The 72,089-nt window shown below is 35.2% G+C and overlaps 5 protein-coding genes, 2 long non-coding RNA genes and 1 other non-coding gene across 8 annotated transcripts in view; 2 read left to right on the top strand and 6 right to left on the bottom strand.

The window, feature by feature from the left end:
• Positions 1-2,235, bottom strand: part of LOC108452347 (pectate lyase-like) — a 2,298-nt gene extending 63 nt beyond the window's left edge. The window contains exons 1-4 of the mRNA XM_053029159.1: positions 1,857-2,235; positions 740-1,442; positions 414-656; positions 1-283 (exon numbers count right to left, since the gene is read on the bottom strand). The exon at positions 1-283 is cut by the window's left edge and continues 63 nt beyond it. Of these exons, the coding sequence (XP_052885119.1) occupies positions 56-283; positions 414-656; positions 740-1,442; positions 1,857-2,047 (1,365 nt within the window). The 5' untranslated portion in view covers positions 2,048-2,235 and the 3' untranslated portion in view covers positions 1-55. The remainder of the gene's footprint in view (positions 284-413; positions 657-739; positions 1,443-1,856) is intronic.
• Positions 2,236-19,133: 16,898 nt separating this feature from the next.
• Positions 19,134-19,978, bottom strand: LOC108451477 (uncharacterized). Its single transcript, XM_017749163.1, has 3 exons — positions 19,670-19,978; positions 19,416-19,579; positions 19,134-19,299 (listed from the first exon to the last, which is right to left on the bottom strand). Exons 1-3 carry the CDS (start codon positions 19,976-19,978, stop codon positions 19,134-19,136), a joined length of 639 nt encoding a protein of 212 aa, XP_017604652.1.
• Positions 19,979-35,250: 15,272 nt separating this feature from the next.
• Positions 35,251-35,837, bottom strand: LOC128292927 (uncharacterized). The gene is made up of 2 exons (XR_008282917.1): positions 35,730-35,837; positions 35,251-35,639 (listed from the first exon to the last, which is right to left on the bottom strand). It is a non-coding gene; the product is annotated as an uncharacterized LOC128292927 (long non-coding RNA).
• Positions 35,838-36,004: 167 nt separating this feature from the next.
• LOC128292926 (uncharacterized) lies at positions 36,005-37,259 on the top strand. The gene is made up of 2 exons (XR_008282916.1): positions 36,005-36,143; positions 36,226-37,259. It is a non-coding gene; the product is annotated as an uncharacterized LOC128292926 (long non-coding RNA).
• Positions 37,260-37,629: 370 nt separating this feature from the next.
• On the bottom strand, positions 37,630-42,044 carry LOC108451479 (putative disease resistance RPP13-like protein 1). The gene has a single exon (XM_017749165.2). The coding sequence runs from the start codon at positions 41,866-41,868 to the stop codon at positions 37,630-37,632; it is 4,239 nt and encodes a 1,412-aa protein (XP_017604654.2). The 5' UTR covers positions 41,869-42,044.
• An 8,652-nt stretch (positions 42,045-50,696) lies between these two features.
• Positions 50,697-50,803, bottom strand: LOC128293608 (small nucleolar RNA R71). Its single transcript, XR_008283788.1, has one exon. It is a non-coding gene; the product is annotated as a small nucleolar RNA R71 (small nucleolar RNA).
• A 6,365-nt stretch (positions 50,804-57,168) lies between these two features.
• LOC108451482 (proton pump-interactor 1-like) lies at positions 57,169-58,833 on the top strand. Its single transcript, XM_017749168.1, has 4 exons — positions 57,169-57,201; positions 57,774-57,968; positions 58,149-58,252; positions 58,386-58,833. Exons 1-4 carry the CDS (start codon positions 57,169-57,171, stop codon positions 58,831-58,833), a joined length of 780 nt encoding a protein of 259 aa, XP_017604657.1.
• Positions 58,834-66,914: 8,081 nt separating this feature from the next.
• Positions 66,915-71,811, bottom strand: LOC108451485 (putative disease resistance RPP13-like protein 1). The gene is made up of 2 exons (XM_017749170.2): positions 67,354-71,811; positions 66,915-67,263 (listed from the first exon to the last, which is right to left on the bottom strand). Exon 1 carries the CDS (start codon positions 71,637-71,639, stop codon positions 68,568-68,570), a length of 3,072 nt encoding a protein of 1,023 aa, XP_017604659.1. The 5' UTR covers positions 71,640-71,811; the 3' UTR covers positions 66,915-67,263; positions 67,354-68,567.
• Between the last annotated feature and the right edge of the window lie 278 nt (positions 71,812-72,089).

Raw genomic sequence — 72,089 nt, 5'->3', positions numbered from 1 at the left:
TATGTGTTTAAACTTGCAATAATACCGTCATATTCAGTAGAATTAAGAGTTATTTCTAACACTTAACTCCTTCTTTACATTTAAGAGTCCCAGAGAATTTGGTGAGTCTTCCAACAAATATTGCAGGCTTAGCTTTAATTATATCCTTCTTTTTTAATTTCAAATGGGGAGGTGATGGTGGCCCAGATGTTACAAAAAATGCTCCATTCATGAACCGATCTCCTTCTGATCTCCATATCCAGTTCCTCCATTCTGACTCTGGTGCATAGTTCCTATGGGTTATCTATAGAAATGTATTGAACAAAAACAATTTAGTGGTATAACCATAGGTACATTTTCAGTTGCATTGTGCTTCCTACGATATAAAATTAATATATGTTAATTACCAATTAATTTGTTATATTTTCATTTACCTCTTTAGTTAAGGGGTCATCTGGAGCAATGAACCTATTGCCTTGGCTAATAATGGTGGGATGCGTGCTACCACCAATGGCATACAATTTCCAATGAGTGTAGTCGTTGTTGACGACATGAAAGTATCCCCATCGACATCTAGGCATTCTTTGTATCAATTCCTTGCCAAAATGGTTGAATGCAAGTGTGACTTGCATATATTGATCTTTAGAATAGGTATCACTTGCCCCTAACAAGATCACCTGAAAGAAAAATCCAAGAATGTTTAGTTGAAAACTAGATTACAAAATGTGTACCATGTTGAGTATTTTAAGGTAAATCTTACATGATCATGATGGGTGAAATGGCAATTTGAGATGGTGATGGCAGTGGAACCTTGTATTGCATCAATGAGCCCGTCTTGACATTCAGACATGGAAATATGATCAAGCCAAATCTTTGATGACCCGAATATGGAAATCCCATCTCCATCGCCGACTGTGCGATAACCATAATGATCTTCAGAGTCCCTTATTAGGCCACCACTACTTCTAACAACGCGATGAATGTGAATGTTATGAATTATGACATTGTGCACAAATTGAAGTGTAATGCCACATCCATATGCTATATGAACATTTACTCCACGACCATCAATTGTCTTATGGCTTTGAACCATTAGTTCTTTTGATAATTTAATGTTCATATCATGAGCAAAAATTATCCATAATGGTCTCTTTTGAATCACAGCGTGACGTAAAGTTCCTGGTTTAGGATTTACGACATCATCATCAGAATTATCGGTAACCAAATAATATTCTCCCTTTTTCCCTCCACGAGTTTTGTGGCCAAAACCAAGGACACACTTAGCTAGTCTTTTGCGATTCTTGGCCCAGTTCTTCTTGCATCTCCAGCACCTATCAATTGGATTGATCGCCATGCATGGACCGGTATACTTCTTATGTTTACCCCTCAAGGATCTTCTCGTGCTATTAGTAATAACATCCTTAAATTCTAAGGGTTGATTGGACATAGTTTTTTCAAGAACCCTGCAACAAATTATCAACAAATTATCTAATATAATATATAATGCCTGCATTTAACATACAAATTAAGAAAGTTTCAGGAGATGGTAAATAGTTAAGGGAACTAACATTGGAACCATTGGCTTTCATCCATATAAATAATGATATTTTTATCATTAAGCTAAAGGCGTATGATTATTACAACTCGCTAAGAGTTAATGGTCCAAAATACAAATATGATAGATTGCTATTTGACAAATACACTAATGGAAACAAGAGTAACTAAGAGTTTGGCTTAGTTAGTCCATGTAGTTACATTCAAGGGTCTATATTTCAAATTTCAGTATGTGTAATTTATTTTCTTTATGTAAAATGTATGACCTTTTTTTATATTAAAAAAATGAGAAAAGAGAGATAAAATAGAAAGTTATAATTTACTTGTTAACATGATAGTTCAGGTGACTGGTAACATTTTCTGGGCTCGGTTCATAAGCTGTTAGAGCAATATTCCAGGCTTCTTCTTCACGTTGCTTCCAAAAATCATCAAATTCAGCAATATTTGCCCATAGCTTTGGAATTAAGGTGAAAAAAGAAAAGAGGAAAACAACCCTTAGCATAGTTACCTCCATTGTTGTTCCCTTTCTATATGTTTCTCCTTATTAGGATATTTTCTTGGTATAATTATCTAGGTGATATGGTAGGGCCTAGGTTTTAAAACTATATAAAAAGGGTTAAAACCTAAATATCTAGTACTCTAAGTTGCCGACTTTGGTCGGCTAAAGCCTTGATTTTGATAAGCGGTGAGTTTACCGTTATATAAACTATCCATGTAACTGTATAGTTCTTAAATTAAAGAGCATTGAATGGTAAGCATTCTCATTACAAAATTATCAACCAATACGAAACCAAAAAAATTTTAACCCACATCTCTAATCATGGAAATCTTAGGTCGCCAATTGGCAAAACCATTAATAACTTAACCATTTTGAGCACTAAAATCTAACTGTCATTTAAAATAGAAATGTTTTTCCTTTTTATTGTAAAGGTTGGCATGGATTGAACAAAAAATTCAACAATCCATTCACAACTTACACAACTGTCAACAAAAAATATTCGATTATTCCACATCATACCACTTTTTCTTCAAAATCCCAAAAGGAAACATTAAATCTATTAAGAAACAATTGGGCAGGATCAAAGTTTCTATGCATAATTGGCTATCTAAGCGGTTACTCGAACTCAGTAATGAGTGTATAATATAAAAATATATATATTTATCATGAAAATGTGCTATTCTTTTAAGACTTCCATTTCTTGTAAAGCCTTTGAAAAATCATATCATCATAATATATACGAAAATATGTATGTTTCATATATCCTTAGTCTAATCGAAAATGAGTAAATCGATTGAAAGATTAATATGTCGTCTATCAAGTTCAATTGCAGAGATGTTTTGTCTTGGGTATCGGAACGGATGACTCCCAGAAGATAGAAATATAGATGTGGCTGACTGGACTAACAGTATATCGGGCATGACCCAAGCAGAATAAATCCTAAATCCATTTATAGATTTATTCACTTGTGACATTCACCGTATGACATACCTAAATCCTGAATGGATAGCGGACTATGTCTGCGTGATTCGTGCACTTTGTTGTAAGCAAAAATCTGAGTTCAAATAGATAAGGAACCGAAAGCTAGTGCGTTAGCGTCATTCACAATAGTAGAATTCATAGCCCAAAACTTGGGTATTGATATCCCCTTGTTGGCATTATATGGTTGATAAAAAGTAAACGTGACCACGAGTCGTCCATCTTTGTGATGGATGACTTAATCACTATTTGATAGTGATTGACTTTTCTTGAAGAAAAATGTAATGGTCACCGTGAGATAAAATAAGATCATATTGGGAGAACTGATATTATCTCAAAAAGATTAAGAATATCCTATGAGGATAACACACTAATGATAAGAACATTAGACGAGCATTGAGTAGTTGTTTCCGTAATGACAAGGTCATTGGACCGAAATCATAAAAAATAAAAATTGGTTCAATAAGTTTTTTTTTTTTAGCTTAGTTCAATCGATTCGTAATGGTTCTCAAGTTCATTCCATTCCAAACAACTATGTCTCTATACTTCGTACATTTGAAATTTAATCTTTTTTATTTTATTTTCTAGAATTTAATTCCTGTAAATTTTTTATTTACAATTCTTCTTTCCATAAACTAGATTCTACCATCAAGATTTTTTTGAAAGATGTACTATAAGAAACTTCGATATTATATTTTAGGGATAATATAAATTTTTAGTCCATAAATTTAGTAATTAGATTCATTTTGGTATCTATATTTTTTTTTATCTATTTTGGTCCTTAAATTGGACAACTAGATCTGCCATTTTGATTCATGAACTTGAATTTTATCAAAGTTGGCCAATGTTATCGAAACATGACTGAATCAATCACTTGTAAAACAAATGCTAGTTGTTTGTGTATTCACTCCTTCAAATTTGTGTTTTGTTTTAATTCAATCCTTGGATGGCATAATATATTGATTATTTAATCACTACCTTATTAATTATCAAATGAGCCATTTTTCACTTTCCTTTTTTTATTATCAAAGATTTATAAAAATCGGGTTTTGATTTTTTTTTTATCTTTTTTCTTTCATTGTTCTTAATTTTTTGGAAGAATCTGAGAACAAAAAATTGAAAGCAGTAGCAACAAGATCGATATAACGAACGATTCGCCCATCGTTGGGCTTGCAATAGAGAGCCAAGAAAATGATAAAGATGACAAATCCTAGTTCTAGTGAGGCATTGGTAAAGGTCAAGTTAAGACTCTGTTGCTAAAGGTCGAGGAAAAAGCTGAGGTTTCGAGTATTCCATTAGAAAATCGCTGTGTTCTTCGTGTTCAATGGGACTTATGGCTCTTGCAAATACACCACAGGTTGAGGGTTCAATAGTGATAGTTCATTTGTATTTTTGTGGAATATGAATATGTTGGTGTTATGAACAAGGAAGAAGCTGGTTTGACACAAGCTTGAGCAACAAGGCTCGATACTTGCCAAACAATCAAGTAGAATTTGAGCTTAAAAACAGAACAGAATTGAAAAACAAAGAAAAGATAGAGTATATGGATGAAAATCTGATGAATTTCATTAATTATAACGTTTGGTATAGTGCCATTACATATATGAGACATAAGCTAGTTAATACAAGCAAATTTTACCTAAACTTTCACCTAACACCACTAGAAATACATTGAAACTTGATAAATTAACTTGTACACAAGAACAAAACTGATTTTCAGCTCAATCACTACCTAATTACATCAAACATCATACCAACTTGGTTCAAAATAAACTAAATTACAAAATGTCAGTTTGAAGTAACCAAAACATAATAGAGAAAGGTCAACAGCACAGTTTCTCACCCGGTGCATGCGTGGCTCGATTGTATATGCTGCTTCCTTGGCTGCATGAGCTGCATAGAGGCCAACTTCAACACTCATCATTGGCTTCCATGCTGCAAACTCCCATTTGCCTACTTAACACTACGAATCTTGACACACTAAAGGGCTTTGTCAAAATGTCAGCAACTTGTTCTTCAGAACTGCAATGAACCAATTTCACTTCTTGTGCTTACTCTATCTCTCTAACAACATGAAGCTTGATGTTAAAGTGTTCAGTCCTTTCATGGAACACCGAATTCTTTACAATTGCAACAGCAGATTGGTTGTTACACATGATCTATGTTGCTTCCCTTTGGTGTTGATTCAAATCAGCCAAGATCTTCCTTAGCCAAATGGCTTGGTTGATAGCTTTTGTAGCTGCCACATATTCTGCCACAGTAGTTGACTGAGCAACAACATTTTAGTTCTTTGAACTCCAGCAAAAGATAGCTGAACCAAGGGTGAAAACATACCCTGATGTGCTCTTCATGTCATCTATCAAACCAACCTAGTCACTATCAGTATAGCCAACCAGTTTCAAACTTTCAGCCTTGTTGAATAGCATTTCATGATTCAGTGTACCTTTGATGTATCTAAGCACCCTTTTGGCAGCACAAAAGTGATTCTCATTGCAACAATGCATGAATCTTGAAAGCAAACTCACAGCAAACATGATATCTGGTCTAGTGGCAGTTAAATACAGCAAACATCCAACTAGTCTCCTATAGGTTGACTCACAAACCTTCCCAGAATTACTTTGGCTTGATAGTTTCTCTCCAACAGCAACTGTTGTGCCTGTTGTTTTGCAATTCTACATTGAGAACTTTTTCAAAATCGTCATAGCAAAAGTTTTCTGACTTAAAAAGATTTCTTCCTGAGTTTGAGTCACTTCCATGCCAAGAAAGTAGGACATTTATCCCAGGTCAGACATTTCAAACATTTTTTCCATTTTAGCTTTGAAATCAGCTAGCAATGCTCGATCCCCTCTTGTTACAAGCAAATCATCCACATATACAGACACAATAAGCTATGTTTCATCATCTTCTTTCATGACATACAAAGTAGGCTCACTGATACTTCTTTCAAATCCAAGGCTAGCTAGGTAGCCATCTATTCTACTGTACCAAGCTCTAGGTGCTTGTTTCAAGCCATATAAGGCTTTCCTCAGCCTGTACACCATGTGTTCTTTACTAGCCACTTCAAAACTTTGAGGCTACTCGACATAAATTTCCTTTTCAAGGAAACCATTGAGGAAAGCTGACTTCACATTGAGTTGGTGGACTTTCCACTGTATTTGTGCTGCTAAAGCCACCAGCAGCTTGATGGTGTTAAGCCTGGCCACTGGTGCAAAGGTTTCTAGATAGTCTATGCCATACTTTTGGCTAAACCCCTTCACAACTAGCCTTGCTTTCAACTTGTTCAAACTTCCATCAATATTCTGTTTGGCTCGATAGACCCATTTCACTCCAATGATCTTCCTGTTGACTGGTTTTTCAACTAGTTCCCAAGTCTGATTCTTCTCAATCATACCGACTTCATCAGCCATTGCCTGTTTCCAGCCTTGCTGAAATTCAGCCTCTTCAAAGCAGCTTGGTTCCACTATGGCTACTTGAACTCTTTGATAAATGTCAGACAATGATCTAGTGGCCTTGATAGGCTCATCACCAAAGTCCATTTCAGGATCATTCTGATCAGATTCAGTCTGATCTGCTACAAGGTCTTCAAAAATTGCCTCTGACTCATTCTTCTCCCAATTCTAGTTTGACTTCTCATCGAATACCACATCTCTACTTACAAGCACCTTGTTTACTGAAGGATCCAGGATCCTATAGCCTTTTTTTATTGTGCTGTAGCCCACCAGAATGCCAAGTTGAGTTTTTTTTTCCAGTTTGTCTCTTTTCACAACTGGGACATATGCCTAGCATATGCAACCAAAAACCCTCAAGTGAGCCAATGATGGCTTGAATCTAAACCAATCCTCAAATGGAGTTTTGTGAGCCAAAGCCTTGGTTGGGAGCCTGTTTTGGATGTAAACAGCTGTAATGGCCTAAATTCAAGGTTATCGGAACAATGGTTTCGTAACCATAGATCCGATTTAAAGAGAAATTTATTTCAATATTTTTGCTTGAAAATTGATATGATAGGAAAATCGTATGAAAATATTGATAGAAAAATTTTACCAATTTAGTGATTAGATAGAAAAAGAAATTATTGAAGAAATTGGGTAAAAATAAGGTATCGAGACCTCTATCTCGTAAAACCGAGTCAAAAATAATTTTATAAATATTTATGAAATGTTATTAATGTGGTATTAAAATTTCGTTAGGAAATTTTAATGTTTGGGTAGTCAATTAAATGAAAAGGACTAAATTGTAATAGGTGTAAAAGTTGCTAGAGTGATTAAATAGCTTAAGAGTCTAATGAGAAAGGATTTAAAAGGCAATTAGACCCAAAAGTTATTTGGGCTGGACAGCAAGGGTATGAAATCAGCAGAAAAATTGATAAATTAAGGGTAAAATTGAAATATTGCAAAATTAACTAAATAAAGCTAGGACTAAATAGGAAATATCTAGATTTCTCTTCATTTCTCTTCAATTCCAGAAGCTAAAAATGCCATAGGAGGGTTCTCTAAGCTGATATTTCATAATTTTTGCACCAAGTGAGTTAATCCTTGCCTTTTTCTTGTAATTTTTGTGTTTCTAAGACTTTTACAACTAGGTCCTACTATTAAATTCATTAGTTTTTGATTTCATGGATGAAATTGAAAGTCACCATGGTTGAGTGTTGTAAGTTTATGATGAAATATAATTAAATTAAAGCTTTAATTTGTTTATGAGATGATTTTATTAGGTAATTTCAATAGAAATTGATTTTTAGGACCTAATTGTGAAAATGCTTGGAATTAAAGTCTATTGCTGAAATTATGATTCCTAAAGGTTGTAAACTAGTTTAAGGTGATAGAATAAAATGTTAATTGAGAAAAATCAGCTCAATTGAGAGGCTAATTGAGTAGGGACGAAATTATCATTTATTACAAGCTTAGGGGGAAAATGGTAATAAATAGCTTGCACAAAAACAGTTTGGACAGCAGCAGTAGACTAACTTTGAAAAATTACCATACATTTTAAAAATCGAATTAGAAGATTATAAAAAATGGCATTAAAGCTTATTGAGTCTAGTTTCTCATAGAAGAAATAGTGTAAGCAATGGATTTGTAAATTTTGAGATATAATGAATTTTGTGAGACAAGGTCAGAATGAATTCGGGTTCCCCTGTTCTGAATTTGAAAAATCATAAAAAATTGAAGAAAAACAATTATGGGCTTAAATTTATATTTATAGAATCCTTAATAAGTCTATTTTTAAGAGAAACAAACGAGAACATCATTTGAATTTTGTATGAAGAGATAATTAATTTTTAGTGAAGAAGGGTCAGAACTGTCGACAGCAGAACAGGGGTGACTTTAAAGAATAAACTGTACTTATTGGCTACACAAAAAATTCTAAAAATTTTACAGTAAAAATATATATGAGTCTAGTTTCAGGGAAAATTAACGGATCTTAATTTGGAGTTCCGTAGCTCAAGTTATAAATAATTTAGTGACTATATCTCAAGTAGACAGCTTTGAATGAACTATAAATAATAGTTGAATTATAGAGAATGTTGCATATGAACATGAAATGTATTAAATTGATAATTAAATTTATTTATTTAGATCTGGAAGATTCAAATACGAAGCTAGATCGAGGAAAGGAAAAAGTTCGGGATTAGTAGACTTTTATTGTTTACAAACAAGTATCAAAGTAAGTTCGTGTAACTTGAATTATATTCTTAAATGCTTGAAATGCATGTTTTTTATATGAATATGATTTGAATGTTTATTATATGGAAATTTATGAAACTTTGATATATTTGATAAAATGGGAAGAAATCCCGTTTGAATGAAAGGAAAATTCGATGGATCTCTGAAAAGGAATTGACGATAAAAGGATCTAGCCCGGACGGGTGATCCTATCTGATATAGCCCTCCAAGAATATGTGTAAAATGGATTTAGCCGGACGGTAATCAATTAGGGTCTGAATTTAGCTTTGACTGGTAATTGAGATCCAAGCTCATTAGAGTAATTGTCGTTGCGGGATTTAGCTTTGGTGGTAATCCCGACAATACTCTATGAGTTTATATTGCGATTTAGCTTTGGATTGGTAATCCCACGCAAGGTTGAGGTTCTCGAGTGTGCTCTCTGAAATGGATATGTGCACATGAATATGAATTGACGGACCCGAATTGTACAATAAATGTGTACCTCTGAAAATCCATCGAAATTCGATAAATTCAACGGGATAAATATGGAAAAATAACAAGGAAATGGAAATCATGGTATTGACGAGCTCAAAGAATCATGGTATATATATTATTGATACATGGAAATTATTGTACTAACTTGAATGTTGAGTTTGTGCATGTTAGGGTAATAATGCATTGAATGGATATATGAATGTTTATTATATTGTATTGAAAATATTAGGTAAGTATAATTCTTGTTACATGAGCTTACTAAGCACAAAGTGCTTACCCCGTTTCCTTTTTCCCTGTTTTGTATTGTTAAGAGCCCGGAGGTCGGATTTGGTCGGAGACACATCACACTGTCAACCTTAGGATTTCGGTATATAAAGAAACTTTATTTTGGAAATCAATGGCATGTATAAGCTAACAAAGTAAATGTTAACGTGAAATGAATGTAAAGTTAGCCATTAGTATGGTTAACAAACCTGGTTTTAGATATGTGATGACGTTATCTTATAAATATGCATGAATTTATCTTGAAAATATGTTGAATTGATTTGGTTGATGTGGATTGGTCTCGATTTAATATTGCAGGGAAGGTTAGATATTTATAAAGGGGCTATATTGAATATAAAAAAATTTAATTCAGAAACTCGAATGCCTCGCACTTATTCCGCAATGAATACGGGTAGGGGTATTACAACAGCAGTGTTAACTACCTCAGCCCACAAGGTTTTGGGTAAATTCTTCTCAAACATCATTCACCTGGCCATATCCATTAAGCTTCTATTCTTTCTTTCACTAACACCATTTTGTTGAGGTGTATAGGTGTTAGTGAGCTGGTGTTTGATGCCTGCTTCATCACAAAAGGCTTGAAACTGAGTTGAGGTGTACTCAGTTCCATTGTCAGACCTTAGGGTCTTAAACTTGCAACTTGTTTTAGTTTCTGCAACAGCTTTGAACTTCCAAAACACAGAAGCAACTTTTGACTTGTGCTTCAAGAAGTAAATCTAATAGTATCTTGAGTAATCATCAATGAAAAGAATAAAATACCTATTGCCATCCAATGACTAAGTTTTCATGGGGCCACACACATCAGTGTGCACAAGTTGTAGCCTTTCTGAGGCTCTCCAGGCCTTGTTTGAAGGAAATGAAAACCTGGCCTACTTTCCTAGCTGACATACTTCACAAATCTCTTCTTTTTCAACTGAGTTGATAAATTTCTCAACCAAATCTTGTTTTTTTAGCTGGTCTATTAATCTGTAGTTGGCATGACCAAGCCTTTCGTGCCAAACCTTGGATCCATCAATAGAAGCTGTATAAGCTGAGTCTGAGGCTTTGTTCCAGTCAACAACAAAGCTTTTATCTGTCATGGCTACTGTCATGAGCTTGAATCCACTTGGATCACTGATTTGGTACTCATTGCCTTTGAACACCACAGTATAGCCCTTCTCAAGCAATTGAGCTATGCTGAGTAGGTTCCTATCAATTTCAGGTACCAAAAGAACATTTAAAACTAGTTTGTTACATATGGGAGTGCTTATCAGCACATCTCTCTTGCCTTCTGCCTTGTTGAAGTGGCCATTTCCTACATTCACTTTTTTTTTGAAGCTTCTATCAACTGACTTGAAGATTGAAGCATCTAGTGTCATGTGATTTGTGCAACCACTGTCTATAACCCATCCCTTTGTGGCCTTCTCCTTAGCAGCTGAACATGAAACTGCAAATACTTGCTCCTCATGGTCACTGCCCTCTTCTGCTACTCGAGCTTCAGCCTTTGGCTATTGTGGTTGATTCTGCCTTGGTCTGCCCTTGCTTTTGCAAACCTTTTCAACATGACCCATCCTTTTGCAGTATTGGTACTGCACATCGGGTCTAAACCAGCAATTAGCCTCTAGATGACTAGGCCTTTTGCAATTCCTACAAGGTTAGTCCCTTCTTCTTACAGCATCAGTCTTAGGCTTGTCTATCCAGGTCTTTTTTCCTTTGTAGGTAAAGGTGCTCGAGGTAGGCTTATTTTTGGCTTGGAATGCACCTTCTTGATGCTTCTCCAGTCTACTGGCTCTTCTTTACTCTTGAGCATAAAGAGCATTGATCACCTCTGTCAAGGAGATGCTGGTCAGGTCCCTTGAATCTTCAAGGGAAGATATTTTTGCCTTATACCTCTCAGGTAAGGTTGAGATCACCTTCTCCACTATTCTAGCTTCACTAAACTACTCTCCAAAGAGCCTTATGCTATTTACCATAGCCATAATCCTATCTAAATACTGCTTACAGTTTCTTCCTTCTTCATCTTCAAGTTCTCGAAATCCCTTCTCAAATTTAATAGTTATTGTTGCCTTGTCCTTTTAGTCCCTTGGAACTCCTCCTTCAATCTATCCCAGGCCTGTTTTGGTGTCTCACAGGCCATGATCCTTGTGAAGATCACATCTGACACATAATTTTGGATGCAAGACATGGCCTTATGTCTTTTGGTCCTTTCATCAGCATGCTGCCTAATCTAAGCCACTGTTGGATTGGCTCTAAGTGGTGCTGGTTCAACATCTAAGTTGACCACCTCACATAGGTCGAATGTTTACAAGTAGATTTTCATTTTGACCACCCATATGTGATAGCCTTATCCATTGAAGACTGGCGGTGCAGCTGGTGAGAAGCCTGATGAAGCCATCGATTTTAAAGTTTGAATTTAACAGGTCCACTGAGATTACAGCTCTAGATACCAATTTTTGATGTTATGAACAGGGAAGAAGTTGGTTTGACACAAGCTTGAGCAACAAGACTCGATACTTGCCAAACAATCAAACAGAATTTGAGCTTGAAAATAGAACATAATTGAAAAGCAAAGAAAAGATAGAGTATATGGATGAAAGTCTGATGATTTTCATTAATTATAACCATTGGCATAGCGCCATTACATATATGAGACATAAGCTAGTCAATACAAGCAAATTTTACCTAAACTTTCATCTAACACCACTAGAAATACATTGAAACTTGATAAATTAACTTGTACGCAAGAACAAAACTGATTTTCAGCTCAATCACTACCTAATTACATCAAACATCATACCAACTTGGTTCAAAATAAACTAAATTACAAAATGTTAGTTTGAAGTAACCAGAACAGAATAGAGAAAGGTCAGCAGCATAGTTTCTCAGCTAGTGCATGCATGGCTCTATTGTATGTGCTTCTTCCTTGGTTGCATGAGCTGCATGGAGGCTAACTTTAATAGAATATAAAGAAATAAGTGGTGACCATGTTAGCATTTAATGCATGATTTCCATTGTACTTCTAATAGTGACCAAATTGTCATAATTCATAATATTAATGACCAAATAGTAACAATTAAAATATCAGTAATTAAAATGTAAATTTAAACAATTATAAGGGATTGTTTTTATAGTTTACCCATTTTAATATTATAATTGTTAGGATGCATTTCATAATTTTAAGTATTCCCGATATAACATGAGTCAATTTTTGTACTTTATTTGATAAAATCTCCCAATCTGTGCTCAAACTTTGTGTTTCACTAAGTTTCAATTTGGATTCTACATTACTTTTAAGTTTTGATTCTAACGTAGAGCAAATATGATGAAAGCGGAGGTGTCACTGTTGCATATAGTCGTGGAGGTGGATGTGGTAGTTGAAAAAGAGAATGAAAAGAGATATATTCTCAATGGTGCCAACATGAGTTGCGTTGAGGTTGGCTCCAGCACCTCGGATGTTTATGTTAATAGAAACGACTTTGTTAATGGCGTTGTAGTGGAATGGAGTAGCAATTGCATTGTCGAAAAAGACCACGAAGTGAAATCTGAATCTGATTTGGTTACTATTAGTATGAATCAGAAGGACAGAGAAAAACCTGTTAAAGAAAAAGGAGGGCGTGTTGAAGAAAAATTAGGGGATGGAAATGATTGTATAGCTAAACAAATTGATTTGGAAGCTTCTGTCATACTCAATTCCAGTGTTGAACTGTGTGATGATAAAGTTGATTATTTGGTTAATAGTGTATTTATGGATGATGATTGTTGAAGTTGGCATGCATGCAGCACATGAAGCGACCAAGAAGCAAAACAAACTACAAAGCCATACTTGTGCTAGCTAAAGTTCAAGCTGCTATTCATTTTGTTACTTCAAGCACTAGCTTAGTTTTTTAGTTCAAAATGAACTGAGTTGGTATAGCTTTTAATGTAACTAGGTGCTGATAGATTGATAAATTAGCTTACCTATGTGTGCAAGTAATGTTTTCATAAATTCCAATGTAACTTAGTGGTCTTAGGTGGATGTTTAGGTGATGTAGTTGACTATATATGTATTGTTTTTCTTATTGAAAAGTTGAGCTAAATGAGCTGAAGCCATAGCTCCCTTGCTGTACATTTGTAAGTAAGTAAAAATACTGCCTTTGTTCTATCCTGTATTTCTTCCTCTGCCTCAAAAATCCCCAACAATTAGTATCATGAGCCTTAGTCTTAAAGGCAATTGATTTTTGCTTCCGTTGTTTGTTAAAAGAAAAAAGTTGTCAAATAATGTCATCAAGGACTGCTTGAAGAGAAGACAACATTAGCTCAACCTTAAGAGACTCTCAAACAAGCTTGAATAAGCTGAAGGAGGAGCTTTCAAGGAAAGAATATGAGCTTTCCAATGTGCAAGCTGCAAGCTCAGCAAAAATGTGTAAGCTGCAAGCTTAACAAGATGTCAAAGCTGCAAGCTTAGCGAGAAGTGAGAGCCATAAGCTCATCAAAGGTGTAAGCTTAGCATAGTACGAGCAGTAAAGTTGAAGACACCTTAAGAGACAGTAAGTAAAAAAATGCGAGCCTGTCAAAGGTGCAAGCTCGGCCTAATGCGAGCAGCAAAGTGCGAGCCTATTGAAGAGCTCAACAAAGTGCAAACCTATCAGATTACAAGACAAAATGGCAGATTGAACGCAAGTAAACTATACTTGCAAGCTGTATATGCAAGAAGAAACATGATTGTAATGAAAAAAGGAACAAGGCAAGATGTGTTTAAAGATAATGTATTTTTGTTGGATGAAGTATGAGAGACTATCAAGTTCAAAAGTAGACCAGTAGTGCTGAAAATTGGCCTACCATGCTGCTGTGATATTTTTTGTTGAAGTGCATGCAGCTTCTAAACGTCTTTGCGAAGACGTATGCTTGTCTTTATATGAGAAGGTTAACTAATTTGCGAGCTAAGCTAGGAGTATGCAGCATGCAAGCCAAGGAGGAGTGTTGAAGTTGGCATGCATGCAGCACATACAGCACATGAAGAAGCCAAGATGCAGAGCAAATTGCAAAGCCATACTTATGCTGGCTAAAATTCAAGTTGCTGTTTATTTTGTTACTTCAAGCACTAGTTTAGTTTTTTAGTTCAAAATAAACTAAGTTGGTATAGCTTTTAATGTAATTAGGTGATGATAGATTGATAAATTAGCTTACCTATGTGTGCAAGTAATGTTTTCATAAATTCCAATGTAACTTAGTGGTGTTAGGTAGATGTTTAGGTGATGTAGTTGACTATATATGTATTGTTTTTCTTATTGAAAAATTAAGCTAAATGAGCTGAAACCATAGCTCCCTTGCTACACATTTATGAGCAAGTAAAAAAACTGCATTGTTCTATCCTGTATTTCTTCCTCTACTTCAAAAATCTCCAACAATGATGCTACACATATAGAAATCAAAATCGGCATTGATTCTATTTCAGAGACAGTTAACTCCATTGATTCTAGTAAGTCTTCTACTATAGTAGAAATTGATACAAATTTCGTTGTTGGAAGTTTTTTCTTGAAATCAGAAAGGAACATTATTTCAAATCCTATAATCTATGTTGGCAGTATATCGTTTGTAGTTGATGCTCAAAGTTATCAATATAATGGTAATCTGGCTGATTCGGAGATGGCTTCCAAACTGGTTGGTAAGTCTTTGGACGTGGTTTCGGGTTTGAAATCAAAAATGAATTTTAGTTCTGATTCTATATCGGTTGTAGCAAGTAATCCTGCAGAGAAACCATGTGGTGTCACAAACAGAGGAATTCAGTTTGGTAGTTTTGACGACGAGGCTGAGAGGAAAACACTGTTTATCTACATGATGACAGTCCTGAGAAACGAGGACGAAAGGTTAAAAAAGAAAATATTAGACTTGCTCAAAATAAGGTCTGATTCTATATCATGATCATGTAACTAAGTGTTTTTATTTTTCATTAAATTTTTTAATCACTTATTTATGTTGTTATGGTTTGATTAAATGCTCTACCGATAGGTTACTTGTAAGGAATATGGCAATGATTTTAGTGCTGCTGTATCTCAAGAACGAGAGGCTTGAGACTTGCATAGGTCCAAATGTCAGGAAATAGTGGATGCAATCTGTGATGGATATTGAAGATATTGATGTCAAGGTAACATGTTTTCAGTCTTTTATGGACAAGAATGATGTGATGATTTGTTCTAATTATATACTTTGTAAGTAGATACAAAACATGGAATGGACAATACAACACCCAACTCATCGCTAAAGGTTGAAAAGCAATTCATTTGAGATATCAAGCAATTAAAGCAAACTAGTGAAAAGCTATCATCTACGATGAGTAGACAGGACGAAAATCAACAAGGTTTGGATTGGAAAGAGCGTCTGAAAGTATTATATATACACCTACTCTGTTACCTGTTGGAACCAAAATATATATTTGAATACGAGTATGAGAATCTAAGTTTTTTTAAATACACACAGAAAAATACATAGATGCTTGTATCTGTTAGAACTTGGAACAAAGAAGCAAGCAAAAAATAGAAGCTTGTGCAGCAAGCTTCGTGGCTTGTTGAAGAAACAAGAGTAGAAATTTGCTTTGAGAACGAGAACAGAATTGAAAAACAAGAAAAAATAGAGCATAAAAGATAAATAAGATCTGATAAATTTTCATTAACTTGAACAATGGCATAATACCAATACATAAACCAAGCTTTTTGCTTGTCAAAATCAACATAAGTCAACTAATCTACACCAACTACCACTAATACATTGGAACTTACAAAACTAAACTTGTACACATAAGTAAAGTTGCTTAACAGCTCAATCACATTAGAAATACATCAATCTTCTACCTAATATAGTTCAAAATGAACCAAGATGAATTACATTGAGTAAAATAACAAAAAGAACTAAATGAAACAGTAACAAAGTCCTCAGCAGCTGCATGCTTGGCTCGAGCTGCCTGGTCTGCTGCTAGCTGCTCCTTGTGTCACATGCTAGCCAACTTCAACACTCCTCCTTGGATAGCATGTTACATACTCCCATTTGAGTTCTTAAATGAAGAAATCGTGTTACACCAAGAGGTTTAGTGAAAATATTAGTAAGTTGCTCCTCTGAATTGCAATGAATTAGTTTCACCTCATGTGCTTGCTCCATTTCTCTTACCGCATGAAGCTTGATGCTGAAATGCTTTGTCCTTCCATGAAAAATCGGATTCTTTGCAATTGCAACAGCAGATTGGTTGTCACAGTAGATCTCTATTGCTCCCTCCTGGTATAAGTTTAAATCAGTTAAGATTTTTCTTAGCCATATGGCTTGATTTACAACCCCAGTAGCTGCTACATATTCAGCTTCAGCAGTTGACTGTGCAACCACATTTTGCTTCTTCGAACTCCAACAGAATATAGCTGAACCAAAGGTGAAGGCATACCCTGAAGTACTCTTCATGTCATCTTTTGATCTAGCCCAGTCACTATCAATATAGGCAATAAGTCTTAGCCTTTTTGCCTTGCTATACCGCATGCTATAGTTCAGAGCGCCTTTGATGTACCTGAGCACCCTTTTTGCTGCTCGAAAATGGTCCTCATTGCAACAATGCATAAATCTTGACAGCAAACTCACTACAAACATTATATCAGGTCTAGTGGCTGTTAAATACAGCAAGCATCCAACTAGAATTCTATAGGTTGTCTCACAAACCTTCTTTGAGTTGCTTTGACTTGTCAATCTTTCTCCAACAGCAACTAGAGTACTTGTTGCTTTGCAATTCTGCATTGAGAACTTATCCAGTATCTTCATAGCAAAAGTCTTTGAAAAGAATCCTGCCTGTGATTGTGTTACTTCTATGCCTAGAAAGTAGGTCATTCTACCAAGATCAGACATCTCAAACATTTGATGCATTTTAGTTTTGAAATAAGCAAGTATTGCTTGATCTCCTCCTGTAACTAGTAAGTCATCCACATACACAGACATAATAAGTTGTATTTCACCATTTTCCTTTTTAACATACAAAGTAGGCTCACTGAGGCTTCTTTCAAATCCCAAACCAATCAAATAACTATCAATCCTACTATACCAGGCCCTAGGTGCTTGTTTTAAGCCCTACAAGGCCTTATTCAGCCTGTAGACCATGTCTTCCTTGTGTGGCACTTTGAAGCCTTCAAGTTGCTCCACATATATCTCTTCTTCTAGGAAGCTATTGAGAAAAGCTGATTTTATATCGAGCTGGTGGATTTTCCATTCCATCTAAGCTGCTAAGGCAACCAGCAGCCTGATGGTGTCTAATCTGGCCACTGGTGCAAAGGTTTCCCGATAGTCCAACCCATACTTTTGGCCAAAACCCTTCACAACTAGCCTGGCCTTCAGTTTGTTCAAGCTTCCATCTGTATTTTGTTTGGTTCAATAGACCTATTTTACCCTAATGACCTTCCTGTAGGCTGGTCTTGCTACCAATTCCCATGTCTAATTCTTCTCAACCATAGCAATCTCATCAGACATTGCCTGTTTCCAGCCTTCATGTGATTCAGCTTCTTCAAAACTACTTGGTTCAACTGTAACCATATGTGCCCTCTCATAAATTTCAGCCAATGGTCTGGTACCCCTGACTGGTTCATCATCAATGTCCATTTCTGGACCACTTTGATCTGGCTCAGTCTGATCAATCACAAGTTCTTCAGAAACTGCCTCTGGTTCATTTGTTTCCCAATTCCAGGTTGCTTTCTCATTGAATACTACATCTTTGCTCACCATCACTTTGTTTGTTGAAGGATCCAAGATCCTATAGCCCTTCTTGACTGAACTTTAGCCTACCAGAATGCCTACTTGAGCTCTTTTATCTAGCCTGCTTCTTTTTACAGCTGGTACTTGTGTATAACACAAACAACCAAAGACTCTCAAGTGAGCCAGTGATGGTTTGAATCCAAACCACCCTTCAAATGGAGTTTTTTTGGTCTAAAGCCTTAGTTGGGAGCCTGTTTTGAAGGTAGACAGCAGTGTTAACTACTTTAGCCCACAAGGTTTTGGCAGATTTTTCTCAAACAGAAGGCACCTGGCCATATTCATCAAACTTCTATTCTTTCTTTCACTAACCCCATTTTGCTGAGGTGTGTAAACATTTGTGAGCTGATGTTTGATGCCAACATCATTGCAGAGGTCTTGAAACTGAGCTGAGGTGTACTCAGCTCCATTATTTGACCTGATGGTCTTCAATTTGTAGCCTGTTTCTGTTTCAGCTGCAGCTTTTAACTTCACAAACACTTGAGCTACTTCTGACTTGTGTTTCAAAAAGAAAATCCAACAATATCTGGTATGATCATTAATAAAGAGAATGAAATACTTACTTACATTCAGAGATTCTATCTTTATGGGACCATAGACATCTACGTGCACCAGTTTCAACTTGCTTGAGGCTCTCCAGGTTGTGTTTGCAGGAAATGGGAGCCTGGCTTGCTTTCCCATTTGACAAACCTCACAAACATCTTCATTCTAAACTAACTTGGTGAATTTTCAACCATTTCCTTGCTGACCATCCGAGCCATCGATCTAAAGGTGGCATGACCAAGTCTTTGATGCCAAAGCTTAGTATCTTCTGTTGAAGCAACATAGGCTGAATGTGTGTCTCCTGACCAGTTGACTTCAAACCATTTATCGGTTATAGTGACTGTCATGAGACTTGATCCATTTGGAGTAGTGATTTGGCACTTTTGGTCCTTGAACACAACTAAGTAGCCTTATTCTAGTAGTTGAAAAATGCTGAGAAGGTTCCTGTCAATCTGAGGTACCAGCAGCACATTTGTGATGACTTTGTCTCCTGTAGAAGTGCATATTAGCACATCTCCTTTTCCTTCAGCTTTGATGAACTGACCATTTCCAATTTTTACCTTGGTTTTGCAAGATCTGTCCAAGGTTTTGAAAATGTTAGCATCTGGTGACATGTGGTTGGTGCAACCACTGTCTAGCAACCACCCTTTTGAGCCTTTGCTTTGACCAGCTAGACATGACACAGCAAAGACCTGCTCTTCATGGTCACTACTTTCTTCAGCCACTCTAGCTTCTTCACTCTTGTTTTATGCTTGATTCTGCTTAGGTCTGCCTTTTTCTTTGCAGACCCTTTCAACATGGCATTTCTTCTTGCAATGTTGACATAAGGCATCTGGTCTGAACCAGCATCTGGCCTCTAGATGACTAGGTCTTTTACAAAATCTGCAGAGTCGATCTCCTCCTCTTGCCGCATCAGGCTTAGGCCTACTTTTCCAGTTCTTCTTACCTTTATAGGTTGAGGTGCTGAGGTTGCTTTGGCCTTGACCTGGAAAGCACCCTCCTGGTGCTCCTCCATTCTTCTAGCTCTCCTTTGCTCCTGAGCATAAAGAGCATTGATAAGCTCAGTTAAGGAGATGCTTGCCAGGTCTCTCGAATCCTCCAAGGATGAGATTTTTGCCTCATATCTTTCAGGCAATGTTGAGAGCACCTTCTCCACAATTCTTGCCTTACTGAACTGTTCTCCTAGCAGCCTTATGCTATTGACCACAACCATTATCCTATCTGAGTACTGCTTCATTGTCTCTTCTTCCTTCATCTTCAAATTTTCAAAATCTCTCCTCAAGTTCAACAACTCCTACTACCTTGTTCTTTCAGTGCTTTGGAACTCCTCCTTGAGCTTGTCCCAGGCTTGTTTGGGAGTCTCACAAGCTATGATTCTGGTGAAGATAACATCAGAAACACAGTTCTGAATGCATGACATGGCCTTGTGCCTTTTGGTCCTCTCATCTACGTGTTGCTTGATTTGAGCCACTGTGGGGGTGGCTCTAAGTGGAGCAGGCTCAACATCTGTGTTGACAACTTCCCACAGATCGAAGGCCTGCAAGTAAGTCCTCATCTTGACCAACCAGATATGAAACCCTTCATCATTAAAAACTGGTGGTGCTGCAGGAGAAAAACCTGATGAAGCCATTTGATTTTAAAGTTCAACTACAACAGGTCTTCTAAGATAAAAGCTCTTGATACTAATTGTTAGAGCTTGGAACAAAGAAGCAAGCAAAAAATGAGAAGCTTGTGCAACAAGCTTCATGGCTTGGTGAAGAAATAAGAGCAAAAATTTACTTTGAGAACAAGAACATAATTGAAAAACAAGAAAAAATGGAGCATAAAAGATGAATGAGATCTGATAAATTTTCATTAACTTGAACAATGGCATAATGCCAATACATAAACCAAGCTTTTTGCTTGTCAAAATCAACATAAGGTCAACTAATCTACACCAACTACCACTAATACATTGGAACTTACAAAACTAAACTTGTACACATAAGTAAAGCTGCTTAACAACTCAATCACATTAGAAATACATCAATCTTCTACCTAATATAGTTCAAAATGAACCAAGATGAATTACATTGAGTAAAATAACAAAAAGAACTAAATGAAACAGTAACAAAGTCCTCAGCAGCTGCATGCTTGGCTCAAGCTGCCTAATCTGCTGCTAGCTGCTCCTTGTGTTACATGCTGGCCAACTTCAACAGTATCCAAATCCGAGCTATGTCAAAAAACATTTGACTAGTATATTTGGGTATGATGATGGAAATCTCGAGGGAAAAAATTCAAAATACTAATGTTTTGGTTGCTTATTCAATTCTTTTGTTTCTACAGTCTTTAAAGAAGGAAGCTGACCAATTGAAAGCCAGACTCAAAAACACCGAGGCGATCACTAAGGCAAATGCAAGAGAAAATACTACGAGGAAACCAAAAGTTAAGCAAATTGCAAGACCAGTTCAAAGTCGCAAATGACATCCAACAAGAAGCGTATGCTAGATTGCAATGTTTGAAGAAACAATCACATGAGAAGGTACTTTTAAATTCTGTAAGCTTAGAGTGAATGAGCATAATCGTGTTGGACATGTAATCTTATCCGAGACTCATAGACAAACCTGCATTTTCGTTCTAGTTCTGATTCAATACATTGCTGTTCAAAACTGATAAACTAAGATAAAGATATGCCGAAGCTACTCTTGTTTGAATGTTGCAGAACAAACACTTTTGGCAGTACAAGGATGATTTAAATAAAGCGGATGAGTTGGCTTGGAAAGGGGATAAAGTGGCATTCCAAAATTTTTGTATTAACCAGGTGAGGTCATTCATTTTTTTTATTTCTTCCAAATTAAGAATTTTGTACAATATTTGATCTAAACAGTTGATAGCTCAGGTGGAGAAATTTATGGACTTATGGAATAACAACGATGAATTCTGAAAAGAATATGTTAGATGCAATGAAAGGAGCACGCTTTGGAGACTGAGGACATTAGATGGCCGTGCATTTGGTCCTGGTGAAGTGCCTCCTGTAATTCCTCGAGCACTAAATGGAAGAGCGATCGTGGATCATACAATGTCCGGCTTAACTTTAGAAGATCGAACACAAGAGTTAGTGGCGGTGGCAAAAGCTGAAAAGGTACTTGCGGAAAAGGTTGTGGAGCAAAAGAAGTTTATGAAATCTGCTCCTCCAGAAAGTGTTTTGAAAACTGTTTCTAATGGGGATAAAATCGAAGAGGCTGAAGAGGAGAAGCCGAAGAGAACAAAGGAGCAGGAGGAATCAGACAGGAAGGCAGAAGAATTGAGAAAGGAAGAGGAAGCTGCTAAATTAAAGGAGCAACGCCAGTTCGAGGAGATAACTAAAGCTAAGGAAGCACTAGAAAGGAATTACAGGAAGCTGTAGAGCAAAAGAAATTTATGCAATCTGCTCCTACAGGAAGAGAACAGAGAAGGAGGAATTGAGCAAGGAAGAGGAAGCAGCCAAAAGCTAAGGAAGTACTAGAAAGGAACAGACGAAAGGCAGAGAATACCCAAGCTCGAGAGGCTAAACGACTAAACGACCACAAAACTCCCAGCATTGCCAACATAGGTAGAAAACCTCAATAGAGGAGACCAAGCACGCAACTGCCGAAGAAGGCTCCATCAACACCAACACCCGCCCCTAACGTTGCCGGTGGCGGGCATTGTTAACATTAATGGGAGACAACATTAATGGCAAACAATACAAAGTGGTGCAAGTTTAGCAACCTAAAGTTGACTTTGAAAAAGTGGCATGGGATAATTTTTTTTTGGTCATTGAGATAATGGGCTATTTATTGTTTGGTCCTTGAACCTCAACTATAAATAGGCCTTCTCATTTCTCATTTCAATCATCCCAACCAATCTTTCTCTCTTAGTTTTCTCTCTTCTCCCATTTGAGAATTCTTAATGAATTCTATTTGTTTGTAATATTTTGGAGATAGTAAAGTTATCATCTGGTGTTAGTGCCCGAGGACATAGGTATAATTTACCGAACCTCGTTAAAATCTTGTGTTCTTTCTTGTCCTATTTTTCTTTCAATATTTGAGGGTATAATAGTAGTATTTAATTGTGCTATTAAATTACGATAGAAGGAATATTCTGACTAAGGAAAGACTTGGTATTTAAGAGATCCTTGTGATCCACCTCTCTTCCCTGGGAATTGAACTTTGTGTGATTTTTTAGTACAATAATTTACACGCTTCCGACCCTATTGGAACAACAAGTGGTATCAAGAGCCGAAGGTTAATCATAGTATACTCTGTGGTTGCAGTTTAAACTGATCTTCCACATCAGAAAATATTTCTTTACGTATATTGAAAGATTATGGAGAAAACGATCGGTGTAGGAGCTTCAACATCGTCCATGTGGACAAGACCGACAGTTGCAAATGCAAGGCCGTGGAGATCTTTGATGGCACGGGCCATTTTGGTATGTGGCAAAGTGAGGTTCTAGATGCCCTTTTTCAGCAGGGTCTAGACATTGCCATTGATGAAGAGAAACCAGATGATGTACAGGAGAAAGATTAGAAGGCGATCAATCGATTGGCATGTGGCACAATTCGATCATGCCTTTCTCGAGAGCAGAGGTATGCTTTTTCAAAGGAGACTTCTACAAATAAGTTGTGGGTGGCACTTGAAGAAAATTTTTTAAAGAAAAACAGTCAAAATAAGTTCCACTTGAAGAAAAGACTATTTCGCTTCACCTACGTCCCAAGTACCACAATGAATGATCACATCACCAAATTTAATCAGTTAGTCACTGATTTGCTGAATATGGATGAGACATTCAAAGATGAAGATTTGGCTTTGATGCTATTGGGGTCACTTCCTGAGGAGTTTGAGTTCCTAGAAACTACTCTACTTCATGGCAAGAGTGATATATCTCTGAGCGAAGTCTGTGCGGCCTTATATAGTTATGAACAGAGAAAGAAGGACGAACAGAAAAACTTAATCAGAGATACAAAAGCTTTAGTAGTCCGAGGTCGTTCATACACTCGGAAGAAAACTCAGAAAGGGAGATCAAAGTCAAAGTCCAGACTCGGGAAAGATGAATGTGCCTTTTGTCATGAGAAAGGCCACTGGAAGAAAAATTGTCCAAAGTTGAAGAATAAGGAAAAGTCAGAGATGCTTGTGTTGCAAAGCATGATACTAAGACTCTGAACTATCACTGGTTGCATCATCATCGTCGTTCCATTCAGATGAGGGGATTTTGGATTCGGGTTGTACCTATCATATGTCCCCTAACCGGGAGTGGTTCTCTGATTTAGTAGAACTAAATGGAGAAGTTGTTTATATGGGCAATGACAATGCCTGTAAAACTATTGGGATAGGTTCAATCCAATTAAAGAATCAAGATGGATCAACCAGAGTTCTGACTGATGTTCGGTACGTGCCCAGTTTGAAGAAAAATCTCATCTCATTGGGAGCCTTGGAATCTAATCGTTCAGTTGTTACTATGAGAAATGGGGTTTTGAAAGTGACATCTGGCACACTTGTGATATTGAAAGGCATCAGGAAAAATAACTTTATTACTACCAAGGTAGTACAGTTATTGGAGCAGTCGCTGCAGCTTCCGGTAACAAAGAATTGGACTCAATGCAGTTATGGCATATGAAGTTGGGACATGCCAGCGAAAAATCCTTGCAAATTCTGGCAAAGCAAGGATTGTTGAAAGGTGCAAAGGCTTGCAAATTAAAATTTTGCGAGCATTGTGTTCTGGGAAAGCAAAAGAGAGTGAAATTTGGCACTACTATCCATAATACAAAAGGTATTTTGGAATATGTTCACTTAGATGTGTGGGGCCCTTACAAAAGACCTTCGTTGGGAGGAAAACACTACTTTGTTACTTTTGTTGATGACTTTACCAGAAGAGTTTGGGTGTATACCATGAGAACTAAGGATGAAGTGCTTGGAGTTTTTCTTAAATGGAAAACTATGATCGAAAACCAGACTGGCAAGAAAATCAAGCGGCTTAGGACGGACAATAGAGGGGAATATAAAAGTGATCCGTTCTTCGATGTGTGCCAAGAGTATGGTATTGTTCGACACTTCACAGTTAGGGATACACCACAGCAGAATAGAGTGGCAGAGCGTATGAATCGAACATTGCTGGAGAAAGTTCGATGTATGTTGTCCAATGTTAATGGGCAAGCAATTTTGGTCGAGGTTGTGACATATCTTGGCCATCTTGTTAATCGTTTGCCATCATCTGCATTAGAAAGAAAAACTCCTATGGAAGTATGGTCTAGAAAACCGGCTACAGATTATGATTCCTTACATGTGTTTGGATCCACTGCATATTACCATGTGAAGGAGTTAAAGTTAGATCCGAGGGCAAAGAAAGCTCTCTTTATGGGAATCACTTCTAGAGTGAAGGGATTTCGTCTTTAGTGCTTAAGCATAAAGAAAATGATCTATAGTAGAGATGTTACCTTTGATGAATCTACCACATTGAAAAAGGTAGTAGATGAAGATATTCAAACAAGCGATACTCCATAGCAGGTGGAGTGTACTCCAAAACAGGTGGAGTTTGAGTAGATGGGGATTTGCCCAGTTAATAAGTCTAATTCTCCAGCCACAATGAAGGAATTAGAGGTTGAAGAGGTTCTGACCCAAGAACCGTTAAGTACACCAGAACCAGTTGCAGTTGCAAGGCCACGGAGAGAAATTCGTAGACCTGCTCGATTTATTGATATGGTGGCCTACACCCTTCCCGTTGTTGATGATGATATTCCTGTCACTTATCAAGAAGCAATCCAAAGCTTAGAAAGTGACAAATGGAAAAGCGCCATGGATGAAGAAATGCAGTCTCTCCGGAAGAACAATACTTGGGAATTGGCGTAATTACCGAAAGGTAAAAGGGCAATCGGATGCAAGTGGGTATTCGCAAAGAAAGATGGATCTCCTAGCAAGAAAGATGTTCGCTACAAGGCAAGATTGGTAGCTAAAGGCTACGCTTAGAAGGAGGGAATTGACTACAATGATGTATTTTTCCCTATTGTGAAGCATTCATCCATTAGAATTTTGTTAGCCTTAGTAGCATAGTTGAATTTGGAGCTAGCTCAACTTGATGTTAAGACGGCTTTCTTGCATGGTGAGTTAGAAGAGGAGATCTATATAACTCAGCCCGAAGGATACACAGATGCTGGTGGTAGAAATTGGGTTTGTAAGTTGAACAAATTGCTATATGGATTGAAGCAATCCCCGAGGCAGTGGTACAAGCGATTTGATAGCTTTATGAGAAGGCAGAAGTACACAAGAAGCAAATATGACAATTGTGTGTATTTGCAGAAGCTGCATGACGACGGATCTTTCATTTATCTACTATTGTATGTTGATGATATGTTAATCGCTTCGAAGAGCCAAAAAGAGATAGATAAGCTAAAGGCTCAGTTGAATCAAGAGTTCGAGATGAAAGATCTAGGTGAGGCCAAGAAGATTCTCGGTATGGAGATAAGTAGAGATAGACAGAGAGGCAAGCTTTTTTTGAATCAGAAGCAATATCTGAAAAAGGTATTACAATGTTTTGGTGTAAATGAAAACACAAAACATGTAAGTACCCCACTTGCTTCTCATTTGAAACTTAGTACTCAATTATCTCCGAAAACTGAAAAAAAAAGAGAATATATGGCAAAAGTCCCATATGCTAATGTAGTTGGGAGTTTGATGTATGCGATGGTGTGTACGCGGCCTGACATTTCACAAGCTGTTGGAGTTGTGAGCAGGTATATGCATGATCCTGAAAAAGGACATTGGCAAGCTGTGAAATGGATTTTACGGTATCTTCGAAAAACCGTAGACATTGGTTTAGTTTTTTAGAAGGATAAAACACTTGGTCTGTTTGTAGTTGGATATGTTGATTCCGACTTTGCTGGTGATTTAGATAAACGCTGCTCAACTACGGGTATCTGCTTACTCTTGCTAAAGCCCTAGTGAGTTGGAAGTCTACCTTACCTCTCTGAGTCGTGTCTACTACTGAGGCGAATATATGGCGCATGTAAGTCATTAAGGAGGCTATTTGGCTTAATGGATTGTTGAAAGACTTGGGAGTTGTTCAAAGTCGCATTAGTTTATATTGTGACAGTCAGAGCGCTATTCATTTAGCAAAAAATCAAGTTTATCATTCAAGAACCAAGCATATCGACGTAAGATACCACTTTGTGCGGGAAGTCTTTGAAAAAGGAAAAATTCTACTTCAGAAGATTCCGACAGCAGATAATCCTGCAGATATGATGACCAAGGTGGTAACAACAATCAAGTTTAATCATTGTTTGAACTTGATTAGCATCCTGAGAATTTGAGCACATTCAGGTGTATGGTGCTCGAGAGCGCATTTGTAGGCACTACAAAAGATAGCTTTATCGAATTTGGGGAGTTGAAGGAAGTGTGTGAAGATGTGATTATCCTAATCAAATCTTCAAGGTGGAGATTTTTAACATTAATGGGAGACAACATTAATGGCAAACAATACAAAGTGGTGCAAGTTTAGCAACCTAAAGTTGACTTTGAAAAAGTGGCATGGGATAATTTTTTTTTGGTCATTGAGATAATGGGCTATTTATTGTTTGGTCCTTGAACCTCAACTATAAATAGGCCTTCTCATTTCTCATTTCAATCATCCCAACCAATCTTTCTCTCTTATTTTTCTCTCTTCTCCCATTTGAGAATTCTTAATGAATTCTATTTGTTTGTAATATTTTGGAGATAGTAAAGTTATCATCTGGTGTTAGTGCCCGAGGACGTAGGTATAATTTATCGAACCTCGTTAAAATCTTGTGTTCTTTCTTGTCCTATTTTTCTTTCAATATTTGAGGGTATAATAGTAGTATTTAATTGTGCTATTAAATTACGATAGAAGGAATATTCTGACTAAGGAAAGACTTGGTATTTAAGAGATCCTTGTGATCCACCTCTCTTCCCTGGGAATTGAACTTTGTGTGATTTTTTAGTACAATAATTTACACGCTTCCGACCCTATTGGAACAACAGGCATCTCATCTGGGGTTGACAAAAATATTAACGTCGCCTGAGAGATTCAAACTTTCGCAAAAAATCCCATGTACTTAGCAGGCACATGCCTTAACCACTCGGCCAAGGCGATACTGATTTATCAACTATTAAGATTAGAATAACAAATAATTTTAGATGCTGTCCAAGCTAAATAGCTGAAGCTACGTGTGGGAAGAATAGATGATCACTTAATATTCAGCCAATAATATAAAGATTTAGTTCTAATACAATAATATTATCTACCAATAATTGGGAAAAGGGCAGTCGACCTCGGGGTTGGAGGATGGGGCCAAGGTCGGGATGAGAGGTGGATGTCCAAGGTTATTACTATGTTCTTAATGGGTTTATTATGATTTTGGAATTTTAGAATTTTGTTGGATGTTATCCTTATTTCATTGGTTTTATTTGGGTCTGAATAGTTCGAAGTATTGATGTTGTTTTGGAGTATAAGTATGGTCAATTTGATGTTAGTTATTGGGTTAAGGATGCATGTTGAAAGGAAAATGTTTTAACATGAATTTTGCCCTGTTTTTCTGTATTTTTGTCCATTTGTATAGAGATATCAATATTCAGGGTATAAGTGTTGATACCTCAGTGTTGGAATGACCGTGTAGGAAAATATTAGCTCGATTTGGTATCGATACCCTTTCATGAGTATTGATACTCGAGATAAATATATCGATACCTGTACTTGAGTATCAATAAAATGTTTGGATTCAAGATTTGACAAAATGCTAATTTGGTATTGTTTTGCTTATTAGTATCGATACTCATTTTACAAAATTTCAATACCTTAGTTTGTCTATCGGTACCTACGTTGATTTCTTTGAAATTTTGCTCAATGGTCCTTAAACACATATTAAACTTTTTCTGAGGTTGTATGATGGTTTAGTCGCAAACAACTCTGTAAATGTTGTAAATTGTCATGAAACTGATCTTACTTGAAACTATGTGGGCACGTGATAAAGTTTCAATAGTGATGTAACATCTTGTAACTCGAGTTCGATGAGCAGATCAAGTGAGGGGTGTTACATTAACCAATTAGTGGATTGAATAAAATCTTAAAATTTATTCATAAAGTTATAATAATTTAAGAAATTAATTTTTATTACACCTTAATTTATCATACAAATTCAGTTGAACAATTTCTAAATTTAATTATGATAATTTATTTATTTATATGATTTATTTTTGAGGAATTGATTAAATTAAAATTTTCACAATTATATAATTTTAATGTTTCAAAATGGAGTGATAATCATAACCTCTAATCATCACATTCACATAATTTTCTATTTATTTTTGTTCTATGATTTGAGAATGGGATGACCAAAATGTTAAAGAATCAAAACACCGTAACCTTATTTAAGAATATAATTAATATTACAAACTGTGATGTAAGATATCAAACGTTCCCAAGTGTAATTAAAGCAACTAACTACAGAATAAAAATGAATTAATTGTGCGATAATTACAAACAATTACACACAAATCCAATTTTTTATGAATTTTCACACACCGATACATTATTTAAGTTTAAAATATTATTTTTTATGGTAATAATAGTATTTTAATTGTATAGCATATATATTTTTAGAAGTATTTTATGGAATATATGTTATTTTTAACATATAATTGTATATTAATTTGCTAATATTGTTTAAGTTAAAAGAATTTTAACCATCTAAGTTAAAAGAATGCAATCAATCTAACAACAACAGCATTGAGTCATATTAATTAAATTGAAAGCAAAAAAAATATTTAGCAATCATGTTCATCAATTCATAACAAATTAAAAAGTTAAAAAAGGGAAAGTAACTAGAAGACAAATCCGGTGTTTCTCCGTAGCTCAGCTTGTGTTCCTTTTCCTCCTTCCTTCTGCCTTGCTTCTTCACATAATTGCCTTTAAGAGATCAAATTTTGCTGCTCAAAGAATGTAAGAACCCAAAATTCATGGGCATCGAAAAAAGTACATTATCAGGCCTCTGACTTAGTAAACTGAATTAATAAATACTTATTAGGAGTAATTAGGAGTCTAGTAGTGTGCTTAATTAGGTTTTAATTTGGTGAATTTAGCTTAATTAAGAGTAATTAAGAAAAAGGAATAAATTGAATAAGGATAAAAGTTGACTTATAGATTAAAAGAAAATATAAAGGGCCGGAATAGAATTATGCCATAAGTAAAAGGTGAGGTGGCAAAGATTAAACAAAAATCTAAGAATTTTTTGTTGGAATATAATTAGGTAAATAAATTATTTTAATTATAAAATTATATTAATTAATTTAAGATAATTATATTATAAGATTTTATATGTTAAATAGAGTATGATTATGACAAGTGTAAGGTGATAAAATATACATATGTAATGACAATATTTATACAATTGTATTATTTTATTTAAATTGGTAGATATTTATTATTTGCTATTATTAAAATTAAGAGATATTTATTAATTAAATAATTATAAAATAATATTTTTATGTGATAATTAAATAAAATTATGACAAATGTCGGTGATGATATTGGACAAATGTAAAACATGTGTGTGTACAATTGTTATATATATAATTGCTATTAAATAGATATTTATTAATTAAATATAATATAAATTAAAAAAGTAAAAAGAAATAAAGCATAAAATAAATAGAAACAAAAGAAAAGAAAAAGGAAAGAAAGCAGAGAAGCATTCGAAAGTTACAGGAAGAAAGAAAAAAGAAAAAGTAAAGGAAAAACTAGGGTTTGAAAGCTTAAAGTTTTAATAGGTAAGTCAATTAAGCCCTTTTTTACTTAATTTTGATATTTTAAAAGCTTTGAAACAGGGTTTTGATGTAATTAAGTTGAGGTTTTGGAAGTTTATAGTTTTTAAGAATGGTTCATGTTGGACAAATTGTTGAATTAGGGATTTAATTGAATGAATTTCAAGTTAGAATTGATAAAGGGATTAAATTGTAAAAGAAGCTATAAGTTTTGTGTTGTAGGGACTAAATTGAGAAAAAATTCAAAATTAGAGATTTATGCTGAAAATTTATTCAAAATTTGAATAGAAATAAAGTGTGAATTAAGTTAGGAAAGTAAGTGAACTTAGTTAGGATCAAATTGAGAATAAGGAAGAAATTGAATAGAAATTCAATTATTATTGTAAAATTAGTGTTGTAATTAATAGTATAATTATTTTAATTTTCGTTGCTAATAAAGAACTCGAAGCATCGGCACAAAAAGGGAAGGAGAAGGTCATCGAGGAGTAACTGCAAAATCTGGGTTTGTATTACTATAATTCAATCTATTTACTTATTTATTAAATGTTAAATTAATTTATGTATGTTATAGTTGAATTGTATGAAAATTTGATTGAATAATGAATATGTATTGAAATTGAATTGCATGAGGATTGAAGTGATAAAGTGTATTGAATTGAGTTGAAATTAAATTAAGAATGAAATTGAACGTGAAAAGTGATACGAAATGCCCTATTAACTTGTCGGGATGAGTCAGATATAATTGGCATGCCATAGGATTCAGAAGAGTACGAGATTTATCGGCTTTACCGACCAGGCACTTTATGTGTCGTATATCAAGCACTTTATGTGTCGTATTTCAGGCACCTCATGTGTCAAACTAGGCACCTCATGTGTCATATCAAGCACCTCGTGTGTCATTTCATGCACTTATGTGTCGTATACTGATCAGGTACTATGTACCATTTTAGGCACAATGTGTCGTTCTGGTGTGTTTGGGTTGGAATCCGTGTATCTGTCAAAGTCCTGGTTTATTAATAGGGTGAATAATTGAAATGAGAAAATCAAATGAATTTGATCGATTGTACTACTGAATATGAGAAAATTGAAATTGGGGATTGAAATTGAGATTGAGATTGAGAATGAAAGCCATGAACTTAATGTTCATGTAATGATTGAAAGTGTTACATGAGATATGTGATTGAAATTGAAGAATAGTTAAAAATTGTATTGTTATTGTTAATTAATGAAAGTTTAAAAAATGAATGGATATTTAAGAAATTGAAAAGTTACATGCTTGATAATTGTATTCCATTATTGCTATTATAATTTGAATTATAGTAATACCACTGAGTATGGAATACTCAGCGTACGGTTGTTTTCGTGTGCAGGTTGATAGGAGTCCAGTGTCCTGATCCAGTATCCGGATGATCCTGACTCCAGCATAAAATTTTGGTGATGTTTCCTTCATTTAGTGAAAGTGGCATGTCCATAGGTATTGTAAAGGTTACTTTATAATGCTATATAATTTTGTTGTAAAGAAAGGTATTTGGTATTTTGATGTTTAAACTAGTGAAATGGTAGAAAGTTGTTTATGGTATTGGTATTGAATTAAAATGGTATGAATGATTTTTATGAGCTAATTAGAAATGATAATAGGGTTATCAATAATTAAGTTATTAAGTCAGTATGTCAATTATGATTTAGGTATATTTGAGTATGTAAATGCATTGGTTGAAATATTGGAATTGGTTTGGTTTCGGTTTGAAAATTGCAGGGAGGTTACAATATTATAAAAGGACATATTTTGAGTCCACACGGCCTGGCACATGAGCGTGTGGCCAGACTGTGTGAGACACACAGCTAGCACATGGATGTGTGAATTGGCTGTATGTCCCTTGCATACTAAAAATTGAAGTTAGAATGGCACACGGGTAGGGCACACGAGCGTCGTGTGAAGGACATGGCCTTGAACACAGGCAAAACTACACTAGTTCCGAATTGAAAAAAAATTAACCTACACGGGCTAAGCACACAGGCGTGTGGCCTGGCCATGTGAAATCAATTTGTAAAGGAATGGAAGTCAGTAAGTTACACGGGTAAGAGACATGGGCATGTCCTAAGTTACTCAGGCCGTGTTGAGCCACACGGCTAAACAACATAGGAATTTATAGGGTCACACAAGCGTGTCCCCTATCCACACGGACGTGTGAGCGCGTATATGAGAAAAAAATTTTGAAAATTTTCAATAAATTTCCAGAGCACCCGAATTGGTCTCGTTTCACTTCTAACTTGTATTTTGAGCCTCAAGGGTCCAATTAAAGGACTTTATGAATATATTTATTTATTTTTGCTAATTATTTGTATATTTATTGTAAATTGTCCAAATTGACTGGTTTATAACCCTATTTCGGTGATGATTTAGGGTTAAGGGGTATTACAAAGAACTTCTAAAATGCTTCTCTCAAACTCTTGTATTGCTCTCTCAAATGGGAAGTGAAAGAATGAAGAATGGGAAAAGAGATGGTGAGTGGGGGATAAGTGAAATGAGTGAATAGCTAGGGCGATTTATAATTGTAGAGACCAGCTATTTTTAGTAAATGAGAGCCTTGAAATGAGTGAGTGGATGACTTTTGAAATTTTTGCTTGATTCATGGGAAAGAAACATTGAAATGAAGAGGGGAGTTGGATGGTCACATATGGGAATTTTGTGGTTGATTTTCAATGTTTCATCAAAGTCTTGGATGGCTGATTTGGGCACCTCTATAGATAGTTGGGACTTCTCCTCTTTAGTGGATGGTTTGGGATCCTATCTCCTTAGCAGGCTATCCATTTTTGTTGAGCCAATTCTTGAGTTGGGTCAAAAGAATTTCCAAAGTCCACTAAGCCTTTAATGGGGTCCAAAGATAACCATATATCAACCCTCTTCTACATGGCTTATGTTGTAGAAATGCTATAGTATTGAGCACCGAAAGGGTGAACTCCAAGACTATCTTTTCTTCCAGTACATCAACTGTCTCAAAAACTGCAATCATGTGTTTTAGTGTATAAAATGATCAAATTAGCAAATTCATCTTAGTATCATTCAACAGGACAAAGTTGTCATAAAAATCTCAAAATTTGTTATCAAACATTTACAATTTGCATGAATTACTAGTTTAGAAGTACTAAAGATAACTCTATATTTTAGGGTTACCAGTTAGACAAGAGAGGCGACGGTAAAAAAGGGAAAGAAATAAGAGGATGAGCAACAGTGCATGTTGACTAGAGGCAAGGCCATCGACAATGGTGGCTTGGTTCGATGACGGAGAGCATTGGCAGTGAAATGGCGGTCAAGGGCTTTAAAAACAAAAAAAAGGTAAAGTAAAAAAGAAGTGGGAGAGAGAAAAGAAATGTGGACCGTTTGTGGCTTCTCTGATTAGTGTCAACATCGGAACAAGCAGTGACAACATCAGAACAAGCAATGACGACACAAGAGCAAGGTGATCAACGAAGGAGAACCCCAATGCTATTATTTGGAAATGAAGGAGAATGAGGAAAAGAGTTGACCAACGCCATTATTTGGACCGAAGAACAAATGCCGGAGCGCGGCTATGTTGCTTGCTGATGACAGCTAAGGTTGGGAAAGAGAGGAAGAGCATAGGAAGAAAAGAAAGAAATAAAATTGAAATAAGAAAGAATAAAAAAAAGGGAAAAAAAGAAAAAAAGAAAGTGAAATAGAAAATTAGAAAGAGAAAATTGGATAAAAATGTCGAAATAAAAAAAGTTAGGGAATTAAGTCGACATTTCCTAAATTTGGGGAAATAAGTCTATTTTGGAGAGAGAAATAGAAAACGCATCTTGGGAAAAATCTTTTGTACAAAACATATATTCTTTTGACATATTAGCTTTTTTTAGTCAAATGGTCAAATGTTAGTAGTTTTATTCTTGATTGTTTGAGTTCAATTTCTCTTTGATAAATATATTGTAGAAAACGCTTTTCCAGGACACATTTTCAATTTCTCTCTTCAAAATCATCGACATATTTTCTTAAATTTAGAATTATCAGACAACACGTCATCAATAAGGTACTAATTTTGATAGTTGTAAGGGTGCTATAACCCTTCCTACGCGTAATTGACTCTTGAATCTATTTTTTCTTTGAATTTCAAAGCATACCTAAAAATTGTCAATTTTAGAGAGACTTTAAAATTTCTTTATAAAATGTGATTTTATAGGTAATCGATCACAAATATTTAGTGACAACTCCTTTTTTTTTAATAAAATTGATATTTTTCTTAAAATAAAAATTTCAATATTTTAAAATAAGCCTCAAGCTGATTTTTCTTTTTCAATTTCAACTGGAAAAAAAGGATGATGACAATCAAAAGAAAGACAAAAATCTTCTTTGGTGCTTTACATCTTGTCTGAAGTATAGAGGATAAATACAATACTTAGAGCTATACATAATTCATCCCAACTATTGAATAAGAGGATAAATGCGCTTTAAAATGCTCAAACCCGAGCTAAAACTATATCAACTAAAATTAAATTTGAATAAAAATTTATTAAATGGATACAAAAATCTTCAGTCCAATTCAACTAATCGAATTAAACTCATCTTACTTTTAAATAAATATAATTTTATCAATAAATAAAAATATATATTCAAAATAAGGAAAATGTTATAAGATTGAAGTTTAATGTCAAATTAAACTCATTTATATTTATATTTATGTTCATCTTATTCTTCCGTATTATATCAAAGTAGTATATAAAAATTAAAGTAAAAAAATAAAGATCAAAATAATATACGTAGTAGAATAAAAAAGTGAACACGAGTTTACAAAACACAAAGCTCACATTATAGAAAACCAATGAACTAATGCTACTACCAAATTAAACCCCAAAGCGAAGAAAGAAGTTTACAAACATCATCACTTCAGCTCTGTGAAAATACTAAAACACCACCCACCCTTTTACTAGCCTTTTACAAAATACTCAACAAATTCCACCCATTGAAGTGTGGTAATTTTGCAAAGGTACACTCAATCACAATATGCCAATAACATCTCATCAACATTTCTACTTTGTCTTTGAAAATTTTAACAAGAGAAGTGACATCTTTTTACTTTTCCTTCAAAGGATCTTTCTGAAAGCCGAGTTCCACCCCAACTTAGCTTTCAATGCCTGCAAATATCAATAAATAAATTTATATTATTTCCTATTATTATCTTGTTCCTAAGGAAAGTTAAAAATGTTTGAAATGGTTTTTTGTACCTGTCCCATGACCAATCACAGATTTTGCGGCTCATCTTTCAATCTGATGCCCTCGGGATGACTTTTTTACCATCAATTTCAACAAGGGGTATGTGGGAAATCTTAGACCACTCTCGTCCTTTATCGCTTGAGCACTCTTCTTTCAGCAACGGACAACTGGCAATATGTAAATATCCAAGCGAGCGAAGCATGTCTGTCTCCGGAAGAGATGTTAGCTTGGGACAGTTACGGATCTTCAATTCTTTAAGAGAGACGAGGTCTTGAAAGCCCTCGGAGAACATGAATTCCAGGTTCTCAAATTCTGAAAGGTGGATACGGATGAGAGAAGGAGGCAGCATCATTCCAATCCCTTCTTCTGGGAACGACACCAGGTTTGAGCATCCTCCACCTCCGATGGTCAATCCTTGAAGAGAGGTGAGTCTATTTAATCCCCATTCCACAAGTGACCTATAAATTTTAGGTGCGTTTGAGATTCCAAGTGATGTGAGATTGGCAGGGAATCCCTCCGATGGAAATGATATGTCAGCCGAACAGTTGCTCACTCTTAATTGTCGAAGGGAGGTGATGCTGGCCATGCACTTAGGAAGGGCTCCAAAATTTTCACAATTAACAACTTTGAAAGCTCTGAAGCTGGTGGTGAGCAACCCACTTTCTTCAAAAGAAACCAAATTTGAACACGAATACAACAAAATCTCCTGGAGATGGATGAGCTTGTCTAGTCCTCGTGGTAGAGATTTAATTCCAGAAAGTATAATTGCAATAGATTCAAGACAAACGGTTTCCTCAAACTCTTGGGCTATGTATTCCAACTCTGGACATACCTCAATTCTCAAATGTTTAAGCCTTATGGGTAACGTGGTGTTTGAAAATAGGCAACTCAGCTTTTAGCAGTCAGTAATTTGGAGAATTTGAAGCTGATTGCAAATATTTTTGTGCCCCTTCGATGACAAAGACATTAGAGATGGACAACTACAGATGCACAAGTCCTCAAGAAGACAGAGGGTACTACTCATACTCTTATTATCTTCCTTTTCATCAACCAAATACTCCAAATTCTCACATTCTGCAACCCTCAGCTTTTTTAAATTAGGAGGTAAGTTATTCTCTGCAAAAGAAACCAAGCTTCGACAATCATCAATTGCCATCACTGTAAGGAATGTGAGCTCATGTAAGACTTGTGGCAATCTATTGAGACTTTCACAGCCATATATCTCCAGAGATTCAACGCTTGAAATCTTGTCAGGTTGCAATTCGGCTTCCTCGGCTTCCAAAGACTGCAGTTGAGGACAACGCTGAACGGTAATGAAAGCGGAGGAAGAAATCATGAGTTGCTCAAGCTTTTTCTAAGGACGAAGAAAGTCTAGCACCCGCTCTTCGACTTCTTTTTTCCTTGTTTAATCTCCAACTCTCTACCCCATGTCTTCATTAGTTTTCTTGAAAAGATCTTTTGAAATCAACACTACCTCGTCGATTTAGCTTTCATCACCTGTAAAAAATATATAAATATATATCAGAAAGATCAGACAGGAATACTGCAAAATGATGGAAATAAGTAATGTTTCACATGCTTATATCATATGGTTTAAACTATACCAAATTCATCACATCTACGAATCCAAAATATTCTCCAAAATCAAAAAAATTCTCTTCAATGGCATCAGTATGGTTATATATAAATACCGAAGAGAAGTGACATCTTTTTACTTTTCCTTCAAAGGATCTTTCTGAAAGCCCACTTCCACCCCAACTTAGCTTTCAATGCCTGCAAATATCAATCAATAAAGTTATACTAATTCCTATTATTATCTTGTTCCTAAGGAAAGTTTAGAAATGTTTGAAATGGTTTTTTGTACCTGTCCCATGACTCTGAAGAAACCAATCACATTTTGCGCCTCATCTTTCAATCTGATTTCCTCGGGATGACTATTTTACCATCAATTCTAACAAGGGGTATGCGGGAAATCTTAGACCACTCTCGTCCTTTATCGCTTGAGCACTCTTCTTTCAACAACGGACAACTGTAAATAAGTAAACATCCAAGCGAGCGAAGCATGTCTTTTTCTGGAAGAGATGTTAGCTTGGGACATTTATCGATTACCAATTCTTTAAGAGAGGCAAGATCTTGAAAGCCCTTGGAGATGAATTCCAGGTTCTCAAATTCGAAAAGCTTGATACGGGTGAGAGAAGGAGGCAACATCACTCGACTCCCTTCTTCTAGGAACGACACCACGTTTGAGCAACCTCCACCTCCGATGGTCAATTCTTGAAGAGAGGTGAGTCCATTTAATCCCCATTCCACAAGTGACCTATAAATTTTGGGTGCGTTTGAGATTGCAAGTGATGTGAGATTGGCAGGGAATCCCTCCGATGGAAATGACATCTCAGCCGAACAGTTGGACACACTTAATTGTCGAAGGGAGGTGATGCTGACCATGCACTTAGGAAGGGCTCCAAAATTTCCACAATTAACAACTACGAAAGCTCTGAAGCTGGTGGTGAGCAACCCACTTCCTTCAAAAGAAACCAAATTTGAACACGAATACAACGAAATCTTCTGGAGATGGATGAGCTTGTCTAGTCCTCGTGGTAGAGATTTAATTCCAGAAAATGTAATTGCAATAGATTCAAGACAAGCGGTTTCCTCAAACGCTTGGGCTATGTATTCCAACTCTGGACATCCCTCAATTATCAAATGTTTAAGAGTTATGGGAAACTTGGTGTTTGAAAATAGGCAACTCAGCTTTGAGCATTTGATAATTTGGAGAAGTTGAAGCTGATTGCAAATATTTTTGTGCCCCTTCGATGACAAAGACATTAGAGATCGACAATTTTGAATTTCCAAGTCCTCGAGAAGACAGAGGATACTACTCATACTCTTATTATCTTCTTTTTCATCAACCAAATACTCCAAATTCTCACAGTTTCTAATTCTCAGCTTTTTTAAATTAGGAGGTAAGTTATTCTCTGGAAAAGAAACCAAGCTTCGACAATTATAAATTTCCATCACTCTAAGGAATGTGAGCTCATGTAAGACTTGTGGCAGTCTATTGAGCCTATCACAAGAAGCTATCTTCAGAGATTCAACACGTGAAATCTTGTCAGATTGCAATTCGGCTTCCTCGGCTTCCAAAGACTGCAGTTGAGGACAACGCCGAACGGTAATGAAACGATGTCCAACTAAACTAAACCCATGCTGTGATAGAGATGCCAACTCCTCCCAACCATGAATTTCAAAATGTTCCCAGTTTCCAAACCTCAAAATTGTCCTATCTGCTGGAATATTAAACTTTGAAATGTTAGAAAGAGACAAAGTTTGCAAAGAGGAAACCTCATTTGTAGGAGAAGAGCAATCATCCACCAGTTCTGCACACCCTCGTATACTTAATTTACACAGTGACGGGAAACTTGATATTGAAACAACCAAACTCGTACAGCTATGAATTTCAAGTTTTTGCAAGGAAGGAAGATGGGTAGGCAACCTTCCCAACAATTGAGGACAGGTTTTGATTGAAAGCTCACGAAGCCTGGGGAGTTTCAAAACCTTCTCGTCTCCTTCACAAGTGTCCCACTCCTTCCAGTTTGGAAGACTCTCAAAAGACAGAATCTCTAATGATGCAAATGGATTCAATTGATTTTCTCCGAAGAGCTCAACACCAATCTTTTGTACTTGATCGAAACCAGTAATTGAAAGATCTTTTAACAATGGCAGCCTTCCAACTGATGGTAGTGATTTGCAGTTTTTACAATTGCGAAGCTTCAAAGACGACAAATTCTTGAGGGAAGAATCTGCTATCCAAGATGAGAATTTTAGACCACCGTAATTCTTAATGATGAGTTGCTCAAGCTTTTTCGGAGGACGAAGAAAGTCTAACACCCGCTCTTGAACTTCTTTTTTCCTTGTATTATTCTCCGAGTCTGCACCCCATTGTAGTACTAACCCATCAATCCCTAGCTTCTCATTTAACTTAGCTTCCCTCGCATCTTGACCATTAACATTCTCCAATCCAGAAAGACAAAAATTACCTCTAAGGCTTGACAAATTTTTCAATTCTCTAATAAGATGTCCATCACTTTTCCCTATAACAAAATTAGATAACGTTTGAAGCTTGATTAGCTGATCAAATCCGGAAGGCATCCTTTTTATTGAATACGCACCTCGAATATCAAGAAAATGCAAGTTGACAAGGTTTCCGATCTTCGAAGGTAAATTTTTGAGCTTTGAACAATTTCTTAATCTTAAAGTCTCCAAATGATAAAGAGTACATAAAGAATCAGGTAAACAATTGATTAGGGTCCTAGAAAAATTTAAGTAGCGTAGATGTTTTAAATTTTCAAAAAAGTCGGGCAAATCAAAGATTTCATACCCAGACAAAGAAAGAACCCTTAAGTAGCTAAGTCTTGGCAACAACTCTTCCAAGACAACATTAGTTAAAAACAAACGACGTCTTCGATGCCATAAGGGTAGAAAAGTACGTAAAGAAGTCATTTGATAAAATGCGTCAAACTTCTTTACAGTGTGATACCGATCATCGCTAACATAAGACGAATGACGAGAGCGATGCGAAAACTTTTGTTGCTTATCAACCTCCAGTCTGCAACATATTTCTCCTGCAATTGATTGAGCTAAATCATTCATAAGATCATGCATCACGAAACGGGATTTATCTTTTCTAGATCTTTGAACAAATGATCTTGACACTAGATCTTGAAAATATTGGCTTCCAAGACCTTTGCCTTGAATTTTAGCTTTTGATTGCAAGAAACCTTCTGCTCTCCATAACAAGATTATCTCTTCTTCTTCAAATTCATAATCTTTAGGAAATATGGAGCAGTATGCAAAGCATCGTTTCAAATGAGGAGGAAGATAATGGTAGCTTAATCGCAAAGCTGGAATTAAGCCACATGGATCTTCTGGTAGGTCCCATATCTCGCTCTCATATACTTTTTCCCATCCTCTATGATCCGTAACTGTCCGTAATAAGCTTCCAATGGCTTCTGCTGCCAAAGGTAAGCCGTTGCACCTTCTCACTATGTTCTCTCCAATTTCTTTAAATTGGGGATGCCCATCAAAATTTCTTGCTTTCAATGCATGCTGAGCAAATATGGATAAACAATCATGATGCGAGAGTTTATCCAAGAAAAACGCTTTCACCGGATCTACATTAGATGAAACCTTTTGGAGTCGAGTTGTTACAATAATCTTGGTTCCTGCTCCAAATGGACGCCGTAAGATGGTCCAATCACTGCAACTCTCGTTCCAAATGTCATCTAAAACAAGCAAGAACCTTTTTCCGGATAACTTCTCCTTCAACCTGACTTGAAGCAAGTTCAAGTCATTCACATCACGTAAGTCAGCATCGAGGGATCTTAAAATCGTCTTTGTTATGTTAACAGCATCAAAGTCATCAGAAACGCATACCCAGGACTTGTGATCGAAAGACTCCTTAATGCTGGGATCATTGTAAACAAGCTGAGCAAGAGTTGTTTTCCCCATCCCTCCCATGCCAACGATGGAAAGGACACAAACTCCATCGGATTTGTTACTTTTCAGCAACTCAAGCATTTCTTGCTTCTCATTGGCTCTACCAACATACTCCACAGCTCCATCCATCAAGGAAGTTGGTTGCAGCCTGGGTTTGTTTCCCTTGGAAGTTGCGCCTTGAGACATGATCTCTTTCAACCCCAAACTACTTCTTCGAGTGTTCAAACTATTCAGTCTATCAGTGATTGCTTTTATCTTTGGAATCATCTTAGAAATGAACATAAAAGAGATTGGAGAGAAATGACCACCAGTACAGCAGGTTGGAATGAGTTTCGGTACCTTACTAGTGCTGGCTTGTGCTTGAGTGTTTTGGAGCTTGAGACGTAACTCTTGGTAAGCGAACTCGTCCAAGATGTCATCCACATCGTAAGCTAAGTCTTGGAGATCGTCCAACCAATTCTTCACACCCTCGTCCTTGATCTGCTTCTCCTCTGCATTGTTCAACACTGCTTTGATCTCGGGTAATATGGATTGCCACAGCTTGAGTTGCTGGTGGACTTGCCCGTGATCGGCGACAAAGTTGCGTACAGAGTCAACCAACTTGGCAGACAACAGGTCCAAAAAGGCAGAAAGAGCAGCCTCTCCAAAGACAGACATGGTGGAATTGGGACAAAGAAATCAAAGAGAGAGATGAAGAAGCAAAGGGAAATTGAGGGAAAGAAATGGAGATGGATCGTGTATAATTCGGGTTAACAGGCAAGGGAGTTGAAGTCAATGAATAGTGACAAATGAAAGTGGAAAACAGGTTTCAGTTTTTGGAAATTAATTCAGTAATTATCACTATCTAGTTGTAACAATTAATTAATTTTATTCAATGGATTTTAGTTATATACATTATTTTTAGTTAAATAATAGAATTTATTACTTATTTTTATTTATAAAATTTTTAATTTTAAGTTTAAATTTATATTAATTATTTTATTTTTTATTTTGATATTATAAATGTAATGATTATTTATTAAAATATGTATTTTCAAAAGTTGTTTTTAAATAGATTTTTCTAGGCATATTTCAAAACTCATGATAGTCAAGTTTAATGTACATAATTGCTGGAATCAAAGTTTTTCACGTTTGTTGGAATCAAAATAATTATTAGTTATGATTACAGTACTTTAATATATATGGACGAGAGTGAATGTTCAAATGAATTGAATGAAAAATTTCTTTGTTAATTGAGTTGATTAATCATATTTTATCATTCTAACTCAATTTGAATTTTTTTGAATCGAGTCAAGTGAAATAAAATTTGAGTCGAGCCGAATCGAGTGAAATTGTTCAAGTTAAATTAAAAATTAAATATGTCAAATTAAAATCTTGTTACAATATAATTAATTACATATTATAACACATAATTTTGAAAACTTTTTCAAAGTAAAATAATAATAATAAATATTTTATTACGATAAACTTGAATCATTAATTAACTTATTTAGGTCTCAAAATTATTATTCTAGACAATTTTAACTTTCTTTATACATTTTTAGAATTTTTAAAAATATAAATTTTGAATTTCTTTTTTGTAATTTTTGTTGAGAAAGAAACCAATTTGCTCATTTTTAAACTTGACAGTGATCAAAAGAGTATTTATACCAATCTATTATTCAAATTATTTGAGTTATTAGAATTGTAAAATTTAACTCGATTTGAACTCGACACTTGAATTTCTTTTTCGAGTTTACTCGAATAATTCAAATAACTCGATTCAATTAACTCAAAATTTAAAAAATAATTCAATTTTTTTTGAATTGAATCAAATTTTATTCAAAATTTATTGTCAACTATTTAAAATTTAAACAATAAAATTTAAAAAAAAATTTGGCAAATAAAATGCTGATGCATTAAAAAAAATATTGAAACAATATCACAACCCTAAGTCTGCCATCCAGCTTTTCACCTGTCAGGTATAAATGCAGTCTTTAAACGGTGCCATATGGAAACTCATGAGGAAAATCTTTTATTTTTGAAGAGAATATTATTTTACAATAAATAATGGTTAAATGTTCCAACAGCAACGATAACTCAAAATGATTAATTTTCTCGAATCCTACCTAATTTTTAAAAAGATAAATATATTTGAAATGTAATTATTTATAAACGGGCAAACCATTTCCAAATATACGAATAATATAATATTATTGAATATCAATATGTATAAAACAAAAGTAAAATAAAACCCAACCTAAGCCTTTTTTTAATAATATCTAAAATTTTTATTAATTACGAAAATATTCTCTTCTAAAATCATTTACGTAAATGACCCATTTGTTATAGTAAAACTCGATGTTGATGTTGCTATTGATGGTACCACCCCTAATAATTATCTAATTATTGTCCGGTTTAATAAAAATAATAATTTTTGAGTATCGTCGTGCCATTGTCGGCACCAGTATGTATAATTGTCCGCCCCGTAAAAAATATCAGTATTCTGGGAGAAAAAGAAAAAAAGGAAAAAAATATTTTAATGGGTGTCATCGTTGTCATTGGCGGTACCACTATTTTTTTAAAATGTGTCAAAGCTTTTGTAAAAAGGTTTTTCTATGTTGTCGTTCTCCTTGGCGACACCCATAAGAAAAAATAATATTTTAAAAAAATAGAATTTTTTTGGTGTCGCCCTTGCCATTGACGGCATCGGTGTATTTTTTTGTTAGAAAGTTTGATTTTTTTTTGTGTCACTGTTCTCATTGGCGGCACCAAGCTATTATTTTTCCATTAAAAAATTTATGTTGCCGCCAACCTTTTTGGCTACAACAATCCTTACATATACTATTTTTTTTAACATTGTTGTAACTGTTCAACCGAAATATTTGTGAAACATTTGTGTTTAGTAGAAGAAAAAACAAAAAATATTTTGAAGATGAATACTTAATGATTTTGTTGTACATTCTTTTCGATGAAGCAATTGTAGAAGGTGACAATGGTTTTGTATTTCAAGATCAGCAGAGAGTAGGTATGAGATTCAATAACACCGTGAAGTCAAAATAAATGAGCAGAAAGATCAGTGCAAAAATAGCTCTCCATTGTGAAAGGGTGATGTCAAAATTATTCTACAAGTTTCTAATTTCAAGAACACTTAACAAAAAAAAGAAACGAGCAATTGCAAGAAAAACAAGTGTCATATCTATAGAATTAAGTTTTGCTAATTATCTCCCTTGTAAACATTCATTAATCAAGCAAATCACTCAATCACACACAAACTCCCTGGCAACGACGCCAACAACTTGTCAGCGCACATTAGGGCTAATAATCAACACAAAACAATCAATAATCTAGCGGTATACTGCAAGTGTAACAAGTCGGGTTGTAATATTTTTAGTGTTATAATAGAACACTCGAGTATTACAAGGATTGAACCCAAGAAAATTCGAGGACTAAGTGATTTGTAATATCCCAAACTCGGTCTGGACGTTACGGTTAGATTGTGGAGGTTACACTGTACATGAAAACAATATTACTTCATTTTAGCAAAACTCTTAAACTCAAAAGAAATCATGTTTGAGTAACCCGTTGAAGATGTACTATTTTTTTTTTGAAGACTCGTGAGTACGTTTTTGGAAAAAACAAGTTTAGAAAACACAAGGGAAAATAAAATTAGGGAAAACCAAAGTTTTAAATTTTTTTCAAAATAAGATCTTGGTTGTGATATCTAAAGTAATAAACAATTAATCAAAATTATACCTTTTCAATTCATTTAAGATGAACGCTTTGACTGAGTAGTCTTCTCCGTTGTTTTCAAGCTCACGTCTGCAGAGTGTGGGCTCGCTTCAAATCAGAATTTTTTTCACAAAAATTACAAGTGGGATAATTTAATAATTTCTCTAAGCTTTTGAGTAAAGTTGTAAATCAAAAAATATGGACCTAAAATTTTATTTAAACTTGTCAATATTTACAAAATACTAACTCAAGTCTATTTTAAGTCCGTCCATATTAATTTTAAATTTTTAAAATATTTATATTATTTTAATTTAATATTTATAATTTTATATATTTTATTTATTAATTTTTTTACATAGACATATTAACATTATTTTAATGTTCCTACATTAACAACAATCTCCATGTCAATCGAACTAACACTCAATCAACTATTTTTAAGAGAATAGTTAAGAATTGTAATTGATAAAAATTTTAAAGATTTTAAAAATATATTTTTATTAAATAAAAAATCAAATATAATATAAAATATTATAAAATGGAATTACACTTTATTAATTAAATACGTCTAACAAATTAAAAAAATCGTATTTACTATTTATTAATTATGCATATTTTAGGAATGGTATAATGTATTGACCCTAATAAGTTGCTTCAAATGCAAATTACTTCCATAGCTAGCAAGAAAAAAAACAAACATTCTTAATTGCCCATTTAAATGCATCCAACTGTTTGTGCTTAAAATTAAAAATAAATGAATAAAAACAAGGCAAATTAAAGCATTGGCTTATACAATGTGTATGAAATTAATGCTTCATAAAATTATTAGAGTGAAAATTTTGCAACATCATCATGAATGAGGGAAGTTTAGATATTGATATACCCATCCATATTCTTTAATTGTAATTGAATATTGGATACCAAATCTTTTAAATACCCTTTAAACAAATATATAAAATTTCACCAAAATCAATGGGATTTAAAAAAAAAAATTTGATTGAATCTTAGTTCTATTGATATGTGTATTGCTGTCGATATAAGAAGACGTGGATTTGAGTGAGCTGAAATATGTTGAAAGGTTTAAGGAGGGATTATGGATAGTTCTAGATATTAATAGATGGAGTAATACGGTTTAAAACTCGTGTTAAATAAGTATCGATAAGAATTTTAATTATTGTACTATTCAAGTCAAGACCTGAGATTAAACAATAGATATATTAGGTTAAAATATCTTCAACTTTCTATATATTTAGAATTTAATTTTTATTATTTAAAATGTAAATCTAATTGTTAGAAACCTTAAAAATTATTCTGTTAAATTGAGGTTTATTATAATATTAATTTTGTTATATGACTTAAATGAGTATTTTTTTTAATTTTAAAATGTTGTACAGTAAATTTAACAAAGGAATTTAATAGTATTAAAATTTGAAATTTGTAAAGTAGAAAATTAAATTACTGAATACCCGTAGGATTAAATTTTAAATGTATAAAAAGTACAATGACTTCAAATACAAATTAACCGATATATTAACAAATAAATGGGATGCAAAATAATATTTAAAATTAAAGAAAAATACATTATATTTTTTATATTTTCTACATCAATTTTATTATATATATTCGGGGTTTCTTGAAGAGATATAACGTCGTTTTTAATGTTCAAACTCACAATTTTTTCGTTAGGAAAAAATTGTAAATTCTAATTCTTATTCTTATTTTACTTTTGGTTTCTTGTTTCATCTCATTGATTAAGTGAAGTTTTAGTTGCGTGATGAGCGGCAGAGGAGCTTTCAGCCAATGCAAAGCATGTATCCATCAGAGCTGGCAATCAAACTCCTCCCACCTATTAACCTAATTTTGAAAAACAATGTTTGCCAAAACAGATTAATAAGACATGGATTTTAATATAAAAGAAAAGCAGCTTGAATTTTAGATCGATTGATATTAGTATTGTTGTCAGTACAGTAAGACGTTAGTTTAACTGCACTAAAGCGCGTTATCCTCTTATTTATGGGTTAGGAGGGACTATGGATAGTTTTAAGCATTGTATCAAAAAGAACCGATATAATCAGAACCCATAATAAGATTATTAAAAAAAAAATTAATTGAGAGGGGTTGCTAACGCCAAGGATGGCAATTGAGAGGGGTTGATAGATGTTTTACAAAAGCAATAGTATAATAATTTGTTTCATCTTTCAATTTTATAAAAATTTATTTTAGTTATTTATTTAATTTTAATGATTGAGCTGTTATTTTTAAATAAAAATTGTCCGAGGTGCTAATTTTTAACTTTATTTTAATGTTTACATTTGAGTAATATTATATATTTAATATATTATTTTATGTGTTATAATTTACATAATATAATATAAGGTATTATAAACTTAAAAGTGAGTTGGATTAGGCTAAATTCGAGCCTTGAATGTTCAAATCTGAGCTTGACTCATATTTTAAACAAGTCTAACTTTTTGTAAAAACTCAATTTTTAAATCTAATAATTTTACTCAAACTTTCTCCAATTTCAATTAAACCTTTAAACCTAGACGAATAATCTTATCGTAAACAGATGCAACACATTTAATTCATTCACTTCCCCCAATTTATAATGAATAAAGAGAGAGAGCAGTGGTTAAATGTTGGTTTGTCTTTTTCATTTATTTTCTTATTTTTGTTTCTCATATTTTGAATAAAATTATTAATGTGGGTTTTCTATGCGTTAGGCACTTGGTATAAATAATTGTATATTTATATCAACAGTACCTATCATATTGGGGTAGCTAACACCAAGGATGGCAATTGAGAGAGGTTGCCATCACTGTTTTGCAATAGAAATGGTATAATAATTTGTTTCATCTTTCAATTTTATAAAAAAAATTAGTAAAAATGGACCTCAAAATCTCCCACATGCATCAAAGTTTGTTTGGCCGAACCTCCCATGCTCCAAAAATGGAGTTTCTCTCGTCCAAGAAGAAGAACATAAAAAAAAAAAAATGTTTTTCCTTTCTTTTATTTTAGTTATTACTTGTTATCTAATTTATTAATATTAAATTATATCATACAAATTAACAAAAGAATAATCACCAGCTGCCCACTCATATATAATACAGTTTATTTACCATATTAGTCCATAAATTTACTTTTCATAGCATTTAAATACCTTTAGTTAGTAGAATTCAACTTTTACATTTTTTACGATTTAGTCCTTTTACTTAATTAACTATCCAAACATTAAAATTTCTTAACTAAACTTTAATACAACCTTAATAGCACTCCGTAAATATTTAAAAAATATTTATGACTCAGTTTATAGAAACGAGGTCCTGATACATTATTTTTTAAAACTATTTTACTTTAGGGTCTTACCACTTGAATTTAATAAATCATTTATATAACATAAATTGTCATATCAAAAACCTTTTTAAAACCATATTTGACTCGTAAATATTAAATAATAATATTACGAATTTACTCGTCGGATTTGTGGCCTCAAAACCACTATTTCTGACACCACTGAAAAACGGGCCGTTACAGTATTCATATAGGTAAGTCATCCTTCAAATTATAAATCTTTGAATCATAACTTGTTTAGTGATTTTGATAGTTATAATATGTATTTGAACTTTGAATTGAACTATGCAATTCACCATGTTGGGATTTTGGATGACAGGGAACACATGTAGTTGAGTTATTATTGAATGATTTATTGTATTACTTCAGTAAGATTTATTATTTTCATACGTCAACTTACTAAGCTTTAAATGAGCTTATTTGATAAGCCATAAAAGTAACATATTTTAATCCCATTCTTAATACATTTTTGGAAGAATTCTTATATAAATTAGTGAATTTGATGCTCCTAATCCTTTAATTTCATGTTTCTATACTTAGGTGAGCATAGGGAGCCAAAGGAGAGGAAAACGGGCCAAAATCAAACAAAACGAGCTGTTTCAAGGATCCACATGGCCAAGCCAAATCCCACACGGGCTGGCCACATGCTCACACTGGCTAGCCACACGCTCACATGAGCTGGCCACAAGCCCATGTGCCAGCCCGTGTCGATATCGCTCCTTGTTTCCAAAACATGTGGAAAAAGCCAATTTTTAGGGTTTTTGAGCATTCTAGAGTTTATAAATACACACTAGAAGAGGACCTCAGGGGATACGCAGAGTAGAACGTAGAAAAGACTCGAGGAACGCCAACAGATTCAACTTAGAAGCAGCATTTCCTTAAAGACTAAAGATCTCCATTCAATTTCTTTAGAAGTTTTTGGGTTTCTTTATATTTTGTTGTTTTCCTAATTTTGAAATAATATCCTTCCAAGTTATGAACTAAATTCCCTAGATACCTAGGGAAGATGAAACCTAAGACGGATCTTATTATTTGATTTTCTAAATTACATGATAAATATTTGTTCTTGATCTAAATTGTGTGTACTTGTTTCATGTTTTAATGTTTTCAAGGTATTAATTCATGATTGATGTGCTTATTCAGTGGAGCAAAAGTCCCTGTTTAAGAGTAGATCTGACATAATTAAGTAGAGTTGCATGCAATCCTAGAAATAGGATGAAATAAATCTACTGGGTTAGAGTCAAATCTAATAAGGGAATCCATAGATCGAATTAATGCGACAATAGAGGTTTTAATTAGAAAGAGATTTTAATTAATCAACCTAGAGTCAGTTATTTTTACTTTTAAAAGAGATATTAATATAATTTAGGGATTTCTATGGATCAAGGCAAGTGAATAAATCGTTTAATTCAGATTTAGAATAATAAGTGAAGTCTAGGTGGATTCTTTCCTGGGTACTATCTCTCTCATTGGTTTATTTGATTATTTTCCTTCTTTATTCTTTATTTCATCTTAGTAATGAGTTTAGTTAAGATTAGGTTAAAAATAATTTCCACAATTTATCGCCTAGATAATAAAAAGATAGTAATTACTAGTACTTTTAATCCTTGTGGATATGATATTCCTGACTCACCATAGCTATACAACCATTCGATTGGTGCGCTTGACTTTGTCGTATTTTTGTTAGTTCGTGAAGTCATCAAGTTTTTGGCACCGTTGCCGAGGACTAAGAGATTAGGAACACTTGATTTTTATTAATTTAGGCAAATTTAATTTTATTGCATTTTATTTTTTATTTTAATTTTTGTTTTCTAATTTGTATTTTTTTTTTTGCTTCTGGCAGGTTCCTTTAGTTTATGACTAGAAGAAACCTGTCAGGACCACTCGTGCTCGACAGTGAAATTGAAAGTACAACTCGTAGAAACCGTAGAGAAGCAAGGTAGAGTCGACAAAGTACAGTGGAAGAGTAAGAGGACGTTACTGAGGAGATGGCTGAAAATTAGAAAAATCAGCTACTTCCTATAGCTGCTGCAAAGCCAAATACAAATCCTGCTCCTCATGCTATGTACAATTATGCCAAGCCCACTCTCACTGGGGCTGAATTGAGTATTGTTAGACCTGCTATAGCTGCAAATAATTTTGAACTAAAACCTAACACTATTTAGATGATTCAACAATTTGTTCAGTTCGATGGTTTGCAGGATGAAAACCTAAATACTCATTTGGCAAATTTTCTAGAACTCTACGACACTTTCAAGATAAATGGCATTTCTAACGATGCCATCCGCCTTCGGTTGTTTCCCTTTTCATTGAGGAATAAAGCTAAAAAGTGGTTGAACTCATTACCTCGAGGTTCTATCACTACATGGGAGCAAATGACCGAGAGATTTTTACTAAAGTATTTTTCGCCAGCCAAGATGGCAAAGTTGAGGAATGATATCTCTTTCTTCATACAGATGGATTTAGAAACTCTATAAGATGCATGGGAGAGGTAAAAGGATTTATTGAGAATGTGCCCTCACCATGGGTTACCTTTATGGTTACAGGTTCAGACTTTCTACAATGGGTTGAACCCCTCAACGAGGCAATTAATAGATGTAGCCGCCGGTGGTATTTTGAATAATAAAACACCTGAGGAAGCTTATGAGTTTATAGATGAGATGTCACTGAATAATTATCAGTGGCAAGTCATAAGCCAACAAAAGCAGCCGGTGTTTTTAACGTAGACGCGGTCACCATGTTAGCAAACCAGGTAGAACTTTTAAGTAAGAAAATTGATGGTTTATATGGTTCTATGGAGGTACATCCGGTGATGCAATATGATACAAGTGGAGGAGGGATGAATAACCCAGAATGCCTAGTCTACAACCTTACCACAACGAACGAACAAGTCAACTATATAGGTAACAATTTCAGACCTTAGAATAATCCTTATAGTAATACTTACAACACAGGTTAGAGGAACCATCCCAACTTCTCTTGGGGTGGTCAAGGAAATCTGAGACCACAACCCCGTCTTGGCTTTCAACAACAACCTTACCAGTAAGAGAAAAAGCTGAACCTTGAGGAGATGTTGACGAAGTTTATTTCAGTGTCAGAAGCTCGCTTCCTAAACACCAAAACATCACTTAAAAATCATTAAGCATCGATTCAAGGGCTCGAGAATCAAATAAGCTAGCTGGCTAAGATGATTGCAAAAAGACCACAAGGTAGCTTGCCAAGTAATACCAAAACTAACCCAAGAGAACAACTTTATGCAATTACTGTCAGAGATGAAGAAGGGTTAGTTGAACTGAAATTAAAACCGAGACAAGAAATTGTGGTAAGTAAAGGTAAGGATGAGGTAAACCACAGTGAACAAAAACTGGTAAGTAAAGAGTATAAACCTCGTGTGTCATACCCCAACGCGAAGAAGAAAGACCATACTAACGAACAATTTAGTAAATTTCTTAAACTTTTGAAAAAGTTACATATTAACTTATCGTTTATTGAAGCTCTTTCGCAGATGCCCAACTTAGTTAAATTTTAAAGGATCGTTTGGCAAATAAACGGAAGTTAGACGATTTGTCGCACGTGGAACTAAACGCAATTTGCTTAGCCATTCTACAGAATAAACTACCCAACAAATTGAAAGATCCAGGGAGTTTTACTATTCCTTGTTTAATTAGTAATTTAAATGTTAATAATGTTTTGGCTGATTTAGGGGCGAATATTAATGTCATGCCCTATAAAATGTTTAAGCAACTAGGTCTTGGGAAACCTAAACAAACTAGGATGAGTATTCAATTAGCAGATAGAACAATCAGATTCCTTAGGGGTATTATTGAAGACGTACTCGTCAAAATTGATAAATTTATTTTCCTAGTTGATTTTATTGTTCTAGACATGGATGAGGATAGTAACATACCTTTAATCTTAGGATGACCCTTTTTAGCAACTGCTAGAACTATTATAGATGTTGGTACAAGTGAGTTGATACTTCGTGTAGGTGATGACACGATTAAACCCCAAGCTAGTGACTCTGCTAAGATATCTAGTGATCAAAATGATTATATGAGTTCTGTTAATATGAATAACATTTTGGCTCAAACTTCTTTGCAGGAAACCCCTAGAAAGAATGTGATGAAGCCACCTTCCAGTTCATGTATAAAAAATAGAACGGCTCTTGAGGAACAAAGATTACAAATTGATGAACTAGATGAATGACGAGCACATGTTAAGAAAAAACCAAGAATAGACGATTAACCAAAGCAACGCTATGATGAGCATAGGGATGGAAAAAAGTAATTTAAGGTCGGGGACAAAGTATTGTTAGATGAAAAGGACCCTTGAATTGCCACTTCAGAGTTTAATACAAACGGAGCGACTCCTTTCACGGTACTGACTGTTTTCCTATACGGTACAGTCGAGGTAACTCATTCTAAATTTGGCACTTTTAAGGTAAATATTACTCAGCTCAAACCATATGTTGATAATAGAATTGATAGTAAAAAAGAGGAGTCTCGACTCTACGAACTATTGTGATCGTGCAAATACGAGGTAAGTCAAGCTCAGACTTTAAATAAGCGTTTTTCGGAAGGCAACCCGAGCGTTAACATTACTAATCTACTAATTTCATGATTTTTTTAAAAATTAATTAATTTAAAAAAAAATGTTTTTAAAACCCACAAAGCCTGGACACACGGGCATGTCCCTAGCTGTGTGGCTCCTTTGACTTAGTTTCTAAAATTTGAAAAAAACGACAGTGAGTTACACAGCTTGGCGACATGGCCGTGTAACCCACATGGCCTGGCGACATAGCTGTGTAACCTACACGGCCCTTGGACACACGGGCGTGTCCTTGGACGTGTGGACCCTGAGACTTAATTTCTCCAAAAATCGACAGAGACACGGCCTAACAGAGACACACGGGCGTGTCCTAGGCCGTGTGAAAACTAAAGCTAAATTTTTCAATTTTAAAACAAGTTAGAGAGTTACACGGGTAAGGCACAAACACTATCAGGCCACACGAGTGTGTGGGAGGTTACACGGGCGTGGGAGAAACGAAAGAAAGTGCACACGGCTGTGTGACACGGTCGTGTGAACCACATGGCCTAGACATACTGGCGTGTTTGAGGCCATGTGAAGACTGGGCTTGATTTTTAGGGGCACACGGGCTAGAACAAGGGTCGTTCTAGGTCACACAGGCGTGTGACATAGCTGTGTTGCCCAACACGAGCCTCACACGACCATTTCCCCTTTTAACCCCCAAACCTTATTTTTTTTTTTTACTTTTACTTTTGTCTTCTTCTTCAAACTAATTTCGCCTTAGTTGCTGCTCCCATTTCCAGCCATTCCTCTTACCACTGTCCTTCCCCGTCAGTCAAACTCCAACCTCCTTCTATCTAACTTTTTTCTTCACCGGCAGCACTCAAGATTCATTTCCCTTTCCCTTCCCCTCTCAAACCCGTTCGACAGCCATCTTCCACTCTCCTCCTTCCCTTCGAACCATTACCGACGTAGGCCACTCATCAGCCCTCATCGCCGCACATTCTCTCTCTACGATCTTCCCTTGCGCCCTAGCCCCATCTTGCCTCTACTACCACGCCCGCACTAACCCTTTCCCCTTTACCCTTCCCCTTATCGTGCGCACAACCTGAGTCAACTCAAATCGCCTCCGTTCGGCCACCATCCCCCGTCGTCTGACCCGTGCCCCTCTGACCACTACCACCTACTGTCGGTTTCCCCTTTTACCCCTCTAATTTCCTTAATTATTATAATTATTATTAGTATTATTATTATTATTATTTCTTTATTATTTTATTTTACTTTTTTTACTTTTATTAGTTTTGTTACTGATTTATGATTATTATAATTAGTATTGCTTTCTTGATTTATTCATTCCTGGTTAGTTCATTGCTTTACTGCTAAGTCTATTCTTAATTAAGTTTTGTACATCGAAAATATTTTACATTTATTTTTCTTATTGTTCATTCTCTTTTTGATTTGCTTCATATTCTGCTAACCTATTTATCTTTCTATATTGTTTATTCATTTAGTTTTCTATTCAGTCATAACATTCTCCTTATAAGTCCATTCTCTATTTTAGTTTAATTGTTGAGCTGAACTTGGATGATTATTCCTTATTTGCTTGCCTATTATGTTCATTCGTCAAATTGAATTTCTTGATTGCTTTATTGTAGGTTTATTATGACGAACACTCGTAGAAAGTCTAAAGTCCCTGTCCTCGGTTCGAAAAAACGAAAAGGCCTCGACTCGACCTCTTCCTCGAGCGCATCTGTCGAGATCTGCCACCCTTATCTTTGATTTTTGACCAGCCCACAGGAGGATCTCTTTCAGTTTCTTAGACAGCGACCACTTGGTCTAGGCTGCTGTATCGATTGGGCCGCGTTGGAGCAGGTCCGCCTAGCTGACGATGTTCGCGCCTTCATTACTACGGCTCCGTAAGACAGATTTTTTTCCATCATCGAGCCCACTTACATGGAGCTTATATTGGAGTTTTGTGTGACGTTCCTCATGCAGTAGGTTATGACGGCTCATGACAAGCCAGGCACCATCACCTTTTGACTTAGTTGTTTGGTGTGCTAGATGAGCGTTTCTAAGTTCAGTGTAGCGATGGGGCTCTATACTGAGGAATTTATGAGTGCCGAGGACTTCCTTCATCTTCACCGATGCATTCATTACGCCTCATCTTACTGTTAGACTGAGCTTACAGTGATTCAGACACCATATGACGTGAGCCACTCGAAGGCGATGTCTCTCTCTTTGGCCCTACGGTACCTTTACGCACTTCTAGCTCATACTTTGACTGGTTGGTGAAAGAGCACAAGAGTTGTTAGTACTTATGATGCCTATTTTTTATGGAGCATAGCCACTGAGCATGTCTTTGATTTGGCTTACATCATCGCTCTCGCCTTTCGCCATCAGACTGAACACCACAAGAAGGGGCCCTTCTGTTTAGGCACTTACGTGACTTGCCTCATTTGACACTTTGGTTTCCTCGACACACCGAAGTAGTCCTCTACACTCACGCTAGTCAGCCAGATGTCTCTTCAAGGCATCTCAAGCATGATTTACATGAGGATTATCGAACGGCATCGTAGAATAGATCCTCCTCAGTACTGATTGTTTTATTCTGATGATCAGAATGACCCCGAAGACTTCGCTGATGATGTTCCTCCCTATCACGAGGACCCACCACAGCCTACACCATCGAGTCACCGACATGTTCCTTCTATTGCTAGCTTTCGATGAGTCTCTTCCGAGGAGTTCACTAGTTTCCATCAGTATTGTGTTCAGAGGTTTGATAGTATTGATGTGACTTTGTAGCAGGTTTGTCAGCACCTTCATATTGCTCCTCCAGTGACACCAGTTCACGACATTGATAAATCTGATGATAAAGACCAGGTGGTATGACCAAGTCTTTGATGCCAAAGCTTAGTATCTTCTGTTGAAGCAATATAGGCTGAATGTGTGTCTCCTGACCAGTTGACTTCAAAGCATTTATCGGTTATAGTGACTGTCATGAGACTTGATCCATTTGGAGCAGTGATTTGGCACTCTTGGTCCTTGAACATAACTAAGTAGCCTTATTCTAGTAGTTGAAAAATGCTGAGAAGGTTCCTGTCAATCTGAGGTACCAGCAGCATATTTGTGATGACTTTGTCTCCTGTAGAAGTGCATATTAGCACATCTCCTTTTCCTTCAGCTTTGATGAACTGACCATTTCCAATTTTTACCTTGGTTTTGCAATATCTGTCCAAGGTTTTAAAAATGTTAGCATCTGGTGACATGTGGTTGGTGCAACCACTGTCTAGCAACCACCCTTTTGAGCCTTTGCTTTGACCAGCTAGACATGACACAGCAAAGACCTGCTCTTCATGGTCACTACTTTCTTCAGCCACTCTAGCTTCTTCACTCTTGTTTTATGCTTGATTCTGCCTAGGTCTGCCTTTTTCTTTGCAGACCCTTTCAACATAGCATTTTTTCTTGCAATGTTGACATAAGGCATCTGGTCTGAACCAGCATCTGGCCTCTGGATGACTAGGTCTTTTACAAAATCTACAGAGTCGATCTCCTCCTCTTGCCGCATCAGGCTTAGGCCTACTTTTCCAGTTCTTCTTACCTTTATAGGTGAGGTCTTGAGGTTGCTTTGGCCTTGGCACGAAAGCACCCTCCTGGTGCTCCTCCATTCTGCTGGCTCTCCTTTGCTCCCGAGCATAAAGAGCATTGATAAGCTCGATTAAGGAGATGCTTGCCGTGTCTCTAATCCTCCAAGGATGAGATTTTTGCCTCATATCTTTCGTGCAATGTTGAGAGCACCTTCTCCACAATTCTTGCCTTACTGAACCGTTCTCCTAGCAGCCTTATGCTATTGACCACAGCCATTATTCTATCTGAGTACTGCTTCACTGTCTCTTCTTCCTTCATCTTCAAATTTTTAAAATCTCTCCTCAAGTTCAACAACTCCTGCTACCTTGTTCTTTCAGTGCTTTGGAACTCCTCCTTGAGCTTGTCCCAGGCTTGTTTGGGAGTCTCACAAGCCATGATTCTGGTGAAGATAACATCAGAAACACAGTTCTGAATGCATGACATGGCCTTGTGCCTTTTGGTCCTCTCATCTGCGTGTTGCCTGATCTGAGCCACTGTGGGGGTGGCTCTAAGTGGAGCAGGCTCAACATCTGTGTTGACAACTTCCCACAGATCGAAGGCCTGCAGGTAAGTCCTCATATTGACCAACCAGATATGGAACCCTTCATCATTAAAAACTAGTGGTGCTGCAGGAGAAAAACCTGATGAAGCCATTTGATTTTAAAGTTCAACTACAACAGGTCCTCTAAGATAAAAGCTCTTGATACCAATTGTTAGAACTTGGAACAAAGAAGCAAGCAAAAAATGAGAAGCTTGTGCAGCAAGCTTCGTGGCTTGGTGAAGAAACAAGAGCAAAAAATTACTTTGAGAACAAGAACATAATTGAAAAACAAGAAAAAATGGAGCATAAAAGATGAATGAGATCTGATAAATTTTCATTCACTTGAACAATGGCATAATGCCAATACATAAACCAAGCTTTTTGCTTGTCAAAATCAACATAAGGTCAACTAATCTACACCAACTACCACTAATACATTGGAACTTACAAAACTAAACTCCTACACATAAGTAAAGCTGCTTAACAGCTCAATCACATTAGAAATACATCAATCTTCTACCTAATATAGTTCAAAATGAACCAAGATGAATTACATTGAGTAAAATAACAAAAAGAACTAAATGAAACAGTAACAAAGTCCTCAGCAGCTGCATGCTTGGCTCAAGCTGCCTAGTCTGCTGCTAGCTGCTCCTTGTGTCACATGCTGGCAAACTTCAACAGTATCCAAATCCGAGCTGTGTCAAAAAACATTCGACTAGTATATTTGGGTATGATGATGGAAATCTCGAGGGAAAAAATTCAAAATACTAATGTTTTGGTTGCTTATTCAATTCTTTTGTTTCTACAGTCTTTAAAGAAGGAAGCTGACCAATTGAAAGCCAGACTCAAAAACACTGAGGCGATCACTAAGGCAGCTAAGAGAAAATACTACGAGGAAACCAAAAAGTTAAGCGAATTGCAGTACCAGTTCAAAGCTGCAAATGACATCCAACAAGAAGCGTATGTGCAGTTGCAATGTTTGAAGAAACAATCACATGAGAAGGTACTTTTAAATTCTGTAAGCTTAGAGTGAATGAACATAATCGTGTTGGACATGTAATCCTATCCGAGACTCATAGACAAACCTGCATTTTCGTTCTAGTTCTGATTCAATACATTGCTGTTCAAAACTGATAAACTAAGATAAAGATATGCCGAAGCTACTCTTGTTTGAATGTTGCAGAACAAACACTTTTGGCAGTACAAGGATGATTTAAATAAAGCGGATGAGTTGGCTTGGAAAGGGGATAAAGTGGCACTCCAAAATTTTTGTATTAACCAGGTGAGGTCATTCATTTTTTTTTATTTCTTCCAAATTAAGAATTTTGTACAATATTTGATCTAAACAGTTGATGGCTCAGGTGGAGAAATTTATGGACTTATGGAATAACAACGATGAATTCTGAAAAGAATATGTTAGATGCAATGAAAGGAGCACGCTTTGGAGACTGAGGACATTAGATGGCCGTGTATTTGGTCCTGGTGAAGTGCCTCCTGTAATTCCTCGAGCACTAAATGGAAGAGCGATCGTGGATCATACAATGTCCGGCTTAACTTTGGAAGATCGAACACAAGAGTTAGTGGCGGTGGCAAAAGCTGAAAAGGTACTTGCGGAAAAGGTTGTGGAGCAAAAGAAGTTTATGAAATCTGCTCCTCCAGAAAGTGTTTCGACAACTGCTTCTAATGGGGATAAAATCGAAGAGGCTGAAGAGGAGAAGACGAAGAGAACAAAGGAGCAGGAGGAATCGGACAGGAAGGCAGAAGAATTGAGAAAGGAAGAGGAAGCTGCTAAATTAAAGGAGCAACGCCGGTTCGAGGAGATAGCTAAAGCTAAGGAAGCACTAGAAAGGAATTACAGGAAGCTGTAGAGCAAAAGAAGTTTATGCAATCTGCTCCTACAGGAAGAGAACAGAGAAGGAGGAATTGAGCAAGGAAGAGGAAGCGGCCAAAAGCTAAGGAAGCACTAGAAAGGAATAGGCGAAAGGCGGAGAATGCCCAAGCTCGAGAGGCTAAACGACTAAACCACCACAAAACTCCCAGCACTGCCAACATAGGTAGAAAACCTCAATAGAGGAGTCCAAGCACGCAACTGCCGAAGAAGGCTCCATCAACACCAACACCCGCCCCTGACGTCGCCGGTGGCGGGCATCTCATCTGGGGTTGACAAAAATATTAACGTCGCCTGAGAGATTCAAACTTTCGCAAAAAATCCCATGTACTTAGCAGGCACATGCCTTAACCACTCGGCCAAGGCGATACTGATTTATCAACTATTAAGATTAGAATAACAAATAATTTTAGATGCTGTCCAAGCTAAATAGCTGAAGCTACGTGTAGGAAGAATAGATGATCACTTAATATTCAGCCAATAATATAAAGATTTAGTTCTAATACAATAATATTATCTACCAATAATTGGGAAAAGGGCAGTCGACCTCGGGGTTGGAGGATGGGGCCAAGGTCGGGATGAGAGGTGGATGTCCAAGGTTATTACTATGTTCTTAATGGGTTTATTATGATTTTGGAATTTTAGAATTTTGTTGGATGTTATCCTTATTTTATTGGTTTTATTTGGGTCTGAATAGTTCGAAGTATTGATGTTGTTTTGGAGTATAAGTATGGTCAATTTGATGTTAGTTATTGGGTTAAGGATGCATGTTGAAAGGAAAATGTTTTAGCATGAATTTTGCCCTGTTTTTCTGTATTTTTGTCCATTTGTATAGAGATATCAATATTCAGGGTATAAGTGTTGATACCTCAGTGTTGGAATGACCGTGTAGGAAAATATTAGCTCGATTTGGTATCGATACCCTTTCATGAGAATTGATACTCGAGATAAATATATCGATACCTGTACTTGAGTATCGATAAAATGTTTGGATTCAAGATTTGACAAAATGTTAATTTGGTATTGTTTTGCTTATTAGTATTGATACTCATTTTACAAAATTTCAATACCTTAGTTTGTCTATCGGTACCTACGTTGATTTCTTTGAAATTTTGCTCAATGGTCCCTAAACACATATTAAACTTTTTCTGAGGTTGTATGATGGTTTAGCCGCAAACAACTCTGTAAATGTTGTAAATTGTCATGAAACTGATCTTACTTGAAACTATGTGGGCCCGTGATAAAGTTTCAATAGTGATGTAATATCTTGTAACTCGAGTTCGATGACCAGATCAAGTGAGGGGTGTTACATTAACCAATTAGTGGATTGAATAAAATCTTAAAATTTATTCATAAAATTATAATAATTTAAGAAATTAATTTTTATTACACCTTAATTTATCATACAAATTCAGTTGAATAATTTCTAAATTTAATTATGATAACTTATTTATTTATATGATTTATTTTTGAGGAATTGATTAAATTAAAAATTTCACAATTATATAATTTTAATGTTTCAAAATGGAGTGATAATCATAACCTCTAATCATCACATTCACATAATTTTCTATTTATTTTTGTTTTATGATTTGAGAATGGGATGACCAAAATGTTAAAGAATCAAAACACCGTAACCTTATTTAAGAATATAATTAATATTACAAACTGTGATGTAAGATATCAAACGTTCCCAAGTGTAATTAAAGCAACTAACTACAGAATAAAAAATGGATTAATTGTGCAGATAATTACAAACAATTACACACAAATCCAATTTTTTTATGAATTTTCACACGATACAATATTTAAGTTTAAAATATTATTTTTATATGGTAATAATAGTATTTTAATTGTATAGCATATATATTTTTAGAAGTGTTTTATGGAATATATGTTATTTTTAACATATAATTGTATATTAATTTGCTAATATTGTTTAAGTGATTTGAATTTTGTTATTTTTTGATTTATTTAATGATAGTTCTTGAATTGCATAACTATTTTTGTTTTGATGTTGAATGTTCTGTTTAGAGCAGTAAAACTTCGTAACCCTAATCTGGTGACAAAAACGGATTAGGGGTGTTACAAATCTTGCTCGGATTAAATAGTTAATTGGATTGCTTTCCTACATTTATAATATATGAATAACATGTTCATGATTTTATCCGAATGAATAAGCAACCAAGGCACATAACATCATTAATAGAATTTTAACAATCTAAGTTAAAAGAATGCAATCAATCTAACAACAACAGCATTGAGTCATATTAATTAAATTGAAAGCAAAAAAAATATTTAGCAATCATGTTCATCAATTCATAACAAATTAAAAAGTTAAAAAAGGGAAAGTAACTAGAAGACAAATCCGTTGTTTCTCCGTAGCTCAGCTTGAGTTCCTTTTCCTCCTTCGTTCTGCCTTGCTTCTTCACATAATTGCCTTTAAGAGGTCAAATTTTGCTGCTCAAAGAATGTAAGAACCCAAAATTCATGGGCATCGAAAAAAGTACATTATCAGGCCTCTGACTTAGTAAACTGAATTAATAAATACTTATTAGGAGTAATTAGGAGTCAGTAGTGTGCTTAATTAGGTTTTAATTTGGTGAATTTAGCTTAATTAAGAATAATTAGGAAAAGGAATAAATTGAATAAGGGTAAAAGTTGAATTATAGATTAAAAGAAAATATAAAGGGCGAAATGGAATTATGCCATAAGTAAAAGGTGAGGTGGCAAAGATTAAACAAAAATCTAAGAATTTTTTGTTGGAATATAATTAGGTAAATAAATTGTTTTAATTATAAAATTATATTAATTAATTTAAGATAATTATATTATAAGATTTTTATATGTTAAATAGAGTATGATTATGACAAGTGTAAGGTGATAAAATATACATATGTAATGATAATATTTATACAATTGTAATATTTTATTTAAATTGGTAGATATTTATTATTTGCTATTATTAAAATTAAGAGATATTTATTAATTAAATAATTATAAAATAATATTTTCATGTGATAATTAAATAAAATTATGACAAATGTCGGTGATGATATTGGACAAATGTAAAACATGTGTGTGTACAATTGTTATATATATAATTGCTATTAAATAGATATTTATTAATTAAATATAATATAAATTAAAAAAGTAAAAAGAAATAAAGCATAAAATAAATAGAAACAAAAGAAAAGAAAAAGGAAAGAAAGCAGAGAAGCATTTGAAAGTTACAGGAAGAAAGAAAAAAGAAAAAGTAAAGAAAAAACTAGGGTTTGGAAGCTTAAAGTTTTAATAGGTAAGTCAATTAAGCTCTTTTTTACTTAATTTTGATATTTTAAAAGCTTTGAAACAAGGTTTTGATGTAATTAAGTTTAGGTTTTGGAAGTTTATAGTTTTTAAGAATGGTTCATGTTGGACAAATTGTTGAATTAGGGATTTAATTGAATGAATTTCAAGTTAGAATTGATAAAGGGATTAAATTGTAAAAGAAGCTATAAGTTTTGTGTTGTAGGGACTAAATTGAAAAAAATTCAAAATTAGAGATTTATGCTGAAAATTTATTCAAAATTTGAGTAGAAATAAAGTGTGAATTGAGTTAGGAAAGTAAGTGAACTTAGTTAGGATCAAATTGAGAATGAGGAAGAAATTGAATAGAAATTCAATTATTATTGTAAACTTAGTGTTGTAATTAATAGTATAATTATTTTAATTTTCATTGCTAATAAAGAACTCGAAGCATCGGCACAAAAAGGAAAGGAGAAGGTCGTCGAGGAGTAACTGCGAAATCTGGGTTTATATTACTATAATTCAATCTATTTACTTATTTATTAAATGTTAAATTAATTTATGTATGTTATAGTTGAATTGTATGAAAATTTGATTGAATAATGAATATGTATTGAAATTGAATTGCATGAGGATTGAAATGATATAGTGTATTGAATTGAGTTGAAATTAAATTAAGAATGAAATTGAAAGTGAAAAGTGATACGAAATGCCCTATTAACTTGTCGGGATGAGTCAGATATAATTGGCATGCCATAGGATTCAGAAGAGTACGAGATTTATCGGCTTTGTCGACCAGGCACTTTATGTGTCGTATTTCAGGCACCTCATGTGTCATACTAGGCACCTCATGTGTCATATCAGGCACCTTGTGTGTCGTTTCATGCACTAATGTGTCGTATACTGATCAGGTACTATGTACCATTTTAGGCACAATGTGTCATTCTGGTGTGTTTGGGTTGGAATCCGTGTATCCGTCAAAGTCCTGGTTTATTAATAGGGTGAATAATTGAAATGAGAAAATCAAATGAATTTGATCAATTGTACTACTGAATATGAGAAAATTGAAATTGGGGATTGAAATTGAGATTGAGAATGAAAGCCATGAACTTAATGTTCATGTAGTGATTGAAAGTGTTACATGAGATATGTGATTGAAATTGAAGAATAGTTAAAAATTGTATTGTTATTGTTAATTAATGAAAGTTTAAAAAATGAATGGATATTTAAGAAATTGAAAAGTTACATGCTTGATAATTGTATTCCATTATTGCTATTATAATTTGAATTATAGTAATACCACTGAGTATGGAATACTCAGCGTACGGTTGTTTTCGTGTGCAGGTTGATAGGAGTCCAGTGTCCTGATCCAGTATCCGGATGATCCTGACTCCAGCATAAAATTTTGGTGATGTTTCCTTCATTTAGTGAAAGTGGCATGTCCATAGGTATTGTAAAGGTTACTTTATAATGTTATATAATTTTGTTTGTAAAGAAAGGTATTTGGTATTTTGATGTTTAAACTAGTGAAATGGTAGAAAGTTGTTTATGGTATTGGTATTGAATTAAAATGGTATGAATGATTTTTATGAGCTAATTAGAAATGATAATAGGGTTATCAATAATTAAGTTATTAAGTCAGTATGTCAATTATGATTTAGGTATATTTGAGTATGTAAATGCATTGGTTGAAATATTGGAATTGGTTTGGTTTCGGTTTGAAAATTGCAGGGAGGTTACAATATTATAAAAGGACATATTTTGAGTCCACACGGCCTGGCACATGAGCGTGTGGCCAGACTGTGTGAGACACACAGCTAGTACATGGATGTGTGAATTGGCTGTGTGTCCCTTGCATACTAAAAATTGAAGTCAGAATGGCACACGGGTAGGGCACACGAGCGTCGTGTGAAGGACATGGCCTTGAACACAGGCAAAACTACACTAGTTCCAAATTGAAAAAAATTAACCCACAAGGGCTAAGCATACAGGCGTGTGGCTTGGCCTTGTGAAATCAATTTGTAAAGGAATGGAAGTCAGTCAGTTACACGGGTAAGAGACATGGGCGTGTCCTAAGTTACTGGGGCCGTGCTGAGCCACACGGCTAAACAACATAGGAATTTATAGGGTCACACAAGCGTGTCCCCTATCCACACGGACGTGTGAGCGCTGTATATGAGAAAATTTTTTTGAAAATTTTCAATAAATTTCCCGAGCACCCGAATTGGTCTCGTTTCACTTCTAACTTGTATTTTAAGCCTCAAGGGTCCAATTAAAGGACTTTATGAATATATTTATTTATGTTTGCTAATTATTTGTATATTTATTGTAAATTGTCCAAATTGACTAGTAATGCCTTGTAACCCTATTTCGGTGATGATTTAGGGTTAAGGGGTATTACAAAGAACTTCTAAAATGCTTCTCTCAAACTCTTGTATTGCTCTCTCAAATGGGAAGTGAAAGAATGAAGAATGGGAAAAGAGATGGTGAGTGGGGGATAAGTGAAATGAGTGAATAGCTAGGGCGATTTATAATTGTAGAGACCAGCTATTTTTAGTAAATGAGAGCCTTGAAATGAGTGAGTGGATGACTTTTGAAATTTTTGCTTGATTCATGGGAAAGAAACATTGAAATGAAGAGGGGAGTTGGATGGTCACATATGGGAATTTTGTGGTTGATTTTCAATGTTTCATCAAGTCTTGGATGGTTGATTTGGGCACCTCTATGGATAGTTGGGACTTCTCCTCTTTAGTGGATGGTTTGGGATCCTATCTCCTTAGCAGGCTATCCATTTTTGTTGAGCCAATTCTTGAGTTGGGTCAAAAGAATTTCCAAAGTCCAATAAGCCTTTAATGGGGTCCAAAGATAACCATATATCAACCCTCTTCTACATGGCTTATGTTGTAGAAATGCTATAGTATTGAGCACCGAAAGGGTGAACTCCAAGACTATCTTTTCTTCCAGTACATCAACTGTCTCAAAAACTGCAATCATGTGTTTTAGTATATAAAATGATCAAATTAGCAAATTCATCTTAGTATCATTCAACAGGACAAAGTTGTCATAAAAATCTCAAAATTTGTTATCAAACATTTAAAATTTGCATGAATTACTAGTTTAGAAGTACTAAAGATAACTCTATATTTTAGGGTTACCAGTTAGACAAGAGAGGCGACGGTAAAAAAGGGAAAGAAACAAGAGGTCGAAACAACAAAGGCATATTGACTAGAGGCAAGGCCATCGACAATGGTGGCTTGGTTCGATGACGGAGAGCATTGGCAGTGAAATGGCGGTCAAGGGCTTTAAAAACAAAAAAAAGGTAAAGTAAAAAAGAAGTGGGAGAGAGAAAAGAAATGTGGACCGTTTGTGGCTTCTCTGATTAGTGTCAACATCGGAACAAGCAGTGACAACATCAGAACAAGCAATGACGACACAAAAGCAAGGTGATCAACGAAGGAGAACCCCAATGCTATTATTTGGAAATGAAGGAGAATGAGGAAAAGAGTTGACCAACGCCATTATTTGGACCGAAGAACAAATGCCGGAGCGCGGCTATGGTGCTTGCTGGTGACAGCTAAGGTTGGGAAAGAGAGGAAGAGCATAGGAAGAAAAGAAAGAAATAAAATTGAAATAAGAAAGAATAAAAAAAAAAGGAAAAAAAGAAAAAAAGAAAGTGAAATAGAAAATTAGAAAGAGAAAATTGGATAAAAATGTCGAAATAAAAAAAGTTAGGGAATTAAGTCGACATTTCCTAAATTTGGGGAAATAAGTCTATTTTGGAGAGAGAAATAGAAAACGCATCTTGGGAAAAATCTTTTGTACAAAACATATATTCTTTTGACATATTAGCTTTTTTTAGTCAAATGGTCAAATGTTAGTAGTTTTATTCTTGATTGTTTGAGTTCAATTTCTCTTTGATAAATATATTGTAGAAAACGCTTTTCCAGGACACATTTTCAATTTCTCTCTTCAAAATCATCGACATATTTTCTTAAATTTAGAATTATCAGACAGCACGTAATCAATAAGGTACTAATTTTGGTAGTTGTAAGGGTGTTATAACCCTTCCTACGCGTAATTGACTCTCGAATCTATTTTTTCTTTGAATTTCAAAGCATACCTAAAAATTGTCAATTTTAGGGAGACTTTAAAATTTCTTTATAAAATGTGATTTTATAGGTAATCGATCACAAATATTTAGTGACAACTCCTTTTTTTTTAATAAAATTAATATTTTTCTTAAAATCAAAATTTCAATATTTTAAAATAAGCCTCAAGCTGATTTTTCTTTTTCAATTTCAATTGGAAGATGACAATCAAAAGAAAGACAAAAATCTTCTTTGGTGCTTTACATCTCGTCTGAAGTATAGAGAATAAATACAATATTTAGAACTATACATAACTCATCCCAACCATTGAATAAGAGGATAAATGCTCTTTAAAATGCTCAAACCTGAGCTAAAACTATATCAACTAAAATTAAATTTGAATAAAAATTTATTAAATGGACACAAAATCTTCAATCCAATTCAACTAATCGAATTAAACTCATTTTACTTTTAAATAAATATAATTTTTATGAATAAATAAAATATATATTCAAAATAAGGAAAATGTTATAAGATTGAAGTTTAATGTCAAATTAAACTCATTTATATTTATATTTATGTTCATCTTATTCTTCCGTATTATATCAAAGTAGTATATAAAAATTAAAGTAAAAAAAATAAAGATCAAAATAATATACGTAGTAGAATAAAAAGTGAACACGAGTTTACAAAACACAAAGCTCACATTATAGAAAACCAATGAACTAATGCTACTACCAAATTAAACCCCAAAGCGAAGAAAGAAGTTTACAAACATCATCACTTCAGCTCTGTGAAAATACTAAAACACCACCCACCCTTTTACTAGCCTTTTACAAAATACTCAACAAATTCCACCCATTGAAGTGTGGTAATTTTGCAAAGGTACACTCAATCACAATATGCCAATAACATCTCATCAACATTTCTACTTTGTCTTTGAAAATTTTAACAAGAGAAGTGACATCTTTTTACTTTTCCTTCAAAGGATATTTCTGAAAGCCCACTTCCACCCAAAACTTAGCTTTCAATGCCTGCAAATATCAATAAATAAATTTATATTATTTCCTATTATTATCTTGTTCCTAAGGAAAGTTAAAAATGTTTGAAATGGTTTTTTGTACCTGTCCCATGACCAATCACAGATTTTGCGGCTCATCTTTCAATCTGATGCCCTCGGGATGACTTTTTTACCATCAATTTCAACAAGGGGTATGTGGGAAATCTTAGACCACTCTTGTCCTTTATCGCTTGAGCACTCTTCTTTCAGCAACGGACAACTGGCAATATGTAAATATCCAAGCGACCGAAGCATGACTGTCTCCGCCAGAGATGTTAGCTTGGGACAGTTACGGATCTTCAATTCTTTAAGAGAGGCGAGGTCTTGAAAGCCCTCGGAGAACATGAATTCCAGGTTCTCAAATTCTGAAAGGTGGATACGGATGAGAGAAGGAGGCAGCATCATTCCAATCCCTTCTTCTGGGAACGACACCACGTTTGAGCATCCTCCACCTCCGATGGTCAATCCTTGAAGAGAGGTGAGTCTATTTAATCCCCATTCCACAAGTGACCTATAAATTTTAGGTGCGTTTGAGATTCCAAGTGATGTGAGATTGGCAAGGAATCCCTCCGATGGAAATGATATGTCAGCCGAACAGTTGCTCACTCTTAATTGTCGAAGGGAGGTGATGCTGGCCATGCACTTAGGAATGGCTCCAAAATTTTCACAATTAACAACTTTGAAAGCTCTGAAGCTGGTGGTGAGCAACCCACTTTCTTCAAAAGAAACCAAATTTGAACACGAATACAACAAAATCTCCTGGAGATGGATGAGCTTGTCTAGTCCTCGTGGTAGAGATTTAATTCCAGAAAATGTAATTGCAATAGATTCAAGACAAGCGGTTTCCTCAAACTCTTGGGCTATGTATTCCAACTCTGGACATCTCCTAATTCTCAAATGTTTAAGCGTTATGGGAAACATGGTGTCTGGAAATAGGCAACTCAGCTTTGGGCATTCGGTATATATCGAGAAGTTGAAGCTGATTGCAAATATTTTTGTGCCCCTTCGATGACAAAGACATTAGAGATGGACAGCAAGCGATTTCCAAGTCCTCAAGAAGACAGAGGGTACTACTCATACTCTTATTATCTTCTTTTTCATCAACCAAATACTCCAAATTCACACAGTTTCTAATTCTCAGCTTTTTTAAATTAGGAGGTAAGTTATTCTCTGCAAAAGAAACCAAGCTTCGACAAATATGAATTTCCATCACTGTAAGGAATGTGAGCTCATGTAGGACTTGTGGCAGTCTATTGAGCCTATCACAATAAGCTATCATCAGAGATTCAACACGTGAAATCTTGTCAGGTTGCAATTCGGCTTCCTCGGCTTCCAAAGAATGCAGTTGAGGACAATGCAACACGTAAACGTAACGATGTCCAACAAACTAAACCCATGCTGTGATAGAGATGCCAACTCCTCCCAACCATCAATTCCAAAATGTTCCGAGTTTCCAAACCTCAACATTGTCCTATCTGCTGGAATATTAAACTTTGAAATGTTAGAAAGAGACAAAGTTTGAAAAGAGGAAAGCTCCTTTGCAGGAGAAGAGCAATCATCCACCAGTTCTGCACACCCTCGTATACTGAATTTACACAGTGACGGTAAACTTGATATTGAAACTACCAAGCTCGTACACCTATGAATTTCAAGTTTTTGCAAGGAAGGAAGATGGGTAGGCAACCTTCCCAACAATTGAGGACAGGTTTTGATTGAAAGCTCACGAAGGCTGGGGAGTTTCAAAACCTTCTCGTCTCCTTCACAAGTGTCCCACTCCTTCCAGTTTGGAAGACTCTCAAAAGACGGAATCTCTAATGATGCAAATGGATTCAATTGATTTTCTCCAAAGAACTCAACACCAATCTTTTGTACTTGATCGAAACCAATAATTGAAAGATCTTTTAACACTGGCAACCTTCCAACTGATGGTAGTGATCTGCAGTTTTTACAATTGCGAAGCTTCAAAGACGATAAATTCTTGAAGGAAGAATCTGCTATCCAAGACGAGAATTTTACACCCCCGTAATTCTCAATGATAAGTTGCTCAAGCTTTTTCTGAGGACGAAGAAAGTCCAACACCCGCTCTTCAACATCTTTTTTCCTTCTCCTATTCTCCAAGTCTGCAACCCATTGTAGTGCGAACCCATCAATCCCTAGCTTCTCATTTAACTTAGCCTCCCTCGCATCTTGACCATTAACATTCTCCAATCCAGAAAGACAAAAATTGCCACTAAGGTTTGACAAATTTTTCAATTCTCTAATAAGATGTCCATCACCTTCCCCTATAACAAAATTAGATAAGATTTGAAGTTTGGTGAGCTGATCAAATCCGGAGGGCATCCTTTTTATTGAACCCGCACCTCTAATATCAAGAAAATGCAAGTTGACAAGGTTTCCGATCTTCGAGGGTAAATGTTTGAGCTTTGAACAATATCTTAATACTAAAGTCTCCAAATGATAAAGAGTACACAAAGAATTAGGTAAACTATTGATTGGGGTTCTAGAAAAATTTAAGTAGTGTAGATGTTTTAAATTTTCAAAAAAGTCGGGCAAATCATGGATCTCATACCCACGCAAAGAAAGAACCCTTAAGTAGCTAAGTCTTGGCAATAAATCATCCAAGACAACATTAGATAAATAAATCTGATATATTGGAACCATTAAGGGTGAGGGTAAGAAAGTACGTAAAGAAGTCATTTGATAAAATGCTTCAAACTTCTTTACACTGTGATACCGATCATCGCTAACATAAGCTGAGTGGCGAGAACTATGCGAAAAATTTTGTTGCATGTCACCCTCCAGTCTGCAACATATTTCTCCCTCAACTGATTGAGCTAAATCATTCATAAGATCATGCATCACGAAACGGGATTTGTCTTCACTAGATCTTTGAAAAAATGACCTTGACACTAGATCTTGAAAATATTGATTTCCAAGACCTTTGCCTTGAATTTCAGCTTTTGATGGCAAGAAACCTTCTGCTCTCCATAACAAAATTATCTCTTCTTCTTCAAATTCATAATCTTTAGGAAATATGGAGCAGTATGCAAAGCATCGTTTCAAATGAGGGGGAAGATAATGGTAGCCTAAACGCAAAGCTGGAATTAAGCCACATGCATCTTCTGGCAGGTCCCATATCTCGCTCTCGTATACTTTTTCCCATTCACTAGGATCCTGAACAGTGCGTAATAAGCCTCCAATGGCTTTTGCTGCCAAAGGTAAGCCGTTGAACCTTCTCACTATGTTCTCTCCAATTTCTTTAAATTGGGGATGCCCATCAAAGTTTCTTGCTTTCAATGCATGCTGAGCAAATATGGATGAACAATCATGATACGAGAGTTTATCCAGGTAAAACACTTTCACCGAATCTACATTAGATGAAACCTTTTCGAGTCGAGTTGTTACAATAATCTTGGTTCCTGCTCCAAATGGCTTCCGTAAGATGGTCCAATCACGGTAACTCTCGTTCCAATTGTCATCTAAAACAAGCAAGAACCTTTTTCCGGATAACTTCTCCTTCAACTTGACTTGAAGCAAGTTCAATTCATTCTCATCGCGTGAGTCAGCATCGAGGGATCTTAAAATCGTCTTTGTTATGTTAACAGCATCAAAGTCATCAGAAACGCATACCCAGGACTTGTGATCGAAAGACTCCTCAATGCTGGGTTCATTGTAAACAAGCTGAGCAAGAGTTGTTTTCCCCATCCCTCCCATGCCAACTATGGAAAGGACACAAACTCCACCGGAGTTGTTACTTTTGAGCAAGTCAAGCATTTCTTGCTTCTCATTGGCTCTACCAACATACTCCACAGCTTCATCCATCAAGGAAGTTGGTTGCAGCCTGGGTTTCTTTCCCTTGGAAATTGCGCCTTGAGACATGATCTCACTCAACCCCAAACAACTTCTTCCGGTGTTCAAACTATTCAGTCTATCAGTGATTGCTTTTATCTTTGAAATCATCTTAGCATTGAACATAAAAGAGAATGGAGAGAAATGACCACCAGTACAGCAGGTTGGAATGAGTTTATGTACCTTACTAATGTTGGCTTGTGCTTGAGTTTTTTGGAGCTTGAGACGTAAACCTTGGTAAGCGAAGTCGTCCAAGATGTCATCCACATCGTAAGCTAAGTCTTGGAGATCGTCCAACCAATTCTTCACACCCTCGTCCTTGATCTGCTTCTCCTCTGCATGGTTCAACACTGCTTTGATCTCGGGTAATATGGATTGCCACAGCTTGAGTTGCTGGTGGACTTCCCTGTAATCGGCCACAAAGTTGAGTACAGAGTCAAGCAACTTGGCAGACAAGAGCTCCAAAAAGGCAGAAAGAGCAGCCTCTCCAAAGACAGACATGGTGGAATTGGGACAAAGAAATCAAAGAGAGAGATGAAGAAGGAAATGGAAATTGAGGGAAAGAAATGGAGATGGATTGTGTATAATTGGGGTTAACAGGGAATGGAGTTGAAGTCAATTAATAGTGACAAATGAAAGTGGAAAACAGGTGACAGTTTTTGGAATGATTGCACCCTCCAATTTCTTTATTTTATTTTATTTAATACATTATATTTTGTAAATTAATTTAGTAATTATGACTATCTAATTGTAATTATTTACGCCATACAAGTCTTGTGTTTCAATGCATAATTTAACAATAAATTAATTTTATTCAATGGATTTTTGTTATATACATTATTTTTAGTTAAAGACTAGAATTTATTTTTATTTTTATTTTTATCAAAGTTGTTAATTTCTTTGAATTTATATTATTTTTTTATTTTTATTTTGATATTATTAATGTAATGA

The sequence above is a fragment of the Gossypium arboreum genome, chromosome 5, assembly GCF_025698485.1.
Source record: "Gossypium arboreum isolate Shixiya-1 chromosome 5, ASM2569848v2, whole genome shotgun sequence".
Taxonomy (NCBI): domain Eukaryota; kingdom Viridiplantae; phylum Streptophyta; class Magnoliopsida; order Malvales; family Malvaceae; genus Gossypium; species Gossypium arboreum.
This window is presented reverse-complemented; position numbering and strand designations above follow the sequence as displayed.

Bases quoted from the DNA above. Each gene is read 5' to 3' on its own strand.
- LOC108451479 (XM_017749165.2), bottom strand. From the start codon at position 41,868: ATGTCTGTCTTTGGAGAGGCTGCTCTTTCTGCCTTTTTGGACCTGTTG.
- LOC108451485 (XM_017749170.2), bottom strand. From the start codon at position 71,639: ATGTCTGTCTTTGGAGAGGCTGCTCTTTCTGCCTTTTTGGAGCTCTTG.
- LOC108451477 (XM_017749163.1), bottom strand. From the start codon at position 19,978: ATGAAGGAAGAAGAGACAATGAAGCAGTACTCAGATAGGATAATGGTT. The intron at 19,580-19,669 runs GTAAGAAGAACT...CTAGTCATCTAG, and splicing joins CAGCACCTCAACCTATAAAG to AGGCCAGATGCTGGTTCAGA. The intron at 19,300-19,415 runs GTCTTTGCTGTG...AACCTTGGACAG, and splicing joins GTAGTGACCATGAAGAGCAG to ATCTTGCAAAACCAAGGTAA.
- LOC108451482 (XM_017749168.1), top strand. From the start codon at position 57,169: ATGAGAAGCTTGTGCAGCAAGCTTCGTGGCTTG. The intron at 57,969-58,148 runs GTACTTTTAAAT...TGAATGTTGCAG, and splicing joins AGAAACAATCACATGAGAAG to AACAAACACTTTTGGCAGTA. The intron at 58,253-58,385 runs GTCATTCATTTT...AGAATATGTTAG, and splicing joins TTTTGTATTAACCAGGTGAG to ATGCAATGAAAGGAGCACGC.